A 71,762-nucleotide genomic window follows, 5' to 3' on the forward strand; every position below is an offset into this window, starting at 1 on the left:
AGGACCATGCATTACCAAGTTTCTATTTGATACTTAATAATATATCAATTTTCACAAGGTATGTGGTCCGAGAACCATGCATTACCAAGTTTCTGTTTGATACTTGATAATAGTAAGTGATAAACCCAAACACATATTCATAAATTGAACCATGAATGATAAAAGTGTCTTTTATTAATAATAATACATTCGAAGGTTGTTTACATTCCAGGGGCGTTGTACAATTTTTTCATCTAGATCAGCTAGCCGATATGATCCTATGCCTGCTACAGAGATGATTCGATAGGGTCCTTCCCAGTTGGGTCCGAGCTTTCCCCACGCTGGGTTTTTGGCAATACCCATAACTTTTCTCAACACTAGATCCCCAGGCGCTAGAGGCCTTAGCTTTACGTGGGCATCATACCCTCGTTTAAGCTTCTGCTGATAATAAGCCATTTGGACCATGGCAGCCTCTCGCCGTTCCTCAACTAAATCCAGGCCTTTCTCTAAGAGGCTGTTGTTATTTTCTGAACTAAAAGAACTCGTCCTTAGCGTTGGAAAACCATATTCTAAAGGTATTACTGCCTCGGCCCTATAAGTCATAGAGAACGGTGTCTCTCCAGTGGATCTGCGCGGCGTAGTTCGATACGTCCATAAAACATGTGGTAGCTCCTCTACCCATCTGCCCTTCGCATTGTCCAGCCTCTTCTTGAATCCACTGACTATGACCTTGTTAACGGCCTCGGCCTGCCTATGTCCCTAAGGATAGGCTGGAGTGGAGTATCTTTTTATGATGCCCATGTCACTGCAATACTTCCCGAAAGCTCTACTATCAAATTGAACACCACTGTCCGAAATGATTGTGTGTGGTACCCCAAATCTAGTGATGATATTCTTCCAAATAAACTTCTTGGAATCGACATCCCTAATATTTGCTACGGGGTTCAGCCTCGACCCATTTGGTGAAATAGTCGGTTCCCACAAGTAGCCACCTTTTGTTTTCTACAGCTCTCGAAAAAGGACCTACTATGTCCAATCCCCATTGAGTGAAAGGCCAAGGACTGGACAGAGGATTAAGGGTTCCCCTAGGCTGATGAATGTTGGGAGCGAACCTTTGGCACTGGTCACATTTTCTTGCATAATCCTGAGCTTCCCTCTGCATATTGGGCCACCAATATCCCTGAGTCAAAGCCCTATGAGCTAAGGACCTTCTCCCGGTATGGCTTCCACAAATTCCCTCATGCAATTCTTCCAAAAATGCCTCCGTTTGCTCGGGGTGCAGGCATAACAAGTATGGTCTGGAGAAGGAGTGTTTATACAGTTTCTAATCCTCGGATAGCCAGAAATGAGGGGCCTTTTGACAGATTTTATCTGCTTCAGACTTGTCCTCGAGAAGAATGTCGTTTTTCAAAAAAGATACTACAGGGTCAATCCAGCTAGGTCCGGGCCTTATCAGATGGATATAGACGGCCCTAACAGTGGTCAAAGTGGGTTCTAGCAGGTCTTCAACGAGGATAATCCTAGGCAGACACTGAGCCGAGGAAGTTGCCAAGGTGGCCAATGAGTCTGCATGTGTGTTTCCACTTTTGGAAACGTGAGAAAGGATAAAAGAATCAAATTCTGATTGTAAGCATTTGACCTGGGTCAAGTATTCTTGCATTCTTGCATTCTTGGATCCCTAGCCTCCATGGTCCCTGTCACTTGGCCGACCACTAACTGAGAATCTGAGAACATATGAACTTCCTTTCCGCCCATCCTATGCACCATATTCATGCCGACCAAGACTGCTTTGTACTCGGCCTCGTTATTAGTCGCCGAGAACGCTAACCTCAAAGATTTTTCAAAAACAATTCCCTCAGGGGATATCAAAACAAGTCCGATATCAGACCCTCTCTGGTTAGCTGTGCCATCAACGGACACTTTCCAAATCGGAGGTCCTTTGTTCGTAATCATGCCAACTGATTTCTCATCCATGTGTGATTCCTTCACAGTTTCTTTCAACAATGATTCAACAAACTCTGCTACCAAATCTACGAGAACCTGGCCCTTCACCAAGGTGCGTGGCATGTATTTGATATCAAAGGCTCCCAAAATAGTTCCCCATTTAGCCACCCTTCCAGAGTAGTCAGCACTGCGTAACACTGACTTGAGAGGCAGTTGGGTCAAAACTACAACAGTGTGGGACTGGAAATAGTGAGGAAGCTTCCGCGTGGCATGAACTACGGCTAGAAGTGCCTTCTCCAAAAGTAGGTAACGCATCTCGGCTTCATTCAGGGATTTACTGACGAAGTAGACCGGTCTTTGCACCCCACCGTCGTCCCTTATGAGGACCAGGCTGACCGCATGGACAGCCACTGCCAGATACGCAAACAGGACTTCATCAACCTCCGGCCGAGACATAATGGGTGGCCGGGAAAGATATTCCTTAAGTTGTTGGAAGGCTACAACGCAGTCCTCGGACCATCGAAACCCTTTCCATTTATTCAACAGTTGGCAGAAAGGCCTGCACCTGTCAGCTGACCAAGAGATAAACCTGCTGAGAGCAACGATCATTTCGGTCAACTTTTGAACTTCTTTTGGATTCCGAGGTGGCTGTAAGCCTTGAATGGCGCTAACTTAGGCCGGGTTCACTTCTATCCCTCTATGAGTAACCATATAACCTAGGAACTTTCCGGAACCCACACCAAAAGAACACTTTGAGACGTTAAGGCGCAGCTTGTACTTTCTAAATACTTGAAAGGTGTCGTCAAAATCTTTCACGTGCGAAGGTATTGTCTTACTTTTCACTACCATATCGTCCACGTATACCTCAATGGGCTTTCCAAGTTGCAACTCAAACATTCTGGTCATCATTCTTTGGTAAGTAGCCCCAGCATTCTTCAATCCGAACGGCATAACCTTGTAGTGATAGTTCCCTGTTGGAGTAATAAAAGTAGTCTTCTCCTGATCCTCCGCCGCCAATGGAATTTGATGATAACCCTAGAAGGCATCCAAAAATCTCATCTGAGGATGTCCGACCGTGGCATCCATAAGTTGATCGATGCGTGGTATAGGGAACGAGTCTTTTAGGCAGGCTCTGTTTAAATCTGTAAAGTCCACACATACTCTCCACTTCCTGTTCTTCTTTTTCACCACGACCGTATGTGCCAACCACTCTGGGTAGAAAACTTCCTTTATAGCCCCGGCCCTCTTGAGCTTGAGCACTTCCTCTTTAATAGCCTCGGAGTGCTCTTTAGAGGAACGCCGAGGTGGCTGCCTTCTAGGAACAATAGTAGGGTTAACATTCAAATGGTGACAAATGAAGCTTGGGTCTACCCTCGGAGCCTCATAGAGATCCCAGGCAAAAACATCGATGTTGTCTTTCAAAAACTCCAACAACTCCATCTTCTCCTGGTATGGTAGACATACGCCAACTTGAAAGAACCTTTCAGGATCATCGGCTATCAGAAATTTCTCCAAGTCTTTGCATGTGGCTTCCTCTGCTGTCACCGCGTCGAGCGCATCCAGGCTCATTAATTGCTATAAGTCCTTAACAACCGAGGTTGAGGACTCCGTTCCGGCTTGACGTAGTACTGCAGCCGATATGAATTGTCTGGCCACTGATTGGCTGCCCAAAATTTCTTCAATGTATTCCCCCGAAGGGAACTTTACCTTAACATGCAAGGTGGAGGAGACAACACCTAAAGTATGTAGCCAGGGCCTGGCAAGGATGGCTGTGTATGGGGAATATGCGTTGACCACAATAAAATTCACCTCAACCGTTTCCGAGCCAGATTGTACGGGCAACCGAATCTGTCCATTTGGTATAATGGCCTTCCCTTCAAAACTTATTAACGGCGAGTTGTAAGGGGTAAGATCCTCCAATTTCAACTTCAGCCCCTTAAATAAGTCAAGGTACATAATATCTGCCCTGCTGCCCTGGTCAATCATCACCCTTCTGACGTCGTAATTCCCTATCCTCAAAGTGACTACCAAGGCGTCATCATGGGGTTGGATGGTCCCAGCCTTGTCCTCCTCTGAAAATCCCAAAACAGGCAGATTCACTCTTAGCCTCTTCGGTTTCGCGCCTGACTCATCGGCCTGGGAGTGTGAAACTGCCATCACTATGGTGGGATATGAACCGGTCCTGCCAGGTGCAGCAAAGATAACGTTTATCGTTCCCAAGGACGGCCGAGATGAATTATTCTTTTGATTATTCAAGCCAGACTGACTGCCCTGCCCGTTAGGTTGGTATAGGTGCTGCTTCAATTTTCCCTCGCTAACAAGCTGTTCCAAGTGGTTCCAGAGGGTTCGGCAGTTCTCAGTAGTATGACCCACATCCTGATGATATTGGCAAAAAAGCTTCTGATTCCGTTTCACAGGGTCCCCCGCCATTTTACTAGGCCATCTGAAGTAGGGTTCCTTACGGACTTTATCCAGCAGTTGGTGCACTGGTTCTCAGAATATAGTATTAACTGCTTTAGGAGTGGCTGAACCAGACTGCCCAGAGTAATCTCTCCTCGGCTTATTGTTGTGATACCTGTTCGACCTGAAATCCCTTCTCTCCTGCGGGATAACCTTCGCCTTACCTTTACCCTGCTGTTGATCTTCCTCAACCCTTTTGTACTCATCAATACAGTCCATGAGGTGACGTACATTCCGTATAGGCTTTTTGGTCATGGATTTCCTTAAATCATGATCAGTGGGAAGGCCCACTTTGAAAGTATTAATCGCCACCTCGTCAAAATCTCCATCTATCTCATTGAACATCTCCCAATACCTGTCGGAGTATGCTTTCAACGTCTCACCCTCCCTCATGGCCATAGATAAAAGTGAATCCAACGGCCGAGGAACTCTGCTGCATGTAATAAACCGTGACGCGAATGCTCTAGTAAGTTCCCTAAACGAACCGATAGACCCCGATTTTAGGCCATTGAACCATCTCATAGCAACAGGTCCCAAGCTAGAAGGGAAGACTTTGCACATCAAGGTCTCATTGTGAGAATGCACCGCCATTCTCTGATTAAAGTGGTTCACATGTTCCACTGGGTCTGTCCGGCCGTTATAAATGGTAAAAGTGGGCTGAGTGAACTGGCTGGGGAGCCTCCCATTCTCAATCCTACGTGAGAATGGCGATTTGGAGAGTTGGTGTAGCGCTTGGCTCATAGCGTCCTTCCCCAAGCCCCTAGAGGGGAGCTTCCTATGCCTGCGACCTAATAGGTCACCCTTTTCGCAAGAGGAAGTTTTGCTGGGGGGCGACCACGACCTTGAACTGTAACTACTTTCCCGGGATTCTCCAGAAGAAGGATTAGATGGGGGTGAAGCACGCCTTCGTCTGACGTGGCGCAGCTTCTTCTTGAGGTGGTTTATCTCCCTTTGCATGGCCTTAGCATCATCTTCATGGGTGGCACTGCCTCCACTATAGGTATGACTCGCTCCAGGATATACAGTGTGAACGCTTCCCTCTCGATTCCTCTGGCGCTCAAGACGTTCGAAAAGATCTTCAGGTTGCGATCCCTAAGATTCTGCATGGTGTGAGCCTAAGCCTGCCATGGTGTTCCAGTTTCTTCAACACTAGATTCCTCACAGACGGCGCCAATTGTAAGCGCACTATTACACCTGGACCCAAAGATAGACGTGGGCTCAGGCCCAATAAGCCTTAAACAACAAGATTTGTAGAGTGTGGATTTGAAATCTAGTTTATGGGCATTGGAAACTTGATAAGTAGGCTAGAATACCACAATCTTTACAAATGATAAACAAATATGACAAGTGAACCTCCTCGGATGTAATCCGAGGACGATTTGTATATTGCTTCTCTTTTTTGCCAATAATTACAGTTCTTAGTTCCTTCTTTAGCTAACTGATAGATCCCCCTTCTTTTTTTTCCCCTTCTCTTCTTAAATATTCTTCTTTTTCCCTCTTACATCCACGTGTCACACAAATCTTATCCTTAGGTGCCTCCCCTCTCTATCACATTCTTGAAGTCTTTAAATAAAAGCAGGAAAGTTGAATTCTACCGTTCAGGGGTTATTTCCCCATTAATGTGGCCAAGAAGGTAGGTGCAGGGTCTTTAATGTGGTGGTAGCAGCCTTTTCCTTAGATATTCCAAGCCTTTTCCTTATAAATCTTATCCCCCACATATATATAAATAACCTTTTGTACGTTGAGAACAAAAAAAAAAAAAAGATCATAATGCCAAGCATTTAATGACCCATTATTACAATACATTTTCAGAAGTTTTCTTTCTGAATATATGTTACAAAAAATTGCTAGCTGTTATTCTACCATTTACTCTCAAAAAGATTGCTAGCTGTTTGACCACTTTCCATTAAACCGAATAGTAAACATTTGTGTATATATGGTAACTTATTATAACATAAAATAATTTAGTAATAGTTGTACATTTAAGTGCTAAAAAATCATGCATATATAACGTTATTATGTCATATTTAAATAAGAACATTTGAATACAAAACGTTTAGAATGGAAAGTATATATATGTAATAAAACCAAATATGCTGGCAATTATGGTATTAATATCATGTTAATGTTCAAAAATTTCCTAATTAAAACTGTTGACAATAGTTATTCAAATTTTGAATTATATTTGAATTTCAAAATTTAGCAATCAACATATCTGACATTAAGAGATAATTGATTTCCTCAATTCACATAAATGAGTATTAAAATAAATATGATATTTTTTATAAAAATATCCAACAGTTAGAAATTAGGATATGGATACTATGTTTTAGATTTTGTGTTTGTATAAGAAATGACAATTGCGAATTTCCTGATTAGGAGTTAAAGATCCTTTTTACGTACATTAGTCATTTACGAAAAATAAATATTTTTCTTTTGTTTTTACTAGGCACATAAAGGGACATTCTATTATTTTAATGACATAATCGTTAAAACTATTAGCATACTCTAACTATGCGAATTTTGTGAGTTCCAGTTAGCTCAACTGGTAAAGTTTCTGATAGTTGTATAAGAGATATGAGGTTCAATCTCTGCCTACACCAAAAACTGATTGGTGTCTTGGTCTGATGATGAAGAGCTATTATCAGGAGAGGACGCCATAGGTTGAAACTCTTTCAAAAAAAAAAAAAACTATGCGAATTTTAAATCCTTTAACAAAATTATTCATCTAAAATAAAATGTTCAAAGAATTTTAATTCTGGTAAGTATGATTTCAAATATAGTTCACAATTAATAAATTAACTAGATAAAAAAAATTGAGTTATGAAAGCTCGGATTTGTATGAATACAAAAGAGCTTGTTTAGACCCCAAATTAAAAAAAAATTGCTGCTAGATTGTTTTTACTCTAACTTATTTAAGTGTGGAACAAGAATAAATGAGACGCAATTAACCGATACTACTCTAGAGCATAAATATTAACAACAAACAATAAAATTAAAGCACAAGAGTAGGGGAAGAGGGATGCAAACACAAGATAACACAGTGATGTGTTATCGAAGAGGAAATCGAAGAACTTGGCGAAAAACCTCTCCGCCGCCCTCCAAGCGGTAAATCGATCCACTAGACAATAAGTTGAGATACATGAATAGCAAGAGACCCTCCAAGCCTAATCTACCCAATGTATTTTAGCCCTCCAAACTCCTATTCCAACAAGGCTTCTCGGAACCGTGTTTTGTCTAACTTTCCGGATCCTATAATGCGCCCGATTGCATCCGCCAAGTCTCACCGGCTTCTTATGGCAAATTCCCAAAACTTCCCAAGCTCCAAAACACTCTTCTACACTCTAAACAGATATGAGTTGTGTTTGGGTACAAATCTCTTCTCAAGATATGACAATGGGAGAGAGAAGGAAAAGAGGTTAGAATGATATTTCATTAAAGATAAGTAGCTCTCTCCTTAAAAGATGGGTGTGGGTGTTGTAGAAAACCTATCTAGGGTTTTTCTCTCTGAATGGCCTCCCATACTTTTGTGGGTAATGAGGGTATATATAGTATGGGTGAAGGTAAGAAAGTCACACTTAAAAATCCTCCAGGCAGAAAGTTTCGCGGGTATCTTGCGAGAAGGTCTTACCCGCGAGACACTCATGAAATCCTCCAAGCTGGCATGACTCTTCAACTTCCAGCATGTGTTTCTCACGTGGCTCTTTTGTGGATTAGCTTCTAGCGAGACACTTGCAAATCCATTGATTCTTTATTTATGCTCGATTCATCATCAACTTAATACTAAACCCAATACAATAAAATCCTACAAAATGCAAGGAACAAATTAAAGCAAATACAACACTTTTTGTCATGGAATAAAGTCAACATAAAACATAGTTGTAAATCATAACTTTACAAGTTATACAATAACTAACTTAATGTAAATATTTTTGTTTAATATAAGAAAATAATGTATGTAAATAATGTTACAGAATACAGACATATAATTAACTTGTTATTCTTTAGTTTTTATTTTTATTTTTTATGTGTGCGTGTGGATATATTTAGCTTGGCTTCTTGAAATGGATTGCCCATAATGGACAATGAGTGAAGGAACATGAAAATTCCTGGAGCCAAATTTTTTGCAGAAGTTGAAGAAAATCCCAAAAATAGAAAGCTTAATTTTTATTTTTTATTTTTAAAAGAAGGCATTGTTTTGTCATATACAAAGCTTTTTTCCAGTAAGGACCTTTAGAGCATCCACATCAGTGGATGCATAAATGTGCAAAATAGAAAAAAGTCATTAATTTTACACATTTTGAGCAAAAAAACACCTACATCAGTGGGTGTAAACTCATCTATAAAATACACGTTGCTACAGTACCATGTAAATTTACACGGGTATTGTAGCATGTGTATTTAATATTTTAATAATTTTTTTTCTCTCTCCTCTCTACTTGACTCTCACCTCCCCCTCTCTCAAGCGCACAACATAGTTCTCTCTTTCTCTCATCTCATCAATTTTTCTTCCTTTAGCTTCCGCTGATCGCCATTGCCGCCGATGAGAACAAGGTCGGGCAAGCTGAGTCGTCGGACGAGTCTGTCGCCTACAACACGAACAGAGTTCTCCAACGGGTCTGTCACGTAGAATCTCGTGGGTTTTGATCCATTTTTGGTTGAGCTTGAGGCCAGTGGCCATCGCAAGGAGGTGGCAGTGCTGCTAGGCGTCGATCTTGCTCAGGCCGGAGGCCTCAATCTCGCTCCGATCGGTTGGTTGTTGATTTTATTTTATTTTTTTTCTGGTTTTTTGGTTGATTATGGGTGTGGATCGGTGGGTTTTGATCTTGATCGGCTTGGCTTTTCTAGTTCATTGGTGGGGTTTTGATGATCTTGCCACCGATTGGGTGGGTGATAATTTGGCTTGACTGGGTTTCGGGTTGGGTGGGTGATTAATGGGTTTTGGATTGAGTGGGTTTTCCTTGATGATGCTGGTTAGGTGGTGATGATGGTGGCTTGAGTGATCGTTGGATGTGACGGATTGTGGGTTTGTGAGAGAGAGGGGCAGTGAGGGAGGGGATAATAAAAAATTGTAAAAAAATGAATATTTTATTTAATAAATGTGTAGAATAGATAAACTGATGTAGGTATTTTGTAAAAATGAGTAAGTAAAATAGAAAATACAGATTTTTTCGTATAAAATAGACGAGAATTTTGCATCCACTAATGTGGATGCAATATTGTGGCTTTAGAGCATGGGCTATCTCAGCATCCGTCACTTCTGCACATGATATGGTCCCTCAATTTGACTCGTTGGACAAAAATATGACAACAAAAACTAAGCAAGTTCACATTATTTTCTATCTTTTAGGCCGGTAGCCACATCAAGCCTTTTGCATTGTGAAGGACAATATCATCTTTCCTTTTCTTTTCTTTTTTTTGGGTATTGGGGGTTGGGAAATTCGGTGAGCTGCATTAATAAATCATTGATATATCTTGAGACTGGTGGTCTTTTTCCTTCAAGCAATAAATAGAGCACAGAGAATAATTAAAAAAAAAAAAAATAGAGCATGGAGAATTCTAGGAAAGGAAAGCTTTACTAGAAAAATTCAACTTTGGTCACAAAATCAATGACTCGAAAATTGGGTGAGTTAAGCAAAGAGCTTTGTTGTTGAACTGATTAATTAACAACCTGTGATGTTTAAATGAGATATATAGGATTTCTATTATTATTTTTCTAATTAATGAATTATTAAAAATAATTAAATTGTGTGAGGCAAACACCATAGGCTACAAATAGGGTGTGACTTCACTCATTTAGCCATGGTGTATATGTAACCACTGAAAATTGTGATTCAAATTAAGTGAGATAATATCATCTAATCAGGGACTGTTTCAAATCAAGACTAATTTTTGAAGAGTAATGTTACATACACAAAAAATTTAACAACATTTTTCACACCGATTGAGTTGGCAAGCTCTTAATAGTTATCATCTGAATTTATCACTGAAATCACTTCTTTACCTACCACTAACAATTAGCTACAAGTGTTAATTTTTTTCCCCCCTCTAGAGGCTTTCTCTTTTATGAAATGAATTTGATTTCTATACCAGTCTCATGTGCACTAAGAATTTTGTAACTTAGTGACAAAACTTGCTCTTATTTACAAGAAGAAAAGTAATTCAAATCATCCCTTCTATTATCATAAAAATCAAATTATGATACACACACTAGTCTCATGCATGTGCCTAAATACTTTCTTATTTTAAATTCCATTATGTAATACACTTTTTTATTTATTTGATTATTTTACCAATTATCTTTTAATTTTATTCTAATTTTCCTTTAATAAAGTATTAAAATACTTTTATATCATTAATTTCTGCTCTTAAGACAATCAATTTGAATGAATAAGGCAGTTTTAGAAATAGCAAAAAGTACATACAAATCTATTCCAATTGTATAAACAAAAAGAATAATGCATAAGGCAGATTTAGAAATAGCAAAAAGTACATACAAATCTATTCCAATTGTATAAACAAAAAGAATATTGCTAGAGATACAAATTGTTTTACAAATTTTTTTACAAACTGCTGATGTAGTGAGTGGTAAATGAAAAATTGATATTAATGGTAGGCTTAAATGAAAACCAATAAAATGTTGGTTACATCAGTACTTTGTAAAAATGTTGTAAAATAGTTTGTGACTGTAGCATTACTCAAAAAAAAAAATTAATCAAGAAAATCAAAACTACTTATATAGTAAAGAAGTAACATTTTCTTTCATGTAAAAAACTACCATTAAAATTACAACTTATAACTCAGATAAAAAATAAAAAAAAATACTACTCAAAACTACTTTAGTAAATCCAAGAGAGAATATTAATATTAAGCTGCTAGGCACATATAAATTTTTTTAACAAATTATATGGCGATTTATAAGACTATTTATAAGTTTTATTTAATTAAGTTACATGTCTCATTAAACTGTCATTTGACTAAATCTACATACAGATGAGTTCTTCAATTGCCACATAGTGGACTAGAGGAGGATAGTTTTAAACATGTTTAGAGCCAAAATTTTTTTCTTTTCCCTTTCATTTAGCTCACCACAAAACAAGGGAAAGAGAAAGCATGGGTAAAAATTAGTTATATGCCAAGAGTAATATACCTCAATTGAACACTTCTTGCTATTTTCAATAGAAACATTCAATATTTAAGATTTTTATCCTCAATTATTATATCATTAAAAAAAAAATCCTAAATCATAGCATTATCTTGGAAAATAAACTTTCTCGTTTCGTAAATAAAAATACTACGTTAACAATAAATTAAATTATTACTAGTTTTAATTTAAATTCTTAATTAAAATTATTTTTTTATCCATGATAACAAATTGACACTTAAGATTCCTCTTCCCTAAAAAGGTAAAAAAAAACACAAATGTGGAAGGAGAGGGATTAGATTAGCATGAAGATTCAAGATTCCGTGGAGCCACGTAATGTAACACTGGATCCAGCCTAGGACCAGGTCACACTCTCTAAAACCCACGTAGTGTTTATCCCCTCAGTTCTAACAAATGTGTCACATTCCTTGTCAAATTACATTCATTACCACGACTTTGCTAAATAAAATTTGTAACAATTTCATAATTTTCCTTGCCTATATATATATACACACACTTCACAGTTCATACACATAAAGATTCCTTCCTCCACCGAACCTTTAGAGATTAGTTCTCCTACTTTTTGGTCAGAGAGAGAGAGAGAGAGAGCTGTGAGACTCTTCCACAAAACCAGTGCTGTTGTTCTATAACGATGGCAGCCCGTGTTGTTTCTCCGAGTAAGAAGCTCCTCAAAAGCCTCTGCAATGGCAAGTTCTTCTCTACTAGGCCTCTCAACTCTTCGTCCCCTTCTTCTTCGATATCCATCAACCTCACCACAGAAAAGCCAGAACAACAACCACCCATTGATCTCCACCAACTCACAAACACTACATCCCTCAATCTCCACGACGTTGAGAAGCTTTTCTCATCCGTACCAACCACCAAGCTCCTACGAGCCTCAGCCAACCTCCAAATGGCAGCCATGGAGCCCGTGGTGGATTTTGGGATGTGGGTCATGAATTCTAAGCTCATGGACATTGAGGTTTTCAAAGAAATCGTGTTGGGTTTTGTGAAGCACACGTTTTACGAGCATTTTTGTGCTGGAGAGGATGCTTTGGCCACCGGAGACACGGTGCGGCGGCTACATAATGGTGGTGCTGGCCTTAGAGCCATGCTTGATTACGCTGTGGAATATGCCGGTGACAATCAATCCTGTGATCGCAACTTGGAGGCCTTCCTTCGAACCGTTGAGATAGCCAAGTCTCTTCCACCATCTTCTGTAAGCTACCTAATTCCCATTACTTTACTTTTCACCGGTAACAGTAGTACCATAATTTCTGCCGACTTGTCAGCGGTGGAATTGTGGTCCAACATTCACTTTTTATTATTATTATTATTATTATTATTTGGTTGTGTTAACTGCCCCGCGCCTGATAAGCACAAAATTTTTTACTTTTGTCTGACACCATTTTTATTTGCCCTGTTAAACATAAATTTTTTTTTTTCTTTTTTTCTGACACAATATTTTTTTAATTTATATTATTTTTTCAGTTTTGTAGGTATAATTTGAATTTTTTTAAAACTTTTTTTGACAATTTTTTTTTCTTTTTCTTTTCTGTACTTAACCAGCTGGTTAACATTATTTATTTATTTATTTTCTTCGCTCCTAATAACCATGCAGGCAAGTTAAAATAGTAAAAATTGTTGTGATAGCATATTTACTCTATCTCTCTTTATTTTACTTCGCATTACAAATTAAACTTCTTTTAATTTGTTTTGCTTTAAGAAATTTCTTTTGCTTTATACTAGAACAAATTATTAGTTTACAATATACCATTAATGTGTAAGATTTATATAGTAGAAAAACGCTTGGTTTGTTTTGACAATAACTTTTTCTGGCTAAAATATTAGCTCATTCATCTTAAAATGAGTTTGAAAAATTATCTTTCCTTTATTTAGTAAGATAAAATTGTTATCTTAAAAATTTTAGTGAAAAACAACTCTAAAACAAATGTGTGCACCATTGTAAATATTTGTAATAAGTGTACACATTTAAACTAATAATTTTTTCATTCTAATATATACCTTATTTTGTGCCATGAGATTTCTTCCCCCTGTTCTCGTTGTCTTTCTTAAGCATGAACCCTAGATTGGCTAAGATTGGATTGGTTGACTGTACATTTGTAGGATTAGAATGTGAGGGAATCGAAAGATGGTGGGAATGTATTGTATATATTTTTGTTATAAAATTTAATCTTTGGAAAAAGAAAAAAGAAATCTGAAGAAAAGATTGTTGAGATTGAAATATCAAAGTGCTCACATTTTTTTTTCTCAATCTTCCTAATTTGTTTGAAATTCATAATTTGGGTAGGTTAATTAAGACAATTTAGTTCGTAAACCTAATATATTGGAGATGAAATCTAGACACAACACATGGAATGCATCAGTATATAGATCCAAGTATCCAACTATAAAGTGTCCTATAATTATGGGGGAGGATGAATTTTTGTGATAAATGACTTAGAATAAAAATGCAATTGGATGCTATAGGATGGCTGGTTAGATTTGTGCACTTTCATTACTTTCTTTGTCGCTTTCTCGTGAAATTTGCATTTAACTTCGATAATAACATGAATAATTTATAGTCATTTTTTTCCTTTCACTAGGTGAGTTTTGTCATGGTAAAGCTATCTGCTATTTGTTTCATTACTTTCTTTGTCACTTTCTGGTGAAATTTGCTTTTAATTTTAATAATGACTTGAATAATTGATAGTTCTTTTTTCCTTTCAATAGGTGAGTTTTGTCATTGTAAAGATATCAGCTATTTGTCCCTTGAAACTTCTTGAAAAAGTTAGTGACTTGTTGAGATGGCAACACAAAAATCCTTCTTTCAATCTGGCATGGAAGATGGATACCCTCCCAATTTTGTCTGATATAAGCCCTACATATCACACCCTCAAAGAGCCAGAACCTTTAACATTAGAAGAAGAACATGACCTACAACTAGGGCACCAAAGACTACTAAAAATATGCCAAAATTGTCTAGAATCCAATGTCCCTTTAACAATTGATGCAGAGCATACGTCAGTTCAACCCGCCATTGATTACTTGACATACTCTTCTGCAATTATGTACAACAAACATGATAACATATTGGTGTATGGGACAATTCAAGCTTACCTGAAAGATGCAAAAGAAAGATTGTTGCAAGCATACCAGGCTGCAGATGAAATGGGAGTCCCAGTGGGGATTAAATTGGTGAGAGGAGCTTATATGTCATGTGAAAGAAAATTAGCATCTTCCTTAGGCTTTGAATCTCCTATTCACAATAGCATACAAGAAACGCACACGTGCTACAATGATTGCGCCTCTTTCATGCTTAATAAGATCGCCAATGGTCCTGGTGCACTTGTTCTTGCAACTCATAATATTGAATCAGGTAAAGAATAAGAAACTTTTAATTTTCCTGAATGTATGCTATAATGTATTATGGATTTTGAACATTGTCTCTAACTCAAGATGTTGATGACAAATAGGGAGAATAGCAGTGGGACAAGCACATGATTTAGGTATTGGAAAGGTTAACCAAAAGCTAGAATTCGCACAATTATATGGAATGTCAGATGCACTTTCTTTTGGTTTGAGAAATGCAGGATTCCAAGTTAGTAAATACATTCCATTTGGCCCTGTGGAGACAGTAATGTCATACCTTTTAAGGAGGGCTGAAGAGAATAGAGGGCTTTTATCTACTTCAACCCTTGACAGGCAACTCATGAGGTAGATTTTAGTTTGAAAGTAATCTAAAAATTTCATAACACAAAAGTTGGATATGAATGTGGGTGTTAATGTGGGGTTGATTTTTCTTTGCTTGCAGGAATGAATTGAAAAGGAGACTAAAAGCGGCTATTTTTTAAAGCGTACAAGATAGCTTTGAACAACACCATGCTCAACTAGGCATCACACCGTGCTCAACTAGGCATCGATAATGTCAAAAAAAAAAAATCATTGAGATTTACATTAATGAAGTTCACATTGTAGGATACGAGACTTTATTGGAACCTCTGGAGGACCACTGATGTGGTCCTGCCAGCTCCTGCCACCCAATAGGAAAATGACACCTATCCTCTTTTTTTTGACTCAGCTCCACATCAGCACTTACCCATTACCTTAACTCTTGTTAGCAACTCAAACCAAGGTTAAAACTAAAACAAACTCAGCAACCCAAACCTTCTCACCGTGTTAACCCAAAATCATTTGCACACTTCTAACCCCAACTGTGTTAGCCACTTCTCACCCAATTTCTGAATCAGATTGGCTTCCTCTGCGTAAAATCTCCACAAACTGCAGCCTATGAAGTTTAAGCTCAATATTTGAACCATTCTGTTTGAGCTTCTCACGATTGATACAGGCCCACTTTAGAGCAGGCTCAAGATTCCCAACTCTTCAAGTATCTGATGCATTTCAAAGAATTGAGATCTTATTGCAATTGCCTCCGGTTCTCCAGCCTTGTTTGATTTGCTATCTCCAAGATCAAACAAGCCTTGCCGGTAAAAATGGTTTGCAACAGTCTGATTCACAATGTGGAAGTCCAAATCAACATTTCTGTATGCCTTTGATATGTCAGGATTGAAGAATTTCTCTGGTAGTTTTGGGTACTTGATAAGGTTTAAGTTTAGTTCCTTCTGTGACCCTTCTAACTGGTTGGAGATGTTGCTGCAGCTGGTAGATATTCTAGGACAATTGGGTTCTTTTTTTTCCTTTGCTCATCCTTCAGTAAACCAAACTAGGATGCAAAAAAAAAAAAAGAAAAAAAAAAGGGGTAATGTAACTAAAGATGCAGCTGCCATTTGACTCAAAAAAAAAAAAAAAAAGTGCTGGTTTTGCTGTTTTTCAACTCATCTCCTTGCTGCCTAGGTCCCAAAGCTGGACTCTGTTTTTTCTTTCATTGTTTTGGCCAAGTAAAATGTAACATTGGGTTGTAATGTAACTTCTTGTGGCCTTCATGTGCTACCCATGATGCTCATGGCCAAAGTTTTTTGTAATACAATAGCTTTACATCAATAAAATTTCCAACATTTTTCTCAAAAAAAAGCATCACTAATAGTCTACCAAATGAGAAATTTTATTATCAAAATTTACAATGAGATCCAAACGCCAAAACAAAAGAATGAACCTCATCTATAAACACAAAAATTATTTGCAAATACAATAACTAAAAGCTAACATAGCTAATATAGCCTAACATGCAAACTAATGCAAAGATAACTGAGCTCTAAGCATTTACAACTTCAAATTAAAACAACTAACCAAAACCACATAAACAATTCACGTCAGAACCGATTCCTACAAGTTAGCAGCAATACGATTCCCTCTCAACTTAAAATTGATACCAAGGTATTTGTTGGGGTGTTGGACAAGGTTCACATTGAAACTTCTAGCTATGGATACCTAACATATCTTGGCCATGTTTGGGGAGCAGAAAAGGTCAGATTTGGCTGAATTTATTTTCTGGCCCGAGATAGAGCAGTACCAGTTTAGGATGGATTGGATATTACCTAGGGAGTTCCTGTCATTTTTGAAGAAAAGAAGAGAGTCATCAGCAAAAAAGAGATGAGTGAAAGAAATACCACTCCTTCCTACTTTCACTCATTTGATCTTATTAGAGTATTCAGCCTGTAGTAAAGAAATAAAGAGAATGTTAGCACACAAAAGAAAGAGATAAGGAGATAATGGATCTCCCTGCCTTAGGCCCTGTGTTGGATGAAAGGTTGAAGTTAAACTCCCATTAACTAGAAGAGTGTATGACATAGAAGAAACACACTCCATAATCCATCTAATCCATTTGGGGTCAAACTTCATGGTTGTTAGGACAGCTTTCAAGAAATTCCAGTTGACTCTGTCATAGGCTTTGGACATGTCTATTTTTAGAGCTCCAAAAGAGAATTTCTTTAACTGGTTCTTTGATATTGGTGCCACTCATTATATCACTCTTGATCTTGCCAATTAAGCCACTCCTAACAAATATTGTGATCTTGATAATTTTTACATTGGCAATGGTAAAGCCCTCCTCAATTGTCACATTAGTTCCACATCAAAACCCCTTCTTTTTTTTCTTTTTATTTTATTTTATTTTATTATTATCATTTCAATGTATGTACTCCATGTTCAATCCATTACAAAATCCTTCCTATCTATTCATCAATTTTGTAAAGATAAAGGTTTTTTTTTCAATTATTATTATTAAAATTTCACCCCTTTTGTATTAGCTTAACCTTATTTATTATCTTTAACCTTTTAGTACTACCTTTTGAGCTTGGGTTCAGTTAACAGGTGCACTTAAAGTATTTGTTAATAAACAATTTTTAAAAAGTTTAACACCACTTTCATGAAAAATATAAAACATTGTCAAAAAATATTTGTTACTTTTTTCTTTTTTTATAAAAAGTTTATAAAATTAGTTCATAAACTAGTACTCTTAAGGCATTTGTTAACTTTTTTCTTTTAAAATTTGTACTCTGTAAGTTCCAAATCTTATCTTGTACTCTCTGTATATAAATATAATACATACAACACTATACGTTAAGAGTGGCAATTCATTTCCTATATTGTGTTTCAATTTTCCCCAATAAAAGTCGTTTAGTTGTAGGATTAATATTTGTACAAAGCTAGCTATGCCACTTGACATAATGTGAATCAATTGATTCAATTCAAAATTGAACAGTCTTTGAACTTCTGCTTTTATATATTATTATTGGATATCAGTTAGATGCAGCTTGTAGTTGAATGTTATCATCTCGGGCTTCAAAACTTACTACCAATAATAATTGGGCAGATTTTATTTTATTATTTTAATTCATGAACTTCTTTTGTAGCTGAATTCACTGTTCTTTTATGCATGAAGATAGCAGATAATGATGAAAAGCAAGTTTGCAATTCTTCTGGCACTATTTCATCAAAAGTAACTTTTCCTAGAAGTGATAGTTCTCAACAAAAAGATTCTGGAAAACCACATTGGAGATGATGGTGCTACCAAATATGTGGCCATAGCATACTTTTATTCATAAGAGCAGTGCAGATAAATTTAAAAAGAATAGGCGATAAACAATATTATAAGAAAGGCGGCTCAAGTTCTAAGTTCTAAGTTCTAACACTAAAATTCAAGATGCTTGATGAATTTCAATATGTTTTCCTCTTTTTTGGGTTTGTGGGAATCTATGTTAACGGAAAATTATGTACAAATTAGGAGGTTTATTTGAAGAATGCTTGGGATTGTGTGGTTGCAGTCTTAGAATTATTGAGTAGTTTAAAAAATGCATAGGGTTCCTATTAAACTCATCCCGTTATTATGTTGATATATAATGTGGTCAACCATCTCAGTAAAGTTGGCTGCTGAAGGCCAGAAATTCTAGAAGCATTATAACTCACTTTCGTAGAGATATAATGCTTTGGTCTCTTCTTCAATTTGTGAAGAAAATCTATGGATGATTTCTCATATATATTGGGCATGTCCTTAATTTAAAGGGAATTTAGATACTTTAAATTCTAAAGATCTAGTGTTAGCTTCGTAATAGCCACAATTATTGAAACGTAAGTGGTCTCTACAAAATTGTATTAAGAAAAGGCTAAAATATGTGTAGGTGTGGAATATATTTTTTAATATTCAAAAGAATGGTGGCAAGCTCCAAAAATGTTCTTAAGCACTCAGATTCACGAGTCTCTGATTACAAGCCAAGTTTAACGGAAGAATTGTAATGTTGAACCAAAATTATAAAAAATGTTGAAGCATTGAAATTATTGTACTTTATATATATATATATATAGTCAAAATTAATTGTAATTTACAATCTGCCTAACAATAGTCGGACACGAAATGCCTACGGCTACATAAAACAGTAGACTTTTTGCTCATCTGTATTGAATGATCTGCTTTAATTGGATTGCACTGTTTAACAAGTCTATTTTCGATTGCAATAGAGAAGTATTTTGAATTGTAAATATAGATATAATGAAACCTTGTGCATGATCTAATACGAATGCATGGATAAAAAATCAATAAAGGAGTTCCCTTGTTAATTCAAATGACAAATTCGACCAACTCAATGAGAGCAAGATCAAAAGAGAGTACAAAGTAGAAGAAAAAAAAATTCATAAATTAAAATTTAATAAGCACTAAATTTATTTGGGAGGGCTTGCTCGATCGATGAGATCCAATATGATTTTCATTTGTTTGCTCCAACTTTATCCTTAACAGCATCACAAGCCCCTTGTGCCTTATCCCTCATCTGCTGGCCAGCCTGCAATATATAGAACTCCATATGTAAGCAATTAACAATGATGTAGGGCAGTATTGCTTGAGATCGAAGTATTTTGTTATGTTTATATGTAATTTTCTAACTTAGTAAAAACTTTGTTGAACCTCTTGGCATGATTCCTTAGCAGATTGAGCAGCATTGCTCGCCTTGTCCGCCAAGTTGCCTGCCTTTTCCTAAACCAAAAAAGAACAACACAATAATCAACATTTAAAATGTCAACGTGCACAGTGTTCATGCATGGAACATCCATCCATGCCTATGTAAATCCTTTTAGATGCAGTTTGCCTAAGAAGAACTGTATCATAGGCGTATCTTGGACACATTGGCACTCAAAATAAAAAATAGGGTACGCATACAGGAGTATCCTAGAGATATCCGATACCGGATACAAATATATGAGCTAAACTGGAGTATCCGTGCTTAATAGATGGATGCTACTCTGCTAATAGATGGAAATAGGATGGATAGAAACTCGCCTGAGCTTGGCCCTTGGTCTGGCCAGCTTGGTAACTTGCATTCTGGGAGCTGTCCATCTTCAGTTTCTGCTTGGAACACAAACACTAACAATGTAATTCAGGCTCTAAAATTCAACTTTGGGTGATTCTACAAACAAATGTGAGGCAAAATTTATAGGATTTTCAAACCAATCCACGAATTGACACGTTTATGTTTTCTCAAATATGCTCACAACATGTGTCATCATATGATTGAAGTTTGGCATTTTAATTTGGCCTTAGGACCAGGTGCTTCTTTTGACGATACGCACACTAACCATTCAATTCAAAGTTGGTTACGATTTTAGAGGGATATATATGAACTTGGCCTTGACACTGGAAGGTTGAATATTATCCAATTGATTAATGTATGAAGTGCTCTTGTTTACTATTGAGCCGTATGAATATCCTTGTAAGCACTTATTTTCTATTATGAAGGTGAACATTTGAAACAGATCCCACCGAATGAAGATATGGCTGATCTGTCAGTTATAGTCAGATGTGTTATTTTGGCTGTAGAACAACAGAAGGCTTCAAAGAATTGAAGGTTGAAATTGCAAGGCTGAAATGCCGTCATGGAAGAACTTTATAATTCAAATAAAAATGCAAATGAAGATGGGATATACACTATATTAAGAATGAATGAAAATGTTCGTGACCTAACCATTGTCAAGACTGAAGGTGACCATGGTAACACGAGTAATAGTAAGGCGAAACTTAGACAATGCAGTAATTGTAAAGATGTTGGATACACAAGCGCACATGTCCATCTACCCATATTCAACAAGGTGAATATGTTGATAGTGACAACGTACATGAATTCATGGAACATCCTACACTAGATGCAACTGTTGGCTCACCTGATTTAGAAATACATTATTATAGTTTTCTTTAATCGTAAAATGTCTATGGGATACTTACTAGAAAAAATATTAAGTATTTTTTTTTCAGTTGTTAGCATTTTTGTTAAACTTTATTAGTATTTATTGTTAACACACTGTTAGTTTTTTTAGAGAGTCACTAGCTTGGAATTACGTTTATTCAGTTGCAAATGGCCAATCAACAGGTTAAATTAATGGTAGACATCAAAATATTGATATTTCGTTAGGTGATGCCCTGTGCATGAGATTTTCCTTTTTCAAATTTTGGTTATGAGTTTGCAATTGCTGATATATATGATATGTCATTTGCTTGTGATCTTTATTTGCTGTACGCGAAATTTTACCAGTGTATATGGAGACTAATACAAAATAGAAGTGTAGTACAAAGTAAGCAGAGGGCTCAGACCACACTAAACTAGCTTCCAACTCACACTACAAAGTTACTAAAAGCCTTGTATGGTGTCTGACTTCAACCAGCACCAATTAACTGATGGATCTAAATGTACGTTGTTGTAACCATGGTTTTTAAAATTGGGATCTGGATTGTACGATCCTATCATCCTACGATCTTATTTGCCAAAATGATCTAGATCATTTCAAGATCATTCATATTCAAGGATTGGTACTCAGATCGTTCAAGATCGGTGGGATCGATAGGATCGTACATCCAAACGATCTCGATTTTTGGCCAATATCTTTAGGCTCACAGATGACTAATTGGGCTCAAATAAAATAAATAACAACCAATGCCCAGTCTTGATCTTTTCTTTGAGTTTATGAAAAGAAAGAGACAGATTTTACAAAAAAATATAACCAAAAATTAAACCCACAATAATGTTACTACCACTTGCGTGCTTGCAATGGAGGAAGTTTACACTTTAGCTTTGCCATTGATGTTTTACAGATTTGAAAAAAAGAAATTCTGATGAAGCTGAGGAGAAAGGGCAGATTTACTGAGGAGAAATGGCGAATGTTACTACCACATTTTTGCATGCTTCTTTGGTAGAATACCATTTATTTTTAACTTGATTTTAGGATCCTCTCCTATAAAAAATAAGATAAAGTTAAAAACAAAGTGAGAGTAGTAAATATAATACTTGGCTTATCTTAGTTTTTTTTTTTTTTTGATAAACACACACATATACCTATAGAGAAAGGGAGATGAGATAAGGGAATACACTCACACGCCAACACCAAAACTGCATGTTGCTTATCTTAGTTATTATGTATATTATGTCAAATTTATTATTTTCTTTAATGATATATTGATTCTTTAACATACACCATTATTACAAGTGATTTTCCACCTTATTAGTGATTTTTTAACTATGCATTTTTTTTTAATACTTTTTAGGATAATCTATGTTAAAAATTTACTTATAGTATACAAATTATAATATATGGATGAAAATTTTGTCTTTTTTGGATGGATTCATAATTTATATGATTATTTAACATACAAATTCACTACCAATGTTTTAAAAAAAATTGATTTTACAATCTATGATTCGATCCTACGATTCACGATCCCACCATCCCTCCACAATCCTACGTAGGATCCCAATTTTGACAATCTTAGTTCTATACTACACCTAATCCCACATAGCAGTTGCATCCCTTTAGTACAACTATACAAGTAGTCAAAAAAATCAATAGCATTAGTGGATAAGTAACAGTTTAATAAAAATTAAGACAACTTATATATATCTCATGCGTTGATAGTTTATAATGCATTTATTACTATTAAAATTGAATTATAGTAGGAGAGAAAGAGAAAGAGAAAGAGAAACCTGTTTGGCGGATTCAATGCTCTAATACTGTCGTCGGGCCAGAGAATGCCGATAATTAAAGAAAGCAATCTCTTCTCCTATGGGTCTTCCTTAAGGTTTTGTTTAGTAGCCATCTAGGTTTCTTGTGGCTGGTTTGGAAGAGAAGAAGCGTAAAAGGAGAGGGTTTTGTATAGTAGCCGTTTAGGTTTCTTATGCCTAGTTTGAAAGAGAAGAGGCGTAGAAGGGATCGAACGTCTAGTTTACAAAAAAAAAAAACTAATATGCCATCAGTAGATGATAAATGAATGTCATTAAATTCTCTCTTCTATCAAATCTAAATTGGTGTTTCAACTTTAAAAAAGAAACTAATATGCCATCAATAGATGACAAACGAATTTCATTGAATTCTCTATTCTATCAAACTTAAGTGTTCCTTAACCTTACGTGTACGTTTGGTATTTTATTTTGGGCGTGTATAATGATGCTGTCTAGTTGTCTACATGGGGAATATATGGATATGGTGCTGAATTAATTTTGTGAATTTAAATGGATCATGGATTCAAGAATTTTTATTATAATAAAGAAAATTATTATTTGTCCCAGTTTGAGTTTTTCCCTACGGTAGAGTGACAACTCTACCAACCGCTATATTATTATGTATCTATTTTTTATTCTTTTTAAATTTGGATTATTATTATTTTAAAAAATTAATTTGTAACAACCAACAAGCATAAAGTCAGCATCAGTCTACCGTGGTTTGCCACTCAATAAGGAAAGTAAGACAGAAATAAAGAACGAATAGTTGAAATAAAATTTATTTCACAAATTCACCCAAAAAAATAAATTTAAGAAACAAAATTTCAATAATGTTATACAATAAAAAGTCACAAAATTTCTAAATTAGTATGCCAACTCACACATGGGCTCACTGCAATCTCGGAAATAATTTTTTTTAATGATGTGATATACTAAATTAAGAATGCTTACTTTCTCAACAAAAAAAAATTAAGAATGCTTGCAAATTTTTGCTGTATCTATTGCATTAATCGTAAAATTTCGAAGTCTACCCCATTCTCCCGCTTCAGCAGTACATAGTCCATACAATCCATTGCATTAACAATGATAATTTTGATAATTTCTCCAACCAAATGTTGAATTGACAAGTAAGTATTAAAAATTGAAAATGTTGCGTAGAAATGATCAAAGAAAGAAAAAGAAAATGTTGCGTAGAAATCACGATAATTTCCTGACTTAAATTAAGTATCTTTAAGTTCACATGAATTCCCTACTTTGTAACCACACTCCCCAAGTCTCAATCAACCAAAGTTTTACGTACAAACGCATACACACACATAGAGATTCAACTCCCCATTCTTTCTTCATCTTCATATCTCTCTCTATCTCTCCTCCTAGCCCAACACATCCCCAACCCCCACTGCATAATTCCCACCAACCACTGATCTTAATCTCCTTTCCACTTAAATTTTCATCACTTCCTTAGATTTTGGAGAGAAATTCAACCTCACCTTGTTTGCCAATTGGTTTATTTGGTGGTTTAATTGTGGTTGTGTTTTACTAAGTCGGGCCATGGGGTGAATTAATGTTCATGAATTAGAATAATTGTAGGGGAAACAAATTTCTTGTATTTGTTATATTCTGCTGAAGAAGGTAACAATTAGCAAAGTTGGTGTTTCATTTGATGAGGTGATTTGGTTGTCTTATTTGTTAATGAGATATATTTTGACATTTAATTGAAGATTTTTAATGTGTATTCATTGTTATTTGAATGTTTGCTAAAACTCAAAAGTTGTTGGAGTACATTTTATCTCAAACTATAGATGTTTAGAACTTCACTTGCATGCCAATAGCCTTTTAGCTCAACTTGTTACCGTATATTGGTGTTTTCAAAAAAGACATTCATGATTTAAATTTCTATTTTTCTTGTTGTAACTATTGAATTAAAAAATAATAATAATAAAGAAATAAAAAATAACTTTATTTGAATGACAATAATTGTGTACATTTGAATAAGTTTTTTTTTTTTTTTTTGACTGGATTTTTGCTAATTTTTATTATAGAGAAAGATGGGATTTTATTTTTTATTTTTTCCTTTTGTTGGACCCGTTAAAATAAGCTTCCCAAAAGATTTAGATTTGTTCATCTGCTGCCCTATGTAATTGCATAAAATTTTGGTATTCATCTATAATACTGATGAGGGTGATTTTATAAGTTGTTACTAACACCTTAAGAATGCTAACGGGAGTAACAAGCCCGTCAACTCTGGTCACTGAACCATCTTCCTTCGACATCCGCGGTTCTGCCTCATATCTGACGGCGTTAGGCTGAAGGGAGAAAACTAATGAGATCAAGGCTGAAGGAAGAAAGCTGAAGGAGTCAAAGCTGAAGGTTCTAAGCTGACAACCTTTCCGGAGACAAATGTGTAAGCTGACGACCTTAGGAAGGAAAGGCTGACGGAAGGAAAAGCTGAAGAGGATAAGCAAACCTTCATCCATAACCTATCTTATCCTCCACGAATGCGCGTATAAGGAAAGTTCTTGCGCTACACATTTGACCCTAGTCGAGAAGATTCCTATAAGGAAAATGGCTCTAGGAGATACGTAAAATTCACAAATTACTTTCCTAGAAGGAAAGTACTTCCTCACCGAGGCGCTCATCTCGGCTCCACACTATTATATATACCCCAAAACTCTCATAAACCACGGTACGTATAATTCACTTCAGTTCTAGAACTTTAGGATTGTGAATAAGAAAAGAAGCTCTAACTTGACCTTCGGAGGGTTTTTGGCCGGCACCACACCGATGCCCTTTATTTGGTCTTGTCTTTTGTTGTGCAGGTGTTGTTTCGAGTCAAGTGAGGACTACGTGACAACTGGTGGATTTTTCATCATCATCAAATACCATTGATAAAACAATTTGTTTAGGATTAATATGTCTAGTAGTTGAGTATAAAATTTCATGGTGTAATAATACCGTTTTTATATTTTGTGAATTTATAATAGTACACTACTATCTATTGGATAATGTCTATAGCTAAAAATTTATAAAAATTACTATAGATTGATTTCGGAAGCCTTAAAGTCTGTTTAGAAATAGTTTATTTAGCTAAAACTAAAAACTTTTTGCCGAAAATATAGGAAAAAAAAAAGAGTTAAAAGTTAACTGAATAGTACAATGGAACCTATGAATAATACCAAAAAATACAATGAAACCCATAAATAGTATAAAAAAAAAGAAGTTAAAAACTAGATAAGTTGAAGGAAATAAGCTCATCCCAAACTCATTCTAAGTTGTTTTTTTTTTTAGAATGAAACTCATCCTAAGTTGGAATGAAAGATACTACCTACTATAATTATGCTATTACTTTAACTTACGTGAATTAAGTTTCACGCAAATGGATTACTAGTAAAATCATTTTTACTCTTCGTACTCTATCTGCCTGTGTACAAATTTGATTTACCAAATAACAAAAAAATTAATAAATTCTAAAGAACTATTTTTGTGTTATATTAAATGACCCTTATTAAAATCTTTCACTGACTAGGCTTTATCCATTGGATCAACCAAAACCTTAGATGAGTCATAGAGGAGTTGGTTTCAATTGAATAAGTTTGCTTTTGTTTTTTTAATATTATGCTCGATTCTTTATTGATTCGTGGTATTCCATTCTATATTTGATGATTTTGTCATGCTTTGAAAAAAAAATAGTAAATACTTTGAATATCAGGTAAAATACCACCCAAAAAAAGAATCAAATTTGATTTCATATTAAAATATTTGATTGCATATATTATCTAAAAAACAATACTCTTAATAGGAAAAAAGTTGCTACAAACACTTTGTTACATGCATTTAAAGTGACAATTTCAGTTGATTTTTTGCATGTGTATTAAATACTATTCACACTACGGTTTTTTAATTTGATAATTTGATTCGTATTAATATCAAGTTTAATGGTTTAGAGTGGAAATCTAAACATCGGTTACAACTTACGACTGCATCTAATTTTACTTTTGTTATTTAATATTATGCTTGATTCTTTATTGATTCGTGATTTTCTACATTTGAAAGTTTTTTCCTGCTTTGAAAAAGAATATTATAAAACAGAAAATCTTGATTACGTTGGTAATTAATTTGGTTTGTATTAATGTCGGCTTTAGAGTTGAAATATATATAAATATCAGCTGGGATTGCAAATCAGAACATTGGGTTTTTGTTGTTGGGACAGTGAGATTTCATGGCAGCCCGTGTATTCCCACCGAAGAAACTCCTAAAAAGCTTCGGCAACTGTTACTTCTTCTCTAGGCCTTTCAACTCTGCTCCTTCCTCTCCCTCTTCCTCTTCCATCTCCATCAACCACAGCACAGAAAAGTTAGAGTCCATTATCGAAAAACAACCACAGCCCACAAACACAGACACTACTTCTCTCAACCTCCATGATGTTGAGAAGCTATTCTCATCCGTACCAACCACCAAGCTCCTACGAGCCTCAGCCAACCTTCACTTTGCAGCCATGGAGTCTATGGTGGATTTTGGGATGTGGGTCATGAAGTCCAAGCTCATGGACATAGAGGTTTTCAGAGATATGGTGTTGGGTGTTGTGAAGCACACGTTTTACGAGCATTTTTGTGGTGGAGAGGATGCTTTGGCCACCGGAGACACCGTGCGGAGGCTACACCGAGGCGGCGATGGGCTCAGAGTCATGCTTGATTATGCTGTGGAATGTGTCAGTGACAACCAGTCTTGTGATCGGAACTTGGAGGCTTTCCTTCACACTGTTGAGATAGCCAAATCTCTTCCACCATCTTCTGTAAGCTTTTCCCATTACTTTTCATCATTTGGGTTTATTTTGCTTCATGAACTTTCATTTTCTTTATTCTAATTTTTTATTGTTCAACAAATAGCTTATTTTGTGGTTGTTTCATTACTTTGAATATTGGTTTTTTTTTTTTTCTCTCTTTATCTTTTTTAAGCATGAATCCTAGTAGAAAAACGTTGACTTTATGTTTGGAGATTAGATGAGAGAGGAAAATGGTGGGTATTATATAATCGATTGTATTTTTTTTTTTTTTAAATCAATTAAATCTCTCAAAAAAGAAAATAGACTGTTGAAATTGAAATAGCAGAGACCTTAGTTTCTTTTTTTGTTGATCTCGTTCATCAAAATTTGTTTATATATATATAACAGAGACATAGCACATGAAAAGAAACAGCATGAGATGAGATAGAACTGAATGGGCATTTTACATTTTTTAAGTTTTAATGAGATGATAGATTAAGATGGGGCTCGCAAGTAAATTAAATAAATAAATAAGAAGGGGTTATGGTTATGGGTTTGGAGTCTGGACATGTATTTATGTCATGCATATATGCGGTGGCCTCATCGAGCGGCATGTTTATGGCATTGGCAAAATCCACTCTCTCACGTGGCAAACAAAACTGTGAGCTCCAAAGCTGCTGTGGCCAGTTGGTGCCTCCCTGCAGTGCTTTCAATAGTTTTATTTCTAGACAGAGAGCAATGCTACTTAACGTAAGAAATTTTTTTACCATATTTACTAACAAGTTTTTTATTAATTTTTATCTAGAATTAACTTTTTCACTTACGTCAGTCGGATATATAAAAATTTATCAATTCCTTTCTTCTTCTTTTTTTGTGATTATAGACTTTCTTCCGCATTAAAGAAAATATATCTAACACCCAAACATCATACCTTGCTTATATAGTCGGCTTGGTCGAACATTATCTCAAAGGGTGATGGTTGTTACACATAATGTAACAATGTGTGTGTTTCAATATGCAGTGTTTCAATAACTGAAAACATAAACTCACTGTTTCAATTTACGTCTTAATGATAATACAATATGTTAGATAGTGCATTACACATACAATATGAATTAGATTATTTTATCTCAAATGCTATGTGACTTAGATTATTTTATGCTATGTGAATTAGATTATTTTATGTCTTTATGATAACACATAGTGCGTTACACATACTTTTCCCTTATCTCAAATGCTACGTGAATTAGATGTAAAATAATCAATGATTTATTTGCAAAGTCAATGATTTTTTGGGATGCTACGTGGGTATCACCTATTTGGGATGCAACTGTACGTTTCCGTACAATAGGGAAGTGGAATTGTTACAGCCATAGAATGAGTGTCTAATAATAAATCTTTTTTTTTTTTCCTCCGATGGTTGGGAATAAGAGGATTTAAACATTAAATGTTTCATACCTACTAAATTAGTGTGCATTTGGAAATCTTGTAATTTCTGATAATTTATTTTCATGATATTTATCAATATGTATAAAAAAAATTTGTAACTTTTATGTTAAATGTATAACAAAAAGTTAAAAGCCAGTTATTTTTTTTAAAAAAAGTTAGTTTTGTTAGAAAATAAAATAAAAAAGATTGAGACAAAAAAATAAAAGGTAAGAGCTTTTAATATGGATTATGGATTGTAATCTTTCCATCCTTTGCTATAGACAAATGTGATGAAGTAAGCTAGGGGTGGGATTATCTATGAGTATCACTAGAAGTTTACCTGAAAATTCTTCTTAAAAAAAAAAAAACTGCCTGCTAAAAAACTCTTTTAGGATTAGAAATGTAAAAATTTTGCTAATTTGATCCGTAATTTTTAGGGCTAATTTGTAGTTTTTAGTTTGATGTTTGCAATAAAATGTTGCATATACATGCGGATGACTTTGAAGGCAATATTAATTTCTATTGCTTTTCAATGTAAATTGTAGAAATTTACGAACTTGTCTCTTAAAAAGCTTTAATTTAATGTACTAAGATAACCATTGGATTTGGATATTATAGAAACTTCCATCTTGTTGAAAGGTTGGTTAGATTTGCTAAGAGCCTTATAGTTTAATTAGTAGTGTGACCAACAAAGATTTTAGGGTTCAATTTATCTATCTCCAACTATCGAATTTTTTTTTTTTTTTTTAAATTTTGATTGGATTAGTGGATTTTGTTACTTTCTTGTGATATTTGGTTTAACTATGATAACAACATGAAAAATGAACTTCCTTTTTTTTTTCCCTTTCAACAGGTGAGTTTTGTTATTGTAAAAATATCTGCTATTTGCCCCATGAATTTGCTTGAACGGGTTAGTGACTTGTTAAGATGGCAACACAAGAACCCTTCTTTCAATTTGCCATGGAAGTTGGATACCCTCCCAATTTTGTCTAGTATAAGCCCGATGTATCACACCCTCCAAAGGCCAGAACCATTAACATTAGAAGAAGAACATGATCTCCAACTAGGACACCAGAGACTGTTAAAAATATGCCAAAAATGTTTGGAAGCCAATGTCCCTTTAACGATTGATGCAGAGCATACACCAGTTCAACCTGCCATTGATTACTTAACCTACTCTTCTGCAATTATGTACAACAGAGATGATAACATAATCATGTATGGGACAATTCAAGCTTACTTGAAAGACGCAAAAGAAAGATTGTTGTTAGTAACAAAGGCTGTAGAAAAAATGGGAGTTCCAATGGGGTTCAAACTGGTGAGAGGAGCTTATATGTCATATGAAAGAATTCTAGCTTCATCCTTAGGCTTTGAGTCTCCTATCCACAATAGCATACAAGAAACTCATGCATGCTACAATGACTGTGCTTCTTTCATGCTCGATAAGATTGCCAATGGTCCTGGTGCACTTGTTCTTGCAACTCATAATGTCGAATCAGGTAAAGAATTTGAAACTTTAATTATGTGGAATATAAAATATAATGTATTCTGAATTTTGAGCATTATATTTAATTCAAGATGTTGATGACAAATAGGGAAAAAAGCAGTGGCAAAAGCACATGATTTAGGTGTTAAAAAGGTAAACCAAAAGCTGGAATTTGCACAACTATATGGAATGTCAGAAGCCCTTTCCTTTGGTTTGAGGAATGCAGGATTTCAAGTTAGTAAGTATATGCCATTTGGCTCCATGGAGATAGTTATACCATACCTTCTGAGGAGAGCTGAAGAGAATAGAGGGCCTTTATCTGCTTTAACCCTTGATAGGCAACTAATAAGGTAAATTTTAGTATTAATGTATGGCATAAAACTTCGATATGATTATGATGTATGTTAACATGGGCTTGATTTTTGTTTGCATGCAGAAAAGAATTGAAGAGAAGATTAAAGGCAACAGTTTTTTAAGGTGTATAAGATGGCCTTGAAGTTTGAACAACACCAAACTCAAATAATGGCCAACATTGTACAAATATTTTTAAAAATAATAATTGATATTTACTTAATGGCATTTATGAAATCTATAATGTGATTGTATAGGGCTGACACTACTACAAGATCTCAAGATCAATCCACAAATGTAACTATATAAACCTTTTGACGAAGAAAGCAATACTTTTCTTTGAAAGCAACTTAAGCAAATCAAGAACCCATATTAAAAAAATGGCAAAACTCAGGTACAATACCTTAGGTTTCCTATTTAAAATTTTGAAATCTATCCAATTTAACAAACCAAGTAAACGGCGTTAAAACTAAAATATCTTTTTTATTATTATTATTATTATTTCCTTCTTCCTTCTTTTTCCTGTACTTGCAAACGCTTCCCTTCCAAACCCAAAACCTTTCTCTTCCAAACCACCCATGACCCTTTTCTTCCAAACCCAAAACCCATATTTCCTTCTTCCTTCTTTTTCTTGTACCTACAAATGGCTTCTCTTCCAAACCCAAAATCTTTCTCTTCCAAACCACCCATGACCCTTCTCTTTCAAACCCAAAACCCAAAAAAGAAAAAGAAAAAAAAAAATATATATATATATATATATATATATCTCTCTCTCTCTCTCTCTCTCTCTCAGTGTGTGTATGTATGTGTATCTGTTTCCTTTCTTCTTTTCTGATCTATGATTCTATCTTTTTTAATCTATGATGCTTTCTTCTTTTCTAATCTATGATTCTCTCTCTCTCTCTCTCTCTCTCTCTCTCTCTCGGTGTGTGTGTATGTATGTGTATCTGTTTCCTTTCTTCTTTTCTGATCTATGATTCTATCTTTTTTAATCTATGATGCTTTCTTCTTTTCTAATCTATGATTCTCTCTCTCTCTCGGTGTGTGTGTGTATGTATGTGTACCTGTTTCCTTTCTCCTTTTCTGATCTATGGTTCTTTCTTTTTTGATCTATGATTCTGTCTTCTTTTCTAATCTATGATTCTTTCTCCTTTTCTGATCTATGATTCTTTCTTTTCTGATCTATGATTCTTTTCTGTCTCCTTTTCTGATCTATGATTCTTTCTCTCTCTCTCTCGATGGAAATTTGAAGTCATGAGTTCTCACAGCACAGGAAAAAAAGGAAGAAGGAAAAAAGAAAAAAATTTAAGCCGTGGGTTAACGCCATTTGTTTGGATGTCAAATTGAACAGATATCAAAATTTGAAATAGGGAACCTAAGGAACTGTACCTAAGTTTTGCCCTTAAAAAATGTTGATAAAATTAACAATGACAAATAATTTTATTTCATGCCCCCAAGCAAACTAAGTTAATACTTCTAGAAACCATTTAACAGCACTTTCTTCTATAATAAAATAAAATAAATAAATAACAACACTTAATTGTAATTTGGTTATCATGTTGTCATCAATCAATCTTTACATAGGAGTAATGTATGCCCGATTGGATGATTAGAAAGATTTTTTTTTTTTTTTTGTGGATTTTAATTTCATGGTTCAGTCTCCACCTATTACTAAGACATGAAATGTTATATGAGTTGGAGCTCATTAATACCATACTATTATTAGGATACTATTATTTTCTCTGAAATAAAAAGTTATGATCTGCCTCCTAAGCATGAGAATAAACTGCTTAGCCCGTCAAGAGTGAAAAGCCCATAGATTACCCGGTAACTGGTTCTGGTGGGTAGGGTTAGTTACCCGTAAGAGTTTGATTAACAGTGAGGATTGTTGTACAGTATGCTCTACGACGTACAACTAATCTGAGTAAAGTTCTCTTATGTCATCCAAAAAAAAAAAAAAGTTATGATCTAGACAAGAGTAAAAGGGAGAGGAATTGTTATTTGGGTTAGGACTCATTATGAGATACGGTCATTTTCTTGAAGATAAAAGTTCATATCTATATAAATAAAGAGTGACTTATCCTCATCTAGAACCTTATACTCGTGGATTCTCCCCAAAAAAAAAACACTTTATACTCGTATATTCCAACATCACGAGGCCTCAATAAGTGATTATGCATTTTCTTGCTAGTTTCTATAGATATAGCGTGTCAAAACTGTCAACCACACATAATATATCACACGGTTTTAGCGCGCGTCAAAATCACACCTAGTGGAATCCCAACAAGCTGGGAGCCTGGGAGTGGGAGATCATCATAGATTTTGTCAAAGGTAATCTAGGGCACGACACTTGGAAAACAAAGACCTTTCAATTCAACCACAAGGGAATCAAACCACTCATCAAATCCCATCTTCCCACAAGACAAAAGAAGCCAACTAGAGATTCCATTGGCCTTTTTAACACTTTTTTCCCAATTAGATCCCAAAGCTAGCAACCTCCACATTTGCTGATGCTGTTGAAGTGAAGATGCTATGATATTTCCCACTAAAAACATGGTCCATGACTCCATGTGGGCGCTTGTTGATGTAATACAAGATTCCATTAATCTGTGACTTCATGCATGTAAGGACCTTATGGCTTTGTCTTCTTCCTAGAAGATAATCAGCAACAGTCAAGATATTAATACTAGCAGTTGTTTATTGTTCAAAACTTAGATTAAAAAATTAAGTAATGTTATTGACATGTTGTGACCAGCACAACATCACTTTTACATATAGACCCTCTACAAACACCACTTTTATTGTGCACTAATCACAATATACCACCTCAACAATTGTGGAAAATTTGTGAAATTTTTTGTTCTTATTGGGAAAAAAAACTGATACAAAAGCTTAAAAGGTCGTATAATAACTGGCTAAAGATTTCTGAAAGGCTGGAAAGGGAAAGGGAATAACAAAAAGGATGTCAAAAGCTCTGGCAAAAATTTCCTAAAGACCAAAAGGGCAGAGTGAGATTTTTTGGATTGTCTGAACTCCGAGCCCAAACATCATGGGCACTTAAAATGAGACATCCTTTGAGCATATATGTAGGCTGAACGTGTTTCTATATGAGTATATATATATATAGATGGCCTACTGATCCAATGTAAACTGAGGGACTGAATCTTAATAGATCTGTAGTTCAAAATTCCAAGGAAGCTCTAATGATACCAGGTTGAGATTGAGCAGTACCAAATGTCAATCAATGCAGAACAGGTTTCTGGGGTTTTATTGTTCAGAAAACAAAGAAAAAAAAAGGTGCACTGATTGTTTTCAAGGTCAAATAAAGTTTGGCCTATTTATTGTAATTTAACTCAAGGCTTTGATTCATTTATGGAAAAAGTAGAGTGAAAAAGAAGCAGGAAATGGAAGCAGTATGGAGAGAAGTTTTCCCTACTGGACAGTTAGCAAACACACCAGAAATCTTCTAGACCCATGAATCCCAAAAGACCATTTTACACTTTATGCAGCAGTGACAATGGAAACAATCCGCAAGGTTGTAATAAAATTTGCCTGAAGACTTAAATATTTACACATGGAAGTCCCAACCATTGTGACAAAAGCATACACTAGCTTCAAAAGTAAAAACCCAATAATGGCAGTGAATCAAAGCCTCCCACCATCAAGCGCCATTCCTCCCCTCAAGAGAGCTTTATTAAGATTATGTTGATGCAGAAAATGAGGAAGAAGCAAGGCTGCCTATCAGTTATCACAAGGACCATAAGAATGTTTCAAGTATGGACAAAAATCATTAAACCAATGTCAAAGCAATTGGAGCATTGGAGAGGGATGGAACAAAGTCATATTGGAGTGTGACACTGCTATCGTGATTGAAGCAGTCACTCACAAAGAAGGATGCAATATATAATTGGACTATCATTTCCATTGTAGATGGTATTAGAAGATGTTACACATTTAGTTGTATGTTTAGTTAGGAAGTTAAAAGATGTGAAAACAGTGCAGCACAGAGCAGTCCCTTCTCTGGTGTGTTGAAAATTCATCTCAATTCCCATGCCCCTGCAAAGAATTCTTGTTTCTAACGCATCTAATCTATCTTTTGGATCAATCTAATTTACAAAAATAACAATAGAAGACTATTTCTCCAATTCTGTTGGTGCTAGGAGCTGTTGAGATGTTTTGTTGGATGCAACCTTAGGTGTTGTAATGAAGAGGATGTCTGCTTCCTATTGATCAACAAATTTTAGGTGAGAAAAAATATTATATACTAGCACAGATTTTAAGTGAAAGCAACTGATCAAAAGAAAGGGGTAAATGATCTAGGCCTTGGCAAGTCAGCATAACATATTTATCATTGACTCTTAACACCAATAAAAGTCACAAAGACTATTGAACCACTAACTTGCAAGACTTGCACAAAACTTGAAAGTTCTTGTCCCACATAAACTTAAATCTGAAATTAGAATTAAGGTTAGAGACCTTGTTCAGTACCAATTAACATGCTATAGACCAATTATAATGTCTATTAATGAACATTTAGGACAAAAATGTTACACACTTGACAGTTATAACAGACCAGATATTTAAATGCCAAGGCAAACTAATTCTTCAAGAACATGTTAGCTACGCGAAATTATCAGTTTAATCACTAAAAATCAAATCACTACAGATAAAAAGAGTCTGAGTCTACCAATGATAACAGTTATAAGCATTCACCCACGGTAAATGGAAAAGCAGCAAATCATTAGCATTTATTATAATGAATATTTCTCTTTAGCAGAAGATTGCAAATAGAAATGAGAATTGTAACACATTCAAAAATTATATAACCTGAAGAATGTCAAGGTGAGAACAAGATGAAAACATACTTAGCTGAGAGTTTGATAGCCTAGAGGACCTTGCAGTCCATTCTGTCGGGTGTCATTCCTTCCCACCAGAGCAGGCATCCAGGGGAACAGTTTGCCAAGTTCCTTGCTTATTGTACTGGGCCTCAGCTGTTTATCATTGATTCCAAATTTTGCTCTTTCAATAGCCTCCATTATATCTTCCCTTGTCACAGTTTCACTGCCTGCAAAACCCAGAAGACATTATATTTTCATTCATTGGTCCAATATTCACTAAGAAGACCAAATAAAAATAAATAAATAAATAAATAACAACACTGGGAAAGACGAAATAAAGGGAGGGGGGAGGGAAGGGGAGGGCTGCTCTAATGAATTGAAGGTGTTTACTTCAACCTCACCTCTACGGGCAGCAAGTAATGCAGCTTCATTGACGATGTTGGCAAGATCAGCACCTACAAAACCTGGAGTCAGGGAAGCAACTAGATCACAGATAAGATGTACGTCTTCCTCTAGAGGAACTCCTCTCAAATGTACAGCCAGTATCTTTTTCCTTCCTTCATCATCAGGTTCTCCTACAAGTACTTTTCTTGAGAAGCGACCAGGCCTACAGAGAGCTGGATCCAATGCTTCAGGCCTATTAGTGGCTGCAATAACAACTACTTTCATGTCTGACTCAAATCCATCCATTTCTGTCAGCAACTACAGAAGCAGAAACAGTTTTTAAAATCCATTTATATATATACACACACACATCCACAAAGAATTCATAATAAAAATATGGGTTTATGATTGTCAATAGAAATGACCCAACGATCTTGATAAACAATAAAAATATGCTAAAAAAGCAGTAGTCTCTGGACAGGAGAGAAAAAACAAGATGTTTGAAAGGGATAAATATATGTCTCAACAAAAACGCACTCAAATCTAGATACTTTTTTTTTAAAATTAATAATAAAATCATGGATTCAATTTTTTTTTTTTTTGGAAAATTCATTAGGTTTGAAATTAGTTCAAATTTTTTGCATAACATCAAATCATGCTCTATAAAATGAAACTGCATACTAATAATCTAGGATGCACGGATACTCCATTTTTGCTCACATACCTGTATTCGACATGTATCGTACTGGTATCATACTGGATACCTCTAAGATACATACCCAGTTTTTTTCCTCTCTTTTTTTAAAGTGCCAATACATCTATGATACACCCTTGATTTGACTTGAATACCATTGAAATCCAACCCCCGATAGTGAGAGATAGCACAAACTTGTAAAAATTTTAATTTATATTTTTTTATATATTGGTTTCAATGTTCAACACTTATCTAGTTATCTTTTATTTACTCTTTTGGATCTTGGTTTGTAATCTAAACATCATTTAATGGCCATGGATTCATTTTATTATCCATTATTACTCTTAAATTGATATATGCTTAAAAATATATAAAACATAAATGCTTAACAATATATAAAAACCATAAATAAAATATATATAATAAGTAATACTCATATCCCTGACATATCGTACCCTAAGCTTTTCAAGAAATGTTGTATCGCGGTACTGTACCCGTATCATATCTATACCCGTATGCGTACCCATACATCTTAGCTAATAATGCAAAAAGCCACCTGAACTATGAAATTTTAATAAACTGAATGAGTGCAAGAAATGCTAGTAGATTTAGATCTCACCTGGTTTAGTGTTTGGTCACGTTCATCATTAAAACTTCTACCGCGCTTGCCCCCAACTGCATCAAGTTCATCAATGAATATGATTGAAGGAGCACACTTCCTTGCCACATTAAAAAGGTCTCGTATGCGAGCTGCTCCTCTTCCAACAAACATTTCCACAAACTCACTTGCAGAAACAGTGAAAAATGGCACTCCTGCTTCTCCAGCCACTGCACGGGCCAGTAATGTTTTTCCTGTTCCAGGAGGGCCCACAAGCAATACCCCTCTAGGTAATTTTGCTCCTAGCTTTCCATAGTTAACAGCTCCTTGAAGGCATGAAACTATCTATAAACATGAACTTTGTCAATAAATACTGAAAAAAGAAAATTACATGTGTAGTAACAAGAGAGATCCAGTGCACTTAGTTCAAAAAATATTCTCTTAGACAAGAAACAATAGCTTTCAAGCAATTTTAGCAATAGCTTTCAAGCAATTTCAACAGAACATCAATAACAACATACAAGCAAGCCAAAGGTCCAGCACCATGTATAAGAACCTTGCTGCATGTCTTGGGCAATAGATGAGGAGAAAATTCAAATTCAAATTTTCATTACCCACATATATATATACTGATGGCCCATTAATATCACAACAGGATACAGTTGTTCAACAATTTCCCCAATTCTTGCCCCAAAAATATAAATAAAGGCCAATGGGACGGATGAAATGTTAGATTTATTTTTTCTATCCTACCATATACCCAGAAGAAAACTTATCCATCATTTATAAGCATCAAGAGGTGAGCACTTTTCAACTTAAAATTTTAACCATATTTTTTAGTGCTAAGGCCCAATTAATTTTTACTCCATATATATGTGTCTCTTAAAACTTATTTCTGAATTAGTGTTGTCTCTACTGCACTACACACAATTTAGAGTATTTTTTTTGTTCCTTAAAAAAAAAAAAAAAAAGTAAACAACCCTTTAAAAAGAGCACAAAAAGTAGCACAACCATAGTATAGAGGAAGGGTCTGTTTAGGATCCGCTTATTTTGTTGAAACTGAAAAATTTTTGCTGAAAATACGATAGATAAAGGTAAAAGTTAGTTGAAGATAAAGGTAAATTTTAATTGAAATAGTATAGTGGAACTAATAAATAATATAAAAAAGTGCAGTGGGACCTATGAATTGTAGCAAAAATAAGCTGAATAGTAAAATAAGTTAGCAAAATTAATCATGCCAATCAGACATGAAGTATACAAGAGGGCGAGCCAGAAAATTCAAATTCTAGAGCTTAGAAAGGCTCTTTTCTAATTCATGTTTAGATGTTATACTTAAACGTAAGTCTCGTTATTGAACTGAGGTATTTACACATGTTTTGGTAAATCTACCCATAGTTTTAAAATTTTCTATGTTGTGAATCCTGCAATTTAATGAAAGCTTACCACAAAAAATCCAAACTGTTCAAGTCTTAACTAGGGAAATTTTGTAAACATGAGGTATCTCCTTCATCTCAAAAAACATTATTGCTCATCAGGAAAACCATTCAAGTCCTATGCCTATATACATTGAAGATTGAAAAGAAAAAATAACCTTGAATCTAGAGCTTTAAAATTCATTTTCATCTCAAGCTGTACTTTGGATTTAACCAATCCCCATTTACCATTTTTCAAGTAAAATTTTGAAGTTGCCCATTTATGACCTTAACATATCCTTTTCCTATTTCATTGTCTTATTTGGTAGATGGGTTCAAATAAAAAATAAAAGAGTCAGGAGCAGTGTACACATTACACAAATGGATCTATGTTAGCCTGGGCAATGTCGTTCGAAACAGTGAACTTGAAATTTTAGAGCATACTGAATTACTGCATTACACAATTTGCCATGCGTTAGAACACACACACAAACAATGTAGCAATAAAATTAATACCAAAAACAAAAAACAAAACAAAATGCAAGTTATAATGTGAACAAGAAATGTACGTTTAAAATAAATCACCAACTTTTCTCCTTGAATAATACTTACCACTAATGAATATGACAGCATTTTGCTGGTTTAGATTATGTGGCTTCAGGCTGTCCAAAGTCAGCATGAAGTTTGACTAAGAATCTAGAATTTGATGAGGTGGTTTGTTAGGGCATGTATGGATATTAAAAGAGATCATCCCCATTCAAGATGATGATCTCTAGTTTAAAAAACAAAAAAACAAAAAATAAAATAAAATAAAAAAAGTAGAAAAAGATGACGATCTCTAGAAATTGTTTCATATTAAATTTAAAGAAAAAAAAATTACTTAGTAGTGAGCATCATCATGACTGGGGCATTGTGAAATTGGCAGCACAAAATTAAGAGTAAATTTTTAAATGTCAGCATCCCATAAACTGCTTATAAAATCAGTTTCAATGGTGTCTGAATGCTGAAGAAGATAATCAACTGAGCACCTATTTGGGAGGGCAATTTAAAACACTCCTTTTGAAAGTAAAGCTTTTTTAAAAACTTAATTTTTCCAGGCATTGAGTCCACGTCCACTAATAAGTGTTTTCCTTTGCAAAGGATCCCCATGATTATAGGAGGAACCAATCCTATAAATACCCAGGTTCTTATGACAATTTTATAATCTATTTTGCAATTTACAATTAAGAACTACCAGCCTAGTTCCTAGGAGGCCAATTGCAGTAAAATAGTGTGACTATTGCAAAGAAGGGAGGGGGGGGGGGGGGGGGGAATTTCTGGAGTTGCCAATTGGTCCTTAAACTGGCTCTACTACCTGAACAAGCTAACTCTGCCTCCCTGATTCATTTTAACAACAGCCAGAGACATATTCAAATGCTAGAAGTTAATATATTAAAATTTAAGAATAAAAGTAAAAATAATGTACCAATATGGAACTGCATCTTTTCAGTTTGGACATGCATGAAAAACTGAATCTGAAGGATTGAAGTATTACATAATCAAAGTTTGTTATCTAAAGTTCAAAGTCAAAGAATATTAAGATATTTCATTCTGGCTTCTACAATTTAATTATTTATATGAACAATGTCAAATATAGTAAACTATCAGCACAGCAGAGTACTTTGGTAGTGCCTCATGTTAACTCTTTATACTTTTGAGCTTCTTTCTTTTTTTATTCATTTTGGTATTAACTAATCTTTAAAGATACACACACTTTTAAATACATATCAAATAATCTCTGAAATTCTAGAGGCCAAAAATTGAATCATGAGTAAGAGCTCATATATTGGGGTTTTTTTCTAGCTTTTTGGGAGCATATATTAGTTTCAACCACTAGCCAGGGTTTAAATCCAGGGGCTGCATCCCCTGCTTACTTAGCAAAAAAAAAAATTTTAAGGCAGAAACTTCTAAGATTAAGAAAAAATCCACATCATACCTTGCAATCTTCAACTTTATACAAGTAACCAATGCAACAATGTCTTATCAAATACAAAAATCAAAAGTCTCAACATGAATCAAGGACAACATTTATGCATTAGATCTAACTTCAAGGAAGAACTTTTACCTCCATAAGCTCCACCTTGGCAGCATCAACACCCTCCACATCATCAAACCCAACCATCTGATTATTTGGTTGTCGCTTTCTTGCTGGGCTATTCGCAGCAGAGAGTTGCCGATAAAGAAGCCACATCAAAGGAATCAGAGGAATCCATAAAGATATAATAGTTATCAAAGTCCTCCTCATCAACGCCAACACTGATTGAGGGGCCGAGCTATATGTAATTCCCTTCTCTCTCATCAAACTAAGGAGAAACTTTTCATCATGATCAATTTTTCTTGTTGAATACTGCCACTCAGGCTTAGAAGCTCGAGTTCTAGAGATTTTTTTCAATATGCTCAAATTCAGTGCTTTGCCAGTTTTTGAACCATCATCTGTTGCAACCTTATCAGCTTCATTCTCAGTTGCAACATTTATTACTGGTGATTCCTCATTTGATGTTTGAGTACTCGCAACACTTTGCAAGTCAATATTGTAAAATATACGACGAGATCCCTCTTCAAGTAAAACCTTCGTAACAGATCCATTTTGAAGGCTCAAAATCAAGTTGGAATATGGAACAATTGTTGGAGCCGGCAATGCCGTTAATTTCACTAACAAATAGCACAACCCCAATGCAATAGAAATTGATAAAAGAGCCACTTGTCTTAAATTCTTCCGCAAAAATGTTTTAACTTCATTCAACATTGAGCTAATCAAAACTTTTTTCAGTCTTATACGTAATAACCTTAACCTCGGGCGTAATCTTAATGAAAACCTCCTTCTCAATCTCAAATATCCATTCTCTCTTTCACCCAAGTGAGTCTGTTTATCTCCAGTGTTTCCACTCCTCAGTGGCACAATTCCATTGTTACAAGACAACAACCCACGTTGAGATTTACAACAATTATAAAACCCCAATCCACTTTTCCCATTAATTATTGAACTAAGCTTACTGTTCCAGGACAAACCATGTAGAGATTTGCAACATATAGAGAACCCCAGAGAGGGCAATACAAATGAATTGCAACAAAAACCTCTATGCCTAACCAAAGACTTGGTTTTTCCGCAATGAACTCCCAATTTCTCTTGAGAAATGAGAAACCCAGTATTGTAGACAACAGGAAAACAAGCCATGTATATGTCTGTTTACACAGAAATAGCTATCTATCAAACTAACTGTATGAACTTTATGTATGAGTTTCTTCCAGCATTGAAACCAAAATAAACCAGAGACCAATGTTTGAATATTGGAAAAACAAGAAACTGTTAAAAGAGAAACACTTGCTAGAACCTGGAGCTGTGAATATCAATATGATAGACCCAGCAGAGTGGATAGCTATTTGGATATTACCTGGTTCTATCAACTTCTAGCTGAGAAATGGGATTTTGTTTAACTGGGTTTCTCCAGTTCGGGGAAGATAAGAAACAGCGTGGGCCATCACCTTTTAGATCCTATACTAATATTTAGCCGTAAATTGTGGGGAGGGGCTTGCAGTCACTGCTGAACAGTTTGTGCGAACCTTGAACAATGGAAAAAAAAAAAAAACGTGTGAACCTTGAATAAGGAAAAGATAATATCTGGTTCCGAGGAAGATTTTAAATATATATAAAATGTTAATCAGCACCGTGTCGTGTTTATTAACATTCTTTTTTTTTTGTGTTTTATTTAAAAAGAGAAAAAAAAAGTTGTTAAAAAAATTGCCAAAAAAAATTTGCCAAAAACTGAAAAAGTGTCATAAGGTGAAAAAGTTTCACAAAAAATTACCTAAAATGTGTTGTTAACGAGTACCTTACGGTGCCTGTTAACACAACCCATATATATATACACACATATATTATACGGGAAGAAAATATAGGTATAATACCTTAGGTGATATTCTTTAAATTCTCCACTTAAGATTGAACCATGTGATTAATTAACTAAAAAATACACTTCAATTCATGAGAAAAAAAACCACATGATAGAATCTTTAAAAGAAATAGTGTCCAAGTACTGAACCTAAGTCTTACCCTATATATATATATATAAACAAAATTTAGCTACAAAATTTGTTGTGGCCAAAGGCTACAACTTTACTCAATAAAATAAATATTACTACATATTTTGAAAATCTAACCATTCAATTACATATTCTTGTTCCTAAAAAAATTACATATTCTTGTTCCTAAAAAAATTATATGTTCTTTACACTCTTAATATACATGTCAAATTTTGTGTCAAGTGAATATTATTTATTATATATTTATAAGTTTATATATTACGCATAAATTTAAATTACAAAAACTTACGATTTAAACAATTTATTGATCACATAGTAATTGATCTTTATATTTTTTAGAAATTTTGCAAGCATAAAGGATATAAGAAGAAAATATAATCCAATAGTGGATTTGTTAATATTCACCTCTAATAAAAAGATATTAAGTAAACTTTGGCCTCTATATAGATAAATTATCTGCAAGGGGATTGTTATTTAAACCGTGAATGTCTCTATTGAAAATAGTTAGAAAACTTCAACCAATTGAACTATAAGGTTCTTAATGAGAAATGGATTTCATAAATAATAACTGTTGTTTGACTTTTATCACTAGGTCAAGAGACTTGAGATTGACAAGATATTTTATAAGTTAAGTTAACTATAACCTATTATGAGCTATGACAATTATAGTTTGCTAATGGTTAAGAGTAAATTATATTTGGTTCAAAAAATTTAGGCAAATTTAGTTACAAGTTACAATGAGGAGGGTTGTTTTGAATCCTATATATCTCTATTGAAAATACCAAAAGACACCAACCAATTGAACTACAAAGTTTAGTAAAAAAATTTAAAGGATTTGATAAATAATAATTGTTGTATGACCTTTAATGAAAATTCTAGTTTGATAATTGTTAGAGTAAATAATACATTTGGTTCAAGACATTTAGGTAAATATAATGTTGCTCCTTTAAATTTCAAGTTTGAATTTGATCCCTAAACTTTCAAAAAGAGAGTAAATTCATTTCTAAAATTTATGGTTAGTTCAATTTTAGGCCTTTAAATATGCAAATGGTTCATTTTTAGTCCATTAAATTTGGGATTGATTTGATCTTTTTTTTTTATGAATTGATTGATTGATTCGATCTTAGTCCCTAAATATGGAAAAATGTTCTATTTGGTCCCCGAAAAATGGGGTATCTCAATATCCCGTTACTTATGTAAACAAAACAAATACAAATATATATATATATATATACACACACACACACACTGTATATAAGAGGACTCCTTTCTTTTAACTGGACTTTTATGTGGTTCAAAAATACCCTCATTAATGAAGAGTAACTTCTTTTAGAAATAGAGTCATAAATATCAAATAATAAATTTCATTTTGAATTCAAAAATAGAATTCCTAAAATTTAGTATTCTTTTCGAAAGAAATTACAGTTTCTGCTTATCTATAAAGTTTATCATTTTTATTTGTTTGAAAAATAAAATATATATATTTCTAAATTATAATAGATGCAAATTATTAACCTTTACTCAAAAAAATAGACTAGCCTCTGAGCACGTGCGTGCATGCTCAGAGGCTAGTCTACCTATACTATATATAAGAGAATTTTCCTATTTCAACTAGACTTTTATGTGGTTCAAAAATACTCTCATTAATGAAGGGTAACTTCTCTGAGCATGTGAGCGCATGCTCAGAAGTTAGTCTACCTATACTATATATAAGATGATTTCTCTCTTTCAACTGGACTTTTATGTAGTTCAAAAATACTCTCATTAATGAAGGGTAACTTCATTTAGAAAAATAGTTATTAATGTCAAATAACAAATAACAAATTTTATTTTGAATTTAAAAAAAGAACTCGTAAAATTTAGGATTTTTTTTCCCTTCACAATCAAAAAAGAAATTACTGTTTATCTCTAAAATTTATCTTTTTATTTTGTTTAAAAAATAAATAAATATTTCTAAATTATAATAGATGCAAATTATTAATTTTTATCTAAAAAAATAAAAGAGCCTCTAAGCACGCACAACGTGCATGCTTAGAGGCTAGTGTGTGTGTGTATATATATATATATTTCCCTTTTTTAACTGGATTTTTATGTGGTTCAAAACTATCTTCATTAATGAAGAGTAACTTCATTTAGAAATAGGGTCATAAGTCAAATAACATTTTTATTTTGAATTCAAAAAAAAAAAAAAAACTCCTAAAATTTAGAATTTTTTCCCTTTCACGTTTAAAAAAGAAATTACAGTTACGGCTTAGCTCTAAAGTTTATCCTTTTTATTTTTTTGAAAAATAAAATATATATATATATATATATTTCTTAATTATAATATATGAAAATTATTAACATTTACCCAAAATGAATTTATTGATTGGGATAAAAATTGTGATAAGTAAAAAATTTGAGATTTGAAAAAAAAAATGATATACTTTTTTTTTTTTTTTTGAGAAAGAACACTATAATTTTATTGATGAAATCGGTATGAATTACAAAAATAAGATGCCGAGAAATATCCTCCATCCACACAGTAAACTCGCTAACATGTTTAGCAATGTTATGAGCTGGCTCGTTTGCTTGTCTTGGCACGTACTGAAACTCCACTAAGCCCATCTGATCTGCCACCTCCTTAGCTTCCATCAGCAGATGACCATACTCGTTCAGGGAAGATTCTTGCTTTTCAGACCTTTAATAGCAATCTTCGAGTCACCTTCCAGAATGATTGAAGAGGACCCGAGATCTTTGGCTAACTGAAGAGCTTTCTTTGCTGCTATCACCTCTACGGCAGCAACTGAGAAAGGTAAGTGAAAGCTCTCTACCATTGACGCTAGCACACTGCCTTCTGCATTACAGACTATTGCTCCCACCCCAGCCCGTTGATACTCCTTGAACACGGCTTCGTCGAAATTAACTTTAAGTTTTGGCCATGGTGGAGGCTTCCATATAGGCCGGGAATCAATACGAGACGTATGTTCAGGAGGACAAGGTTGAATGGTTCGTGTTAAAAATATATTAGCCCATTAACATAAGCCCAAACCTAATTTTACTTTGTGTGCAAGCCAAGTTTCCTACTTGTACTAGAAGTCTATTAGTTTAGGGTTTAGTCTACTATATATACACATGTTATGATTCATTATAACACAGGATTTGTACTACACTCTAATATATTATTGATGTAGCCCTTTAGGGTTTCCTCCGTGAATGTAGGCCGTTAGGCTGAACCACGTAACCCTCGTGTGTTATTGTGTTCTATACTTTATGTTTTTGCTTCCGCATCCATACTAGCATATTCAACATGGTGTATCAATGCTAATATTTAACAGTTCGAACAAATAATGATCTTGCCCTCTGCACTTCAGAATGCACCTGCTGCACTGGTATATGCTTCCCGCTAGTTCTCATTACATTTCTTCGATGCCATATTGCCTAGACCGTCGTGGCAAACAAGTTCAAATCCTTCCCAGTTTCAATGATTGTCTCCACCAAATCTTGAAAGCTAGAAAAACGTGGACTGGAACCCATGCTACCCACACTCTGCTCTGGGACCAAACCTGAGAAATTGAGGGGCACGACCAAATTGCATGGGGCACATCCTCAGGCTCACCATGGCAATGATCACAGCCATCATCAGATAGTACCATTCGGCGTCGAAGATTGTGTTTTGTTGTAATAGAATTCCTGATGGCCCTCCACAGAAAGTTTCGGACCTTGGGTTGAACTTGCAATCCCACACTTTTTTCCACAGTATATTGTCATCCAGATGGTATTCTCCAATATCCAAGCACCTTGACTTGTAGAGAAATCTATAACTCGATTTCACGGTATATGACCCGGTTGGAGTGAACGACCACACTAAAGCATCTTCCATTGGTTTGCCACACAGGAATTGATTTTATCAACTCCTTATCTCTGGAATTGAACAGCAAGTTCAATGTATCATGCCGCCACCCTTGGTTAGAAAAATCCAATAGAGAAGCCATTGTTGCCTCCTCCCAACCTGGCACCATTGGTGAAGAAATGAAAGGCATGAAAGTTGAAGGCAGCCACGGCTCCAACCAAATTCTTATTGAGGCTCCATCACCTACCCTTCACCTCATACCCTCTTTTAACATTCCCCTTCCTTTTAAGATGCTTCTCCATGCATGGGAACTAGCTTGAGAATCCAATGCCTCCATGAATGAGCAATTGGGGAAGAACTTCGGTTTGAACACCCTAGAGGGTAGGGAGTTTTTATTTTGGAGCAACCTCCATGCTTGGTTAGCTAGGAGTGCATCATTGAACAAAGCTAAGTCTTTGAAGCCCATTCCCCCTTCACTCTTAGGCTTGCACAACTCTTCCCATCGCACCCAATGTATTTTCCTTCGATCTTCCCTTTGTCCCCACCAAAACCTCTTAATGAGCCCCTCTATTTCGTTACACAAACCAATAGGCAATTTGAAGCAATGCATGTTTGTGTAGGGATGGCTTGGACAACCGCCTTAATGTGAATTTTCCTACCGGCTTGAGAGAGTAGTTGTTCTTCCCACCCTTGTAATTTCCTCCAAACCCTTTCTTTTATATAATTGAAAGTAAATGGATGGGAATTTGTGATAACTAAATAGAATTTGGATAACAAAAATTTTAGAATGTTTTAAAGGATTTTTTTTTTAAAAAAAACCATAAAAAATCTCACGTAAGAATGAGCAATTTTTATGTGGGGTAGTGGTTTTTTTTTTTTGTAATAAGTAATTTTGTATTTTTCTAAAATAAAGATAATTAAAGTATTTGAATTTAAATAGATAACAAATACTGATAAGAATCAGATATTTGAATACAAATGAGTGGTGAGAATAACGATTTTTTTTTTCCCTTTTGTACGTGAGATAGTATTACTGTTTTAACATTTTTTGCTTTTTTATAGGAAAATAATTAAACCAAAGAGTATATTATTTCAGAACGTATGTTATTTTAGAATTTATATGAGGATATTTTGGTATGCCAAGAATTGAAGACGAAACAGGGGAATCCTCTAATTAATAGTGTGTGTGTATATATATATATATGTGTGTGTGTGTATGCAAATACTAAATTGTTCTATTTTTGGAAACTTCAAGTATCATATTTGAACAATGTAAAATAAAAATTCAACTTACACCAAATTTCAAGGACCAAAAGTCCAATTTATCTTAATTACTAATTAGATGACAAATCTTGGTGATCTACCTTGGAATTGGCTTTGATTTATTTATGCTTAAAAAGGTTTCATTTTCATGTTGTTTGTGTGCTACTTATTTTGTAATGTAATTGTTGAGTATCACCCACCAAAGGACTTGGTGAGATATGAGGGTCCGACTCCCCTCAAATTTATAAAACCCTCTCATCCTCTCCCATTTTTATATATATGGACAACGCATAGCAAATAATCTGAAAGCTCAGATTTGTGTAAATACACAAGAGTTTGTTTAGACCCCCAAATTAAAATTACGGCTAGATAACTTTTACTCTATCTTATATTAAGTGCTGAACAAGAGTAAATAAGCGCAAAGAACTGTTATCTCTATCCTAAGCCATATCCATCCATAATCAACAATAAAAAAAAAAGTTTTAAAGAGTAGGGAAGAAAGATGCAAACACAAGATAACACTGAGATGTGTTATCGAAGAGGAAACTGAAGAAGTCGATGAAAAACCTCACCGCGACCCTCCAAGTCGAAATCGATCCACTAGAGAATAAAGTTGGAGTACACGAATATCAAAAGACCTTCCAAGCCTAATCTACCCAATGTACTTGAGCCCATGAAATAAAGTCAACATAAAATATAGTTGTAAATCACAACTTTACATAATCAATCATCAATCAATATTATTATATTTATATACAGGGCAAAACTTATGTACAGTACTTTAGATGCTGTTACTTAAGTTCCCCTCTTATGATTTTGCTATGTAGAGACTTAACTAAAAAATACACTTTCATCCCATGAGAAAAAAACCACATGGCAGAATTTTAAAATGGAAACCTAAAGAACAACACCTAAGTACTATACCAAAGTCTTACTGATCATATATATAAAAGCAAAGATCTCATGTGAGAGTGCATAAGGTCCTGTCAAGTAGCGCATTGTATAACATTATTTTCATTTGGGCTTCCACCTCATCTAAATTTAGCATATATGTCAAACTATTAAGTAATGTCATATGCATTTATTTCAATGTATTAATAAAATTTGTATACACTTATAACTTTAAATACTTACATTTACGTATGGATGGACGTAAAAAGTCATGAGAAATTTAGAAGTTAAGAAAACTTTTCAATTTTCTGCATAATACTAACTTCAATGCATAATTGCAAGAGTCAAATTCAATGAATTGGGTAATATGATTATTTATCTCCACATTTGTCCAATATAAATCCCCATTTCCTTTGGACTTAAAAATTAAAATTCCATAATTTTTTTGACAATATCTTTGGTTCCCTTCCTGAAAGATATGTTAATTTGTCTTTAATATTTTATTTAGATTTTATGTATTCGTTTTAATTGATGTAGTATTATAATGTGTTTAAGCTGTTTTTTTCATATTATGTGCTAATTTAGATTTTTGGTTTTTCATATGATGCATATACTTGGTAAGGGTTTGTAGTATATTTGATGTTTTGGCTGCTTTTAGTTCAATTAAAATTTGGAGGTTAAGTTGTGATACTATTGCATCACTGTGGCATTATTGTTTTTATTGTTGTATCATGAAATTCTTGCAGTTTTTTATAGCTAATTGATTAAGATATATTTCTCAAAAAAAAAAAATTGATTAAGATATCATTCTTTCAATTTTCACCCTATTATAATTACGATCTTAGAAAATCAAACTCTTCTTCAATTAAAATATTAACAGGCCTTAATTTTATCCCTCATATCTATTCTGAAACGAAAGAAAAGCTACTTTCACTGACATAAAAAATTTTAGGTGTTGATATAGTAGAGATAGAGATTTTAGTGACATAAGAAATATAGAAATTAACACTATAGAATTTATATATAAAGCATAAATCATACAAGAAAGACGCCTAGAAACCACCAGTTTTGTACATGACAGTGTGAACGTGATTTGGTGATATTTGTTGGTTGCATGAATTAGAGGGATTTTTCCCCAATGTATTTAGTTTTATTAGAAAACTTCATAGACTAACTACTAACAATAATATTATTCATGAAATCAATGAGTCATAAATAATTTCTTATAAAATTTATCAAAATGCTCTACGCATCATGTGGGATATCGGCTAGTTGATATAATGGTTAAAAGGAAAGAAGCAATGTCAAACCCAGTTTATTTCTCATTGCATTATCCTCTTCTTTGCCTCACAGTTTCTCTACTCTCCATCGTGACACCGTCACCATAAAATGCAACCCATTAAGTCAGTGTTGTTGCCAACTTCAATTCAATCCAAGATTCCAAGGCAAGTCAAATCTAGAACCCTCCTCCTTCCAATGATGAAAAGCATAAAGGGAACAAACTCACAAAACTTAGGGGAAAATATCTCCAAGTAAAAGATCTACCGGAATACATATTGGAGTGAGCAATGCTTCTGTCTTATGATATAAACACAAGTTGACAAGGCCATGGAGCTCGATCACCTCGCTTGAAGCCACGTTGATAATCGTAAGCTCACACCATTTATGTGACTCTTTATGAAGATGCTCTAGTTCTAGGCCAAGAAGGAGATCGTCATCGAGTTCAGAAAAAACAACACCATCATCACCATCTGATATGGGAATAAAATGAATAAAATGACACATTTGGGCATAAATGTTTTAAAAAATCCAATACAGTATAAAATTCGTCCGAAACACCAGAATAGCTTGAAATTTAGACTTCTTTTTTAGAATACTAAGTGTAGGGATAAAAGGCCCAAGATGTGTTTTTGGGCCATGGGCTTTGTCCGAGGATATTTACCTGTCCAAGGACGGATTGTTAGTGATAAGGATGTCAAACTTAGAGACACATGAGCAAATTGTGGCAGAAGAAGCTAATAGAAGTAATCCGAGGAGGGGTATCTCCTCGGCTAAGCGAAGTAAGGGTCAGATGGTACGTCATGTTGACTAGAATAATCTTTTAGGAGATCTTGTGGATGAAGATATGTTTCATGGGGGCATAGAGAACAGGAATAGTTGGGAAATATCTAAGAGAAAACTATTACCACCTCATTGAATGTTCTGTACCTAAGTCTCTGGCCATATTAATGAGGAAGTGATATCTAAATAGTGATTTTCAGCTTTACAGCTATTACCTAAAGACTTCCAGAAGGTGTTGATAGGACAAGTATCAACGTTAACAATCTAGACCTACACGTGGAGAGCAAAAATGGGAGAGAAAAGGAAGTATAAAAAGAAAGAAGGTTTCAGAGAAAAGGGGATCGGAGAAGAAAGGAGAAAACACTGTAGACTGAATATCTATAATCCATCTTTAAGAGAGAGCAAATATAAGAATATGTTCCTCGGCTTGAGTCTAAGGATAAATTTCGTCATACAAATTAATCCATCCCTATTATTTTGCAATCTTGGGCCATTATTATTGTTGTTTAAGCTCATTAGAAACAAAATTTTTGACCCACTCTCTATAAATTTATTATATTGGGCTCTTTAAGCCTTGTTGAGGTCTAAAAAATCATGACACAAGGCCCAAAGAAGTAGCACATTGGGCTAACCCATGGGAAGTAAAATTGAAAAAAAAAGGGATTGGGCTCACGAAAAGAAAAGGATGGTAGGGCCGACGGATTTAAGGCCCAAGATCCATGAAGAGGCCGGATTTAGGGTCCATAAAACAAAGGGAAGAAAGAAAAGGAGTCAGCCAGCCAGAATTAGAGGACCAAAAGAAAGTCCAATAGAAAGGGCTGGGCTGGGATCCTGGAGACTGCTAAGAGCCTGGGATCTCTAGGGTGTGCAGCACGGCCAAAGTGGGATTAAGATAGCTCAAAGGGGAACCAAAAGGCACAAGAAACGAAGGACAGATGTGTCCTTCTCGAGCACTCAGTGATGCAGCACAGAGCCGAGGGCTTGGAGAGCAACAACGCATGAACAAAAGGCCAGTACCTCGAGGAACCTAGAAAGAAGAGCCATAGAGGGAAATAGCTGGGAAAACCTTCGACTCGGTAGAGAAGGACTTGGCTCACTAGGAAAAAATGACAAAAAGGGAGGGGCGGCCAAAAAGGTTAAGTCTGAAAAAGGGAAGATAGAGAAACCTTGGAGAAAGCAAAGTTGAAGGTCAGCTCCCCCGAAGACACCTCAAAATGGAAGGTCAGCAAGGGGCTTTTGAAGGAAAAGCACCAAAAGAAGAGAACTATGAGAAACAAGGAATGGGTCAGCCACCAAAGCTGCTGGCACGCTATAGGCTCTATTATCTAGGAAAGGAAAGGAAGGGAACCAGCAGTACCCTGGAGCCTTGACGTGACGCTATAAAAGGAAGAAGGCAGCAACAACAAAGGGGGGCGAAGGGAGCAATAGTAAAATCATGATAGAATCATAAAATTCTGTCAAAACTCTAAAAAAAAAAAAAGAAATATCTCCCGGTATTCCAAAAACAGCCACTATAATACATACTTGGATTTAAAAGGATTCATATTTTGCAAGTTTAGAGATTGAGATAGCCATCTAAGTCTGTAATTTTTAAACTTATTTGGACCTTGTATCACGTTTTAGTGAGCATATTGTAATCCATAATTAAGAAAATTAATGAAGTATTTCTTATTGATTTGAGGATCCCTAACAATTATTTTGTGTGTTTCTTCATTATATTGCCCTCCTTTGTTGTTTTCTTGTAGTTCAATATATATACATATATACATATAATATATATATATATATATATATTCTAGCTTGCTAGTGTATGCGTGTTGTAGGAACCTTGCCCTGTGCACTACTTGGTTTGTAAACAGTCCATTTAGCTGTGGTAAACTAAGCCCAATCCCTTCAAACTATAGCAAGAGGACCCCGGGATCCTTACTTAAGCTTGGGCCTGGACGTTGTTTACAAAAATTGACCCTCACATTTTGGCGACTTCACTAGGGACTGGGAAAAGAAGAGGGAAGAAGCAGTCCCTTCGCAGAGCATGGCTCTAAGGGCAAGGAACAGCAAGGGTACTAATGTGCCACCTGCACCATCTGAACCCGTAGGAGAAAATGAAATAGCCTCCAGACAAAGGAATGAGGTGCCTCCAGTAGAACAAGAGGTTGTATTAAGGCAAAGACGCACAGGACGGGAACCAGACCTCATGGCTCGAATGACAGAGATGCTGAAGGATTTGTAGCAAGAGATTTGCCTCCTTAAAGAGGGCAAGACACAGGAAATCAGGGATAATGTTCCCCCTGTGGTCAACCAGGACAGAGCCCAACCTGAAGGAGGATTGGCAGTAGGAGGGGGAGCAAACCCCCAGTACCTAACACTGGCAGATGTTAGTGCACTTTTGAAGCAGGAAAGGGAAAAGCTCTCAAGGATCCCCAAGCCATTCTCCAGGGATCCCCCATTCCCACTAGGGCTTCTCAGCAAGCCATATCCCAAAGGATATGAACCCCCGAAGTTCCACCCTTTTGATGGAAGGAATGGAAGTGTTGTGGACATGTGAGCAGGTTTATCCATACTATGAGCCCTTACACAGGAGATAGAAAGCTATGCCTGAGGGAGTTTGCTAAGTCCCTAGTGGACAGATCATACACGTGGTACACCACATTGAAGCCTGGGTCCATTAAGACTTGGGACAAAATGATGGAGAGGTTTTGTGCGAAGTATTACCCGGGTGAAGACAAGGTCACCTTCCAAAGCCTTCAGATGGTAAGGAAAAAGCCTAGAAAGGATCCTATCCAATTCATTAAAAGATTCGAAGATGTCTCCCTAGACTACTATGGAGACCACAAAGAGAAAAAGCTCGTGAAAACCTGCATATTCAACATGCTCTTTGACTACAGGCTTAACCTCGAGAATTTATGCATAACCCTGTTTGCTGACTTGTTGCAAAGAACTAGAAGGACATCACAGACTATGAGGACAAAAAGAGTACCAGTACCCCAAGCCATGACAACATCAGTGGGAGAAAAAAGGAAGAGGCTTGACGAGAAAGTGTTCGAGGAACCTCTAGTAATCCCATGTACCATAAAGGAATTGAACCATGTCTTGGACAAATGGATTGAGGATGGAATTGTTGAGCCATTTACCGTGTCCAAGCCACTAACTGAGGAAAAAAGGAAGAACCCCTTGTTTTGTAGAATTCATAACTATGTCAAGCACTCCACCAAGGATTGCTGGACCCTCCGTAGGCTTTTTCACAAGAAGCTAAGGGAGGAAACCCTGAAGCTCACTCAAAAGGAGCTAGAAGTACAGAGGAATCCCCTGCCCAACAACAAAGGAAAGGGGGTGGTGGCTGTGGTGATCCATGGGAACCTAACAGAAGCAAAAGAACCTGAGGAATCCTTCCACCCGAGCACAATTAGGGCTCTCCAAAAGAATCCTAAGTGTAGGTCGCTATTCAACCAGCTGGGATTTGGACCAGAAGTAAGAAGGGTGGCCATGGAGTCCCTCATAAGCCTAGTGACAGATTTGAGAATGGAGTATTTCACAGCGGAGTCCCATGCTAGTTGAGCCTACTTGGAGACAATTAATGCAATAACCTTCACTAATAAGGACATGTAGATTGAGCATCCAGACCACTGTAGACCTCTTTATCTAATGGCCACCATAAATGGTGTCCAAGTCAGAAAAGCACTAGTAGACACAGGGGCGTCACTTAACCTCATAGCCCTGAATACCCTAAAAGCCGTAGGTCTGACCGGTAAGAGGATCCTAGGGGCTCCTATGGAGATAATAGGATTTGGAGGATCAGCAGAATCAACTGAGGGATACGTGCAACTGGCCTTAAGAGTGGGATCAATAATGGCCTTGACAAGATTCCATGTAATCAATTCAGAGGTTTCCTACCATGTACTGTTGGGACGCCAATGGCTCCATAAGCACCGCCTTATCCCATCCACATACCATTAATGTGTCAAAGGAAGATTGAACGGGAAGCCCATAAGGATCCCTGCCAATCATAACCCTTTCAACCAAGGAGAGTTGAATTTTGTGGAAACAATGTTTTATGATGAGCTGGAACCAAATGACGAGAGCCCCACACCAGGGACCCCAGGAACACCTATCCTAGGAGAGAAGGAAGGAGGGGGTACTCGTGACTTGAGGAACCTCTTAGAGAGGAAAAGACAAAAAAAAGAACCCAGCTCCTTAGGATCCCGGGAATGCGTGGTGGAAGGCTAATCTATCGTCTATGAAGGCGCGTGGGGCCTGAATGCATCATGCAGGAAGGTCCCAAACCACCAAACTGTATGATGGCCCAAGAGGAGATCTCAAAGGAACTAGTCAAAGATGCCCAAATTCAGCCTGAAGAGGAACTCAGAGAAATAAACTTGGGGGCCAAGCTGGGACCCCAAAAGCCTGTTTTCATTAGCAATCAGCTAACAGTACAGGAAAATGAGCAATTAGTGGCCTTACTCCAGAAAAACATGGATGTGTTTACATGGACCTATGATGAGATGCCTGGTCTTGACCCAGGACTAGTGGTTCACTCCCTTAATGTGGACCCTGGGATCAAGCCGGTAGTCCAACCAGCTAGGGTCTTCCACACTGATGTAGAAGCTCAAATAACTCAAGAAGTCAAGAAATTGCTAGCAGCCGGTTTTGTCAAGCCCATCCAGCACCCCAAGTGGCTTTCTAATATAGTACCTGTGAAGAAAAAGAATGGCCAAATCCGTTGCTGTGTAGCCTTTCGCAATTTAAACAAGGCATTCCCAAAAGATTAGTTCCCCCTGCCTAATATTGATCTCCTTGTGGATTCAGCTGTAGGGAGTTTTATGTTCTCATTTACGGATGGGTATAATGGATACAACCAAATCTGCATGGTTGCCAAAGATGTAGAGAAGAAGGCATTCAAGACCCCAATCGAAAATTTATATTACACTGTGATGCCTTTTGGCGTCAAAAATGCAGGGGCCACGTACCAGCGAACCATGACGGTTATCTTCCATGACATGATGCATAAGGAGATGGAAGACTATATTGACGATATCGTGGTGAAATCAAAAACTAGGACAAGACATTTTCAGGTGCTTGAACAAGTTTTTGAAAGGTACAGGAAGTACAAACTACGTATGAACCCCATCAAATGTGCCTTTGGGGTGTCTGTTGGAAAATTCATTGGGTTCCTGGTGCATCACAAAGGCATAAGTGTGGATCCGACGAAAGCCATAGCCATTGCCACAATGAAAAGGCCTGCGACAGTAAAGGAACTTAAAAGCTTTCAGGGAAGGGTTTCCTACATCAGGAGGTTTGTGCCAAGATTGGCTTTAGTCACCAGTAGTTTATCCAAACTGTTGAAAAATGGGACTGAGTTCACCTGGAGAGCTGAGCAGCAGGAAGCCTTCCAAAAGGTCCAACAGATCATGAATCGCCTTTACACCCTCCAAGCACTAGTACGTGAGCGACCCTTGTTACTGTATTTAGCATCAAATCCCCAAGCAATAGGGGCCCTGCTAGCAGAGGAAGATGATGATGGGAATGAGCAACCCATTTACTACGTGAGTAGAACACTTAAGGATGCCGAGACTACGTACCCCAAGATAGAAAAAGCTTGCCTAGTGGTTGTCTACACATCCCAAAGGCTGAAGCGATACTTCTCGGCTCACCAGATCCTTTTGGTGACTAAGTCACACCCTATAAAAGCACTACTACATCAACCCCTCCAAATGGGAAGGATAGCGTAGTGGCTGGTCCTACTCTCTCAATACGACATTGGCCTTAGGACCCCTAAGGCCGTTAAAAGTCAAGCCATAGCAGATCTACTAGCCTAGTTCCCTGGAAAGGAAGAGGGCTTATTAAGCGAGGAGATCCCAAGGGAAGTGGCAGTGGCAAAGCTTCCAGGAAAGAAGTGGATGATAAGATTTGATGGGTCAACAACAACGATTTCGAATGGATTAGGAATTGTACTAAGTTGCGAGGATAGGGACACCATGCCCTTATCTTTCAAACTTGGATTTTCCTATTCAAATAATGCAGCTGAGTATAAGGCATACTTGACTGGATTAACTATAGCACTAAACATAAGAGTAAAGCATATAAGAGCAAAGTTTGGCAGCCTACAGGACTTGGGCACAGAGGTTGGAGCAAGAATTCCAGACCTTTAGCGTAGAGTATACCCAGAGGAGTGAGAACAGGTTCGCTGATGCACTAGCCACCTTGGGATCCCAAGTGCCATTCAAAGGAAAAGACACTTTGATAAGAGTAGGTAAGCAGGAGCATTCCATCATAAGGATCCTTGAAAAGATGTTCCCTAAAGAACCCGAGCAACAGGATTGGAGAAGTGAGGTAAAAGCAAAAATGAAAGAGGCGAGATATGGAGGAAGAATCAAGGATCTGAGGGATTACACATTGATAGAAGGGGAGCGATATAGGAGGCTGCCTGGAGTGGTGTTGCTGAAAAGGTCAGCCTATACAAAAGGATGCAGCGCATGGGGTAATACTTGCCAAATATGAACAAAAAGGCAACAACCATATAAGAGAAGTGCCAAAGATGTCTACTCTCGATAGACAAGGAAGAAATTTATGTCGTATTCGTTACAGAAGATTGGAGGATTCCATTCATGGAGTATTTGGCCCAAGGGATCCTGCCAACTGACGGGACATTGGCTCACCAACTCAAGAAACTAGTAGCCAGGTACTTCCTACAAAACGAGATCTTATTTAAGAAGGGGTACAGCGGGGATCCCGTAAGGTGTCTGGGACCAAGAGAAGCCAGAGAAGTAGTCAAGGAAGTCCATTTCGATGATTATGGGAGTCACCTAGGAAAAAGAAGACTCTACAAGCAGTTACCACTATTGGGGTACTATTGGCCAACAATGAAAAGGGATTCTGAGGAACTAGTTAAAACTTGTCATGCCTGTCAAGTACTTGGAGATGCAATTCATACTCACCCAAATGTGCTGCAAGATATGACAACATCATGGCCTTTCCACACTTAGGGGCTTGACCTCATAGGGCCTATAAACCCCCTTCCAATGGTTACATATGGATCCTAGTGGGCACTGAGTACTTTACAAAATGGGTAGAAGCTATCCCTTTGAAAAAGGCCACTAGAGCCATGACAAACTTCATTCGAGAGCACATCATTACAAGGTTCGTGATCCCCAGGAGACTGATCAGTGACAATGGGACCCCGTTCATAAAGAAAGATATGAAGGGCCTGACTGAGGCGTATTGCATCAAACATGGAAGGTCTACACCATACTACCCACAAGGAAATGGCCAGGCTGAAGCCACTAATAGGGTGATTCAGAAGATCCTTAAAAAGATGAAGCATGAATATGGAGGAAAATGGAGTGACCATTTGGCAGATGTATTCTAGGCATGTAGAAGCTTCGTGAAAACAGCCACCGGATTCTCACCATTCTCCCTAGTCTATGGGACAGAGGTCATCGGTCCTGTAGAATTAGTTGTCCCCACACCAAGAGTGGTACTTGAAGAAAGCCAAGAGGACACCGAGGACACAAATAATGAAAGGAGATTAGTAGATCTAGAAGGGATCGAGGAAGAAAGAGAACTGGCCAAGAGAAGGAGCTAGAGGTACCAGTAAAGGATTACTAGGGCATATGCACAGACAGTACACCCAAGGGCTTTCACTAAAGGGCAGCTGGTGCTAAGGACAGCAGAACATGTAAGAAGAAACCTCCTAGGACCCTCCAAATTTGCCCCTTAGTGGGAAGGACCCTACATCATCAAAGAAGCCCATGATAGTGGGTATTACTACCTCACAAAGGAAGACGGGACAGTCCTAACAGAGCCTATAATTAGGAAGTAGCTGAAACAGTACTATGGATAGAAAGGCAAAGATCTCAGTACGTCGGGACCCTTTTTTCGCTTCTCCAGTCCACTAAGTACTTCATCATTCCTTGTTTTTTTTTTTGGTCATGAATTTTGTTTAAGTAGCTTTATCTAGGAACCCATGATAGAAGGACACTCTGTGTTTCTTACTATCTTTGACAACTTTTCTGTGTTCTTTATATTAGCAATTATGCTTTGATTCAATGAAACCTCTTTTATTTCCTTTAAATTATAGCTAAATTAAATATTGCAAAGTCCAAATATGGGCAGACTTGAGGGGGAAACCTGGGCCAATGCCAAAAAAAAAAAAAAAAACTCTGGCATACAATCTCAGACCCACACCTCAATTAGTCCAAAGTACATGGCTTGGGATCACATGCAAAAGTAAGTACCCGGGGTACTTAGCCCAGTGTTTGACAAAAGGGGACCTGCCTGGTTCATGATTTGGGACTTCTTAAAAAGAGAGGGGGGAAAGAAAGAAAGCACCCAATGTACCCAGTTCAGTACTTGCGCAGTAAAGTAATCACCAGGGTACTTGATCCCGACCCTACAATAAAACTTGTAGGGACCATGGCCCTATAGTAAGACTTGTAGGGACCATGGCCCAAGACTCGATGCAAAAACAAATAAAAACAATATACAAAAATAAAAACAAATCTATATGCTACTGAGAGATAGAAGCATTCTTAAACAAAAAAAAAACAAAAAAAAGAGGAAAGAGAAGACAATGCAAGTAAGGATCCATACTGCAGAAAATAGGGAAGAAAAGCCAGAAACAATGTTCAATAGAAAAAGGCTTCAACTTATACAACCCAATTTATTTGAAAATACACATCTAAACTAGCTAAAAAAAAAGGGGAGGGGCTAAGGAATAAGGCCGGTCAGTAAAGAACTGTCTGGAGAAATGGCAGGGACGGCTGAAGGAGAGAGAACCCTTTGCCTTTTAGCCTTCAAATCCTGCAGGACCTTATGAGCACGAGCTAAAGCCTCCTTGGCGGTAGCAATCTGAACATCCATACTCTTGGAAGCCCGCCTTTGGAATAGCATGTGGGCCAGTAAACACAAATGCTTCAGCAAGAAGGACATGTTGAACTTTTCCTCTAAAAGATCCTGCACCATTCCCCTCCATTCCAAAAGCTTCTCTTCAGATAAGGAGTCAAGAGAGGAATTCCTCAAGGAGATCAATGCGGCACACAACAGCTCTATCAGAATGTTACCCAGAAACATGCCTTCCCTAAAGCCATTGGTAAAGTCTCCATGGACTTTGAGCAACCCCTCCAACAATGACAGACCCTCCATAGGCATGGAGAAGTGCAGGAAGTTGCCATAGAAAGGCCCAAAGCGATGAAAATGGTTCACAAGAAGGTTGTTAAACTCCAAAAGATCAAAGCGGGCCAGGAAGGTAGGGAGCCCTCGAGTCAGGACTTGAAACAGTTGCTTCTGGAGCTTCCTTCATTGATCCCACAACCACCTTAAGAACCATGAACTAAGGATCTCCAGCACCTGTGTCAACACTCGCAAGAGCGGGCATAGTTCAAAAGGGAGGATAGAGCCAAGAAGGAAAAAGCAAAGTACGAAAAGCAAAAAAAAAGGAGAGGACCTGTATCGGTTTCCTGTGGTAGGGCTTCCTCCTCTTGCTCCTCTGATTTCTTGGAGGACTCTATGAGAGAACACACAGCGCTAAAGGGTGAGGAAACCTTAGCAAAGTGGCTAAAGGAAGGAAGGGATGCTAGGGGCTTTGCCATAGGAGGAAGAGTCAAGGGAAAAGCACAAGAAGGAGGAAGCACAGTAAAATGAGAACAACACGCACCTTTAAAAATTTCTGATTCCAAAGAAGAAGCAGCCTTAGGGGCTGAACAAGCACTGATTTGACCTAAAAGGGGAAGAGAACAAGGGGAATAAAAAATAAAAAAAAAGGAGAAGAGATAAAAGGAAGACAAGATTGAGCATTTTTATAAGAGAAGAATGGGGGCTCACCTGCTTGTATGGATGGAGACGCGCCCCCCAAGGATTCTTTACTCAACATAGGACAGGTGACACAATTTTGGTGGGACTAAAAGTCTGCTCAAACTGGGGATCTTGGGAGACAGGGGGCTAAGGAGCTTCAGGGTCCTGAATAGCCAAGGGAACAGCAAATGAAGTGGACTGGACACCCTGCATTGGTTGCCCAATTTCCTCAGTTATACCAGCACCAAGGGCCTCTTCTTCCATAGAATCAGTAGAAGGAATAGTAACCACTTCTTCCCCCAAAATTCTGCCAGTCATGGGAGGGGGTACCTCCACCTGTAAAAAAAAAAAAAAAATATATATATATATATATATATATATATATATATATATATATATATATATATATATATATAAGTACACAGCACCAAAAAGAGGTAGGAACAAACAGGGAAAGGCACAAAGAATGCCATACCACATCATCGCTAGACGATTGACTCCTGCCTTTCTTGGGGTCCGACTTGCGCTTAGACTACAAGAAAAAAAAAAAGCAGTCATCTGTCAGTTAAAAGAAAGAAGGAAAGACACTGTAACAATAGAAGCAAGCTACTAAAAGAGAGAAGAAGGAAAGAGGCATTGCCCTTCTTTCTCTTTGTATAGAGTCTCCAATAGTCTTTTGTTTACTACGGGTACGCCCAAAGGGTCCCAGGGGAGACTGGGGTACAAGATCAAAGGATCCCAAAGAGCCTTGGGCTGAAGAACTCATAGGAACTTGAGAGAGAGGACTCTACCTTACTCTTCACTCGAGACTTTGGAATTAAAGAAAGCCCAACTTCTTTTCCTACTGTGGGAAAACTCACTCTCTCGGGTTCCTAAAAAATCACCAATTGCTTTTGGGACCTTGTAGTCTTTTCCTTTTTGGTTTCGGATCCAGTTTTGATAACCCCAGCACCTTCCTCGAGTTTAGCTTGCTCGATCTTTTCTTGCTTGAGCTTTTTCTCTTTACCTTTACTTATAGGAGTGGCGGCACCAATTGCCTCTACTGCCCCTCTTTTAATCGGCACCCTAGAAGAAGCACCAACAATAAGGTCACATCCGAGCCAAGTTTCTGGAAAATCCTGTGTATAACACACCCAACCACCCCTAGAGGCGTGCCACTCCACAAACCCTGTCTTGCTACTTATGGCAACAGATACAATACCAGCAGTAGGAATGGATAGGCGCCTATTAGTAGTGGGAGCAGAAAGAATATCAGAATTGGGAACTCTCTCAATCTTGCCCAGACTAACATAATCAACAAAAATTTCTGTACTCGTCCCCAATAGTCAGCAAAACCATCAGAAGCAAAGACTCCCCTCTGGGAGTTGGGAACTGTAAACTAAGGACCCCTCTCAACCAATAGGAGAAAGCCTAAAGCCTAAGGAATGGATCCAGCGAAGGGAGAGAAGGTACTATGTCCTTGAAAGCGGGAGGGATGTCTTGATCGAAGCCAAATTACTAGAATACTCGGTGTGCTAAGTAATGTGTGTATCTGGGGCCACTAGAGGAGGGCACCAAAAGCCAAGAAGGACCAATACAAGCTAGATAAGCCAAACTGCCTTCATCACCCTGGCACAAATCAAAGGTGCTCCCTGGAAAAGTGAGAAAATAAGCTAAAACAGAGGCACAAGAGAACCCGGGGCCGAACTCTCGGGGAGAGCGCCATCTTAAATGCCCTGCCTAATCAAAGAGCTCGACTAGGTTGAGATTGCCACCTTTCAGACTGGCCCAACAAAAAATAATCAGATGACTATCAGTCAAACTATAGCCTTGTCCTTCTCTCGCGAAAGATTCATAACCCATTTACCCATCCTGGCCGGTTTCCCACCAAGAGAAGCAGTACGCCCGCCAAAATGACCAAACAATTTATCCTCCACCTCAAGATCCTCGCCGGAAAGACTAATATCAAAGGGATTCTCGTTTCCGAACACCGAGAGATGGAAATTGTTAACCACATCCTCTAAGGTGATGTCAGTTCACCAACAGAATAGAAGAAAGTATGAAGAGAAGGGCACCAATGGTGTACCAAATGCCTGAGGCCCTTAACATCTCTGAAGCTTTTAAGGTTCTTGGAAATCGCCACTACCTTCAGTATCCCAGCGCGTTCCAAACGGCCCACGAACTCCTCATCAGCAAGCTCCTTATCTACCCAAATGGGCCAACTGGAGATCCTCCTAGGGACGAAATCGAAGAAAATAGGGACCGCCTCTCAAGATCCATGCCTAATCTGGAGATCCAAAATCTTTCTTGGGTTTGATATTTGAGCGGAACTAGCGAAACCTGCCTGGCTGGAGAATACCCAGGCGTGAGAGGATGGAGGGGCCTCACCGTGAGACACCACAAGGAAAAATAAACTGGGAGTGTACCAGGGGTCCCGTAAAGGGAAGGCTGGGTGCTCCACGACCCCCTGTGATTCATCCTGCACAGAATCAGAAGAACCCTCATCCTCAAAAAAGCTAGGAGTACGTTCCTTCATTTTTCGAGAGGAAGAGGAAGCCATCAAAGCAACAAGTGTGCTAGGGAATAGTAGAGTAAAAGGAATGAGGAACACAGAAAAGGAAGACAAAGGAGCAAATTGATTATAAGAAAGAAGATAAGCCTAAAGACGGAAGGGTCAAGGAAGTAAGGGAGAAAATGAAAAAAAAAAAAAGTTTGCAATAATAACGTAAAGAGCAGTTGGAAGAAGACGATGTATGTAAAGTGGATGGAGGAAGTTTTTTCACTCTAAAGGAAATTAACTGCCATGACTCGTGCAAAAGGGGGAGTTACAAAAGGGGAAGCGCAACGTGCAAAGAGGACCAGGGTACCCAAAATAAGCAGGGAGTCAGGACCTTGAAAGAAGAGAGAAAGGAACTTGAGGATGATTAAAATAACAAAGAAGGAAGTTTTACGGGAACTAAAACTCTACATTACTCACGCGCGGGCTGCAAGCAACCCACGAGCTTGGGGGGCTAAATGTTAAGGTCTAAAAAATCATGACAGAAGACCCAAAGAAGTAGCACATTGGGCCAACCCATGGGAAGTAAAATTGAAAAAAAAAATGGATTGGACTCATAAAAAGAAAAGGATGGTAGGGCTGATGGATTTGAGGCCCAAGATCCATGAAGAGGTAGGATTTAGGGTCCATAAAACAAAGGAAAGAAAAAAAAAAAGAAAAAAAAAAAGAAAAAAAAAAGGAGTTAGCCCGCTAGAATTAGAGGACCAAAAGAAAGTCCAGTAGAAAGGGCTGGGCCGAGATCCCGAAGACTGCCAAGGGCCTGGGATCTCTAGGGTGTGCAGTACGGCCAAAGTGGGATTAAGACAGCTCAAAGGGAAGCCAAAAGGCACAAGGAACAAAGGACAGATGTGTCCTTCTCGAGCACTCAGTGATGCGGCACAGAGCTAGAGGGCTTGGAGAGCAACAACTCATTAACAAAAGGTCGGTACCTCGAGAAGCCCAGAAAGAAGAGCCATAAAGGGAAATAGCTGGGAAAACCTTTGACTCGGCAGAGAAGGACTTAGCTCACTAGGAAAAAATGACAAAAAGGGAGGGATGGGCAAAAAGGCTAAGTCTGAAAAAGGGAAGATAGAGAAACCTTGGAGGAAGCGAAGTTGAAGGTCAGCTCCCCCGAAGACACCTCGGAATGGAAGGTCAGCAAGGGGCTTTTGAAGGAAAAGCACCAAAAGAAGAGAACTATAAGAAACAAGGAATGGGTCGGCCACCAAAGTTGCTGGCATGCTATAGGATCTGTTATCCAAGAAAGCAAAGGGAGGGAACCAGCAATACCTCGGAGCCCTGAGGTGACGCTATAAAAGGAAGAAGGCAGCAACAACGAAGGGGGATGAGGGGAGCAATAGTGACATCATGATAGAATCATAAAATTCTGTCAAAACTCTAAGAAAATAAGGAAATATCTCCTGGTATACTAGAAACAGCCACTAGAATACATACTTAGATTCAAATTTCGCAAGTCTTAGAGGCTGAGTTAGCCATCTAAGTCTATAATTTTTGAGCTTATTTGGACTTTGTATCACGTTTAGTGAGCACATTGTAGTCCATAATTAAGAAAATTAATGAAGTATTTCTTATTGATTTGAGGATTCCTAACAATTATTTTGTGTGTTTCTTCATTACATTGTCCTCCTTTGGTGTTTTCTTGTTGTTCAATATATTTATATATATTCTCGTTTGCTAGTGTATGCGTGTTGTAGGAACCTTGCCCTATACACCACTTGGTTTGTAAACAATCCATTTAGTTGCGGTGAACCAAGCCCAGTCCCTTCAAACTACAGCAAAAGGACCCCGAGATCCTTGCTTGAGCTTGGGCCTGGACGTTGTTCAAAAAAATTGACCCTCACAGGCCTATATTCTTCCTCTTGTTGGGCTTAGGTACAAATTGCGACCTTATACTAAGTATTTTAACACACACATCCAAAGGAAGAGAGAAGAAGGTTTTAAAGAAACTAACAGTGGTGTATATCCAAAATGATCTAACTTGAAATTTAGATTGAAACAAAACAATGGGGTAAGTGCACCAAATTGCGGATTAAGCACCAGAAATGGAACTTAAAACGTCGCTTCCATTACCCAATGAAGTAGGGGTAAAGTAAGGTAAAGGGGACATGACAATGTTTTCTTAGGCTTTAACTCTCAATAGAAATATGACATGTGTTCTTGTTATGTACAACAAATATGATTCACCTAACCATATATAATCCAACCAATCATGAGTCATGTGAATTACATGTAAAAGGAACACATATCACCTTTTGATTGAGAGTTGAAGCATAAGGCTTGAAACATGTTAGAAGCCAAACAATAAAGATCAAATTTATTAAATAACCAAAAAGAAGAAGCAAAAACTAGTATATATGTATTATTTTTATATTAAATTTACAAAAATATTTTACTTTAGTTTCTTACTTTGTAGAAATATTTTTCCATACCACAAAGAAGTTCCTTAAAAAAAAAAGTCATAAAATGAAGATTTACCAAAATTATTTTTCTCTTTCCTTATTTTTTTCATGAAACAAATACAACTTTAAGTAGCCAACTTCTAGAAAAACCAAGGATGGAAAAAAAAAAAATAAAAAAATAAGAAAAGAAGAAGAAGAAGAAGAAGAAGAAGAAAAAAGAAAGGCAAAACTTCTTACATTCTACTCGCTCAATAATGCTAATATCACACATTTTTTCATAATTGTTCTATGTGACAAATTGTAATTGGTGAAATAAATGGTAAATTTATGTGATAGTGACAAAAAGTACATGGTAGTGGCATTATTGATTTCCCAGGCTTTTTTTTGCCTATTAGGCTAATTTCCCAAACATATTAGTTATGTGTCCGATTTTGAAACATATTGTTACGTGACAATTTTTGGAACTCAAGTCTAGACTTTTTTTTAATACAGAACTCAAGTCTAGACTGGAGTTTCAAACATGGAGAAAATCATGAGATGATTTTTTTATATATATATAAAAAATTTATAGTATGAGACTTGAGTTCTTCAAATGGGGACTTAAGCTCTAAAAGTGGTCACATATTTAATATGTTTAAATTTTGGTCACATTTTTATAATGTGTGCAAAATTTGTTTAACATCATATTTTGTACATTAAATTCCCTTATGAATAAGAGAAAAAGCATAACATCAAAAGCTAAATTCATAAGTTGAACCTCAAAAAATAAAAAAATAAACGCCAAACAAAGCCATTTTCCCGGGAACTAAACGGACCCAGCGCTTTGTGTGTCATTATTTCGCCTGAACTGAAGAGGCAAAGCTGTTTCAGTTTCAGCCTCCCTTGTCTCTGAAAGGAAAGCTAAAAATCACGCTCTTCTTTTCTTTTTTGTATATAAAATCAACCAAACCCAAAACCCCACTTCCTCTTTCTCAGACCCGCCTTTAAACTCTAAACTCTTTACTCTTCCCAGAGGTAACAACTCTCTCTCTCTCTCCAACAATCACATCCTCTTCTTTCAATCTATAGTTTATTATTAGGCTTTGCTCAGGGAGGGTTTTACGTTTGTGTTTTGTGCCCTTCATTTATCATATTTGTTACTCTGTTTGCTGAATTATGTGATTTGCTTCTCATGCTCTTGGGTTTGGGTTTTTAAATCAATAGATTTCAAATGCCTTTAATAAATAATAATTTGAACTACAAGGCTCTTTGTAAGAAAATTAAAGGACTTTATCACCATGTCAAGAGACTCTTTTAAGATTAACAAAATATTTTATGAGTTAACTAGAAGTCTAGAACCCACTACGACAATTTTAGTTTCATAATTGTTAAGAGTAAATTATACATTTGGTCCAAAATTTTTTGGTAAATTTAATATGGGTCCTTCAAATTTTTTAAAAAGTTTGGATTTTGTTACTAGAATTTCAAAAATAGAGTGGACGCTACTCTTTTTGGCAGTTGTTTCATTCCTGAGCTTCATGCTGAAGAAACACAATTGACAGAAAACTTTTATGTTCCAAACAGGGCTTGCAGAGTTTATTTGCTATGCTATGCTTTGTTTTTTTTTTTTTTTTTTTTAATGTTTATTTAATAAATTTGCACTTTATTGTTTGGCAGAGCAATACCAATGCAAATGGCCACAACTATGGATGATCTTCCAGATGGGCTACAGGTGGAAATCCTTCATCGGCTGCCTCTGAAATCAGTGTTTCAATGCAAGTCAGTTAAAAAGCGTTGGTACTCTCTAATCTCTACTTCTCATTTTGTTAGCCGCTTTGTTAGCCACCGTGAAAAAGTTGAAGTGAATCGACCCTTTACCTTCATTTACCGCAACTTCTACAAGACACGTCTCTTCTTTGTAAGTTCCAATGAAATTGAATTCAAATGTTTCAAATCTCTTGCTTCTAAGAACATGATACAAGAACTAGTAGGTCAACACAATGAGAGTATTGATTTTAGTGTCCAAGCTTCATGTAATGAAATGCTCTTATGTTGCGCAAACAATGTGGATGTTGGCGATGATGGCATGTCTCATCCGATGAGCATTTACTATGTGATAAATCCAATTACTATGCAATGGCTCGCTCTCCCTCCTGTCCCTCAATGGGGAAGGCCTTTGGTTGGCTTCATTTGCTTCTATGACAATGACAGTAAGCAGCTTAGCTATAGGGTGGTGCGCATTCTTCCAATGAACAATGACAAAATGGAAATCAAGGTAGATATGTTTTCATCAGACAGTGGTGAATGGAACAAATCATTGGAGGTGTGTCCGCAAGTATTTGACTGGAATATGTTTGCCTTAGCTGGTGTTGCTTATAATGGTTTGCTTTTCTGGTATGGGAAGACTTCTCATAATAAACAACTTGTTGGGTGCGATCCATATAATTTTCGTTTCTTTGAGCTGCCCATACAAATGGAACACCCAATTAAATGCCTTGGAGTGTGTCGCAGGTCCTTAAGGATATGTGAGATGCCATGGAATGAGCATTCCTTTTTACGCATTTGGGAGCTCAAAGATTTTGTTAAAGAAGGAAAAGGAGGTACATGGTGCTTGGAGCACGAGGTGTATTTCGACCAAATGACTCTCAAAAAATCTACTTGCCTTGCACAATATTTGAGCGAGAGATTTTATGTTGAGGCGGTGTTAGCTTTTCATCCAAATGATGGAGATATTTTGTATTTATTGATTAAAACAAAGTTCGTTGTATTATGCAACATGCGGGAAAAAACGCTACAAGTGATATATGATGTTCCAGTCCCCAGTAATGTTGACAACGATTTTAAAGTTATCACATCTGTGCTCCCATGGTGGCCGACTCTCATTCCTTCTTCTCCTATGCAGGATGCCGCTTAACTACTGTGTGCTGTGTGCTTTGCTTGTGCTTTGAGTTTGCAACCATGGTATTATGTGATAATTTTATATCTTGTAGTTTAAAACTTTAATCTAGTACTAGTAATGGTTATATTCAGACTCTTTTTGTTTTGCACTAATAATTAATGTTAGCATTGGATTGGTTATCTCTCGTTCTATTTTTACATTCAATACTAGATATCACAACCAGGCAGCCTCGCCCTAATTACAACGTCCCGTCATCCCCACCTACAATGTGGCAGTTCTAATTGAAATTCGAAATGAGCAGTAGTAACACCTATATCTCCTACTTGGCTACTTGTTCACCAGAGCTCCCCCCAAACACTCCCTCACATTATATATATAGACTTACAATAAATGCAAGGCCTTCAAGTAGCCTCCATTTAATTACCAATGCTATCTTTAACTAATCCTAGATGTTGAGCATTTGTGGAAAAGGTTAAACTTGTTACGCACAAGTTGTTTTACACACCCCAAAAAACAACTGAATCAAGTCATGGTTTTCAAGTTTGTGGAAATAGGCTCAAGGCTCAAACCATTCTTCTCAAGCCCTTCTACTTCATCTTAACATATCCACGGCTCAGTAGCCAAATTTTGAATATAAAGGACTTGAATCTTGGTCAAAACCCAATACTATTGTTTCTGAAAGTAAAAGCTGTTATTGTGTTATTTCTTTACCCATAAATGGACTTGTAGAGATTGTCACAAGCATCCTTGACATGCTTACAATTGCCAGCTTTCTTTCACTGCATAAAGGCAGCGACAAATACAAGAAATACAGTGCAGGGAACTCTATGCTTTACTGCTGCCATCTGAAGCTGCTGACAATGAGTAGTGCAGTAAAATGAGTATTGTAAGTAGCCACTTGAATTGGCCTTGAGACACATATATGAGATAAGAAGTAAGAACATCAAACAGCTAGCACTGCATCATCTCTTACTTTACCTACTCCAGTATAAAGCGAACCTGGATTTCTGAATGCAGTCGGGACAGCATTAGTAATTTATGTTGCAAACATATAGATTAAAGGGTGAAAGAAAATTTAGTGTAGACTGTGAATGGAGGTAGAAGGAAGGGGATTTGTGTTTAGAACTTAGAATAGAAAATTAAAAAGCTTTTAGAGGTGTATAAGGTAATACAAAAATGAAAAATTATTCGGTTCTCATGGTGGATTACGTCACTTTTGAATATTGGTCCATCAACTCAATAAAAGACTCTAATGTGTTTTATTTGACTACATCATATAATACCAAAAAATAAGTTGGGATTTTTGTTTACTTTTTCCTTTCACTGTTTGAAATTAGGATAAAAAGAAAGTTAAAAAAAAAAAAATCAATCACCGACTTTTTTTTTCTCTTCTTTGCATTATGCCGATAGGCAACAGAAATCAAAGAAACGGCAGATGTAGGCGTGTGTTTCTCTGACTTTGTGCATAAAACATATATATATATATATATATATATATATATATATATATATATATATATATGTGGTCAAAAAAGTGTAAATATACAATAAAAGGAACCGATTTACAGCTTCTTTTGTTCCTGACACAATGTCATTGATTTCTAGTTCTTTTTTTCTACACATTTTTCATTCAGTCAACAATTGACAACCAGTAAGAAAAACTAGATGAAAAAAAAAAAAAAAAAAACCTGAAATTTTTTTAACTGGAGTTGCTAATAAGGTCAATGAAAACTACTCATTAATTGTCATGGTATGATGGCTTGAACCTAGATGATTGTGTCATTGACATCATCGCTTCTTATCTTTGTATGGAGAAATTGATATATTTATTTTTTGGACGGATTGCCTGATATGAAAATATAAATCGCTAATTATTTTTATTTCTTATATTGGGGATTTTTTGGTTAAGTTTTCATAGTGTGAAATATTTAACATGTATATTTTGTTATTGAAAACAAAGAAAACGATGATATAAAAATTGGCTATAGAGTCACATGTATGGTAGTTAAATTGTGAAGGTAACTATGAAAATTTACTTGAAAATGGTAGCCAATAGTGAAAATGAAGGGTATAAGGATTTAACAAGATAAGGATCCTTGTGAAATGATAAGGTCAATAAACATGTGACTTTTGAAAATGCACTTAGTCATGTGACACTTATGTGATGCACTTTTCATGTCACGTGTGCAAGTGATCAAGACTGGAGGGTGATTTCTTTTTTTGTTGGAATAAAATGAGATTCACTAGAATATAATTGGTATAAATTACTTTTTGATGTAGAAATAACAACTACGAATTATTTGTTGTTAAAAAATATTCCAATTTAAGTGAAAATTCATAATGTCTTAACTTAAACTCTTCAGTGTCTATAAACTAAAATAAATTGAATTTTCATTTTCATTTTCATTTTCATTTTCTTTCATCATTTTTAGTCAAATTCATAATTTTATAAGACATTATTTTAAAAGCAAACTTCAGAATTATTGTCTGCAATTGGTGACTTTGTTATTTTCTGGAGGTGAAATGATGAAGTCAAAAGCAAACTCTTTCAAGTGAGGGCAATTAAATATCATCTTAAAGATAGTGTTCCAGACATGCCTCATGGTTTATCTCAACAAGTTTAAGATGGTAGTCACAATAGGATCAGAATCTAATATGGCGACTTTCAAAGTCACGAAGCAAGAGAATTTGTGAAATTGGACATATGTGATAGGACGAATTTCACACGTTGGGGGGACAAATTGATGATCTGGCTTACTTACTTTCTAACTAAATTGGATATTTCATATGTTTAATATCAACTCTGCCAAAACTTTCAGTTTAGCAACAAAAAAAAAAAAAAAAAAAAACTCTGCCAAAACTTTCACAACTAAGATCTGTTGTGCTGATAATGACTAGATTAAAGCAGACCAAAAGAAGCTGTTTTCCTGGAATAGCTCTAAAGTGAATTATGTTGATGAGAATGATAAATTCAAAAATGATTTAAAAGGAAATAAGAGACAGTATAACAAATCCAACAAAAATAACAATAACAAGAACAAGAAAAACAAGACTTATTACAATTGCAGAAAATAAGTACAACTTAAGTGTGAATGCAGGCATGTACAAGAATAAAGAAAAAAAA

General features: G+C 36.3%; 5 protein-coding genes across 7 annotated transcripts; 3 read left to right on the plus strand and 2 right to left on the minus strand.

Annotated features, from left to right (window-relative positions):
- Nucleotides 1-12,059: 12,059 nt before the first annotated feature.
- Nucleotides 12,060-15,892, plus strand: LOC142613556 (proline dehydrogenase 2, mitochondrial-like). Its single transcript, XM_075785942.1, has 4 exons — nt 12,060-12,746; nt 14,261-14,906; nt 15,004-15,244; nt 15,342-15,892. The coding sequence occupies exons 1-4, from the start codon at nt 12,180-12,182 to the stop codon at nt 15,379-15,381; spliced, it is 1,494 nt and encodes a 497-aa protein (XP_075642057.1). The 5' UTR covers nt 12,060-12,179; the 3' UTR covers nt 15,382-15,892.
- A 3,624-nt stretch (nt 15,893-19,516) lies between these two features.
- Nucleotides 19,517-20,378, minus strand: LOC142629307 (uncharacterized). Its single transcript, XM_075803301.1, has 3 exons — nt 20,256-20,378; nt 19,884-19,952; nt 19,517-19,761 (listed from the first exon to the last, which is right to left on the minus strand). The coding sequence occupies exons 1-3, from the start codon at nt 20,310-20,312 to the stop codon at nt 19,687-19,689; spliced, it is 201 nt and encodes a 66-aa protein (XP_075659416.1). The 5' UTR covers nt 20,313-20,378; the 3' UTR covers nt 19,517-19,686.
- Nucleotides 20,379-27,078: 6,700 nt separating this feature from the next.
- On the plus strand, nt 27,079-31,214 carry LOC142642678 (proline dehydrogenase 2, mitochondrial-like). The gene is made up of 4 exons (XM_075817085.1): nt 27,079-27,751; nt 30,003-30,648; nt 30,745-30,985; nt 31,072-31,214. Exons 1-4 carry the CDS (start codon nt 27,179-27,181, stop codon nt 31,109-31,111), a joined length of 1,500 nt encoding a protein of 499 aa, XP_075673200.1. The 5' UTR covers nt 27,079-27,178; the 3' UTR covers nt 31,112-31,214.
- A 1,918-nt stretch (nt 31,215-33,132) lies between these two features.
- On the minus strand, nt 33,133-42,522 carry LOC142621771 (putative inactive ATP-dependent zinc metalloprotease FTSHI 3, chloroplastic). Of its 3 annotated transcripts, none has more exons than XM_075795127.1 (5): nt 41,017-42,522; nt 37,522-37,845; nt 36,226-36,526; nt 35,852-36,051; nt 33,133-33,637 (listed from the first exon to the last, which is right to left on the minus strand). In XM_075795127.1, exons 1-4 carry the CDS (start codon nt 42,124-42,126, stop codon nt 35,852-35,854), a joined length of 1,935 nt encoding a protein of 644 aa, XP_075651242.1. In that variant the 5' UTR covers nt 42,127-42,522; the 3' UTR covers nt 33,133-33,637. The 3 variants fall into 3 exon arrangements, with proteins under 3 accessions (XP_075651242.1, XP_075651244.1, XP_075651243.1); XM_075795129.1 differs by having other exon boundaries at nt 33,133-33,633; nt 41,017-42,415; XM_075795128.1 differs by lacking the exon at nt 33,133-33,637 and adding an exon at nt 34,829-35,209 and having other exon boundaries at nt 41,017-42,415.
- A 24,063-nt stretch (nt 42,523-66,585) lies between these two features.
- Nucleotides 66,586-68,822, plus strand: LOC142609580 (F-box protein At5g07610-like). The gene is made up of 2 exons (XM_075781198.1): nt 66,586-66,774; nt 67,417-68,822. Exon 2 carries the CDS (start codon nt 67,427-67,429, stop codon nt 68,651-68,653), a length of 1,227 nt encoding a protein of 408 aa, XP_075637313.1. The 5' UTR covers nt 66,586-66,774; nt 67,417-67,426; the 3' UTR covers nt 68,654-68,822.
- Nucleotides 68,823-71,762: the final 2,940 nt, after the last annotated feature.

This window comes from Castanea sativa, chromosome 1 (assembly GCF_040712315.1).
Source record: "Castanea sativa cultivar Marrone di Chiusa Pesio chromosome 1, ASM4071231v1".
Lineage (NCBI taxonomy): Eukaryota > Viridiplantae > Streptophyta > Magnoliopsida > Fagales > Fagaceae > Castanea > Castanea sativa.

What these genes read in the sequence shown, in the direction of transcription:
- LOC142613556 (XM_075785942.1), top strand. Translation starts at nt 12,180, where the DNA reads ATGGCAGCCCGTGTTGTTTCTCCGAGTAAGAAGCTCCTCAAAAGCCTC. An exon ending in AACTCATAATATTGAATCAG is followed by an intron (nt 14,907 to 15,003) that starts GTAAAGAATAAG and finishes GATGACAAATAG; the next exon opens with GGAGAATAGCAGTGGGACAA. An exon ending in CTTGACAGGCAACTCATGAG is followed by an intron (nt 15,245 to 15,341) that starts GTAGATTTTAGT and finishes CTTTGCTTGCAG; the next exon opens with GAATGAATTGAAAAGGAGAC.
- LOC142629307 (XM_075803301.1), bottom strand. Translation starts at nt 20,312, where the DNA reads ATGGACAGCTCCCAGAATGCAAGTTACCAAGCTGGCCAGACCAAGGGC. An exon ending in AGACCAAGGGCCAAGCTCAG is followed by an intron (nt 19,953 to 20,255) that starts GCGAGTTTCTAT and finishes TTTTTGGTTTAG; the next exon opens with GAAAAGGCAGGCAACTTGGC. An exon ending in CTAAGGAATCATGCCAAGAG is followed by an intron (nt 19,762 to 19,883) that starts GTTCAACAAAGT and finishes TATATATTGCAG; the next exon opens with GCTGGCCAGCAGATGAGGGA.
- LOC142642678 (XM_075817085.1), top strand. Translation starts at nt 27,179, where the DNA reads ATGGCAGCCCGTGTATTCCCACCGAAGAAACTCCTAAAAAGCTTCGGC. An exon ending in AACTCATAATGTCGAATCAG is followed by an intron (nt 30,649 to 30,744) that starts GTAAAGAATTTG and finishes GATGACAAATAG; the next exon opens with GGAAAAAAGCAGTGGCAAAA. An exon ending in CTTGATAGGCAACTAATAAG is followed by an intron (nt 30,986 to 31,071) that starts GTAAATTTTAGT and finishes GTTTGCATGCAG; the next exon opens with AAAAGAATTGAAGAGAAGAT.
- LOC142621771 (XM_075795127.1), bottom strand. Translation starts at nt 42,126, where the DNA reads ATGGCTTGTTTTCCTGTTGTCTACAATACTGGGTTTCTCATTTCTCAA. An exon ending in CCAAGGTGGAGCTTATGGAG is followed by an intron (nt 37,846 to 41,016) that starts GTAAAAGTTCTT and finishes TCATGTTTATAG; the next exon opens with ATAGTTTCATGCCTTCAAGG. An exon ending in ATTACTTGCTGCCCGTAGAG is followed by an intron (nt 36,052 to 36,225) that starts GTGAGGTTGAAG and finishes TGGGTTTTGCAG; the next exon opens with GCAGTGAAACTGTGACAAGG.
- LOC142609580 (XM_075781198.1), top strand. Translation starts at nt 67,427, where the DNA reads ATGCAAATGGCCACAACTATGGATGATCTTCCAGATGGGCTACAGGTG.